We start from the raw sequence: 70,446 nt of genomic DNA, 5'->3' as shown, positions 1-70,446 counted from the left end.
AATGAGGTGAGCCCGGGACCGACTCGGCAAACAGCGCTTGTGGCTAATATGGCTGCTCTGCTCCCGTGCTCCCCACTGCCCAGGAGATGCCGGCCACGCACCCAAGTCTTCCTCTGGGTAGGCCCCAGCCTGGGAAACACAGGATCTTGCCATTCGCCTCAGACTGAGCCTTTCTCCTCAGGTAACAAGGACCGGCCGGCGGACGCATCTCCCGCTTTCCCAACTGACATGTGACAAACACATCAGAGAAGAAAAGAAGGTCACACGGGACAGCCGTAAGAGCTTGGTGGCAACATGGGACAGAGTAGGGGCGAGCGAACCGGTGGCTCCCACAAAGTGGGGCTTGTCTGGGGTCCCAGGGTGTGCATCCTGGAGACCTTCCTACTGCCTCTATTTTGGAGGCTCCAAATGGGTTCGGCCCGGCCTCTGTGCCCAAGTCCCCAGCCTCCCCGCCCACACCTGTACACACAAACCTGCGTGTTGGGGCCCAAGCATCACTCGCTTTCCTGGGAATTCTCACCTACTGAATCATTGGGCCAAACAAAGTCAGGTGGCCTGGGACAAGTGCAAAAAGCCAGACACACTTAGGTTCCAATCCTAGACCTGCCCCAGTCTGTGTGACCTCACCTGCTCTGGGCCTCAGCTAAAAACCCGAAGCCAAATAACCTGAAGATAGTCATGAACACCCCTGGTAAATAATAAATGCAAAATCAATGGCCGCTCTCATCCCCTAGAGCCGTAAGGCACTTTATAGTTTAGAAAGGCCATTAGAGTTTATTCCCCACGTCCCACCTCCATGACCTCATTTCCGTGTTGGGCCAAACCTTCCCCTTCTAGCACCTTGGATGTCCCCCCCCCATCTGACTATGTATACCTCCTCCGTCAAACCAGAGGCTTCTGGAAAGCAGAAACTGAGCCTGATTTCCTTCTGTGGCCCCAGCAACACCCAGCATAAGATGTGGGAGCTCAGAGCATCTTTACTGATGGACTGCATGACTCCTATCAGCTGTGGGTAAATTGCAAACACAGCCCCAAAGTCCTTGCAGCAACTTCCCTCAAGAGCTAGAATTCAGGGGCACCTGGGTGGCTCAGTCGGTTAAGTGTCTGATTCTTGATTTCGGCTCAGGTCACGACCTCACGGTTGTGAATTCAAGCCCTGTGTCGGGCTCTACACTGACAGTATGGAGCCTGCTTGGGATTCTGTCTCCCTCTCTCTCTCTGTCCCTCCCCTGCCTCCTCTCTATCACTCTCAAAAATAAATTAAAAAATAAACTTAAAAAAAAAAGAGAGAGAGATAGGACGCCTGGGTGGCTCAGTCGGTTAAGCGGCCAACTCCGGCTCGGGTCATGATCTCACAGCTCGTGAGTTCGAGCCCCGCGTCGGGCTCTGTGCTGACAGCTTAGAGCCTGGAGCCTGCTTCGGATTCTGTGTCTCTCACTCACTTTACCCCTCCCCTGCTCATGTTCTGTCTCTCTCTGTGTCTCTCAAAACTGAATAAATGTTTAAAAAATTGAAAACAAAAAAAGAGATAGATCCTGTCCCCTTGTATCATGGGATTTGCGGGGCCGGTAAGATGAGAGGCAGGTGTCAGACGAGGCCAGGCCAGGGGTCAGACGAGGTTTCAGGAGGCCTTGCGGCTCCCACTGCTGTACTGGAGACCCTTCTGCCACATGGACTAGCCCTGCTGGCCTGCCGGAGGTGAGAGGCCTCTTGGGGAGGGGGGCCCAGCCGTCCCAACCGAGACTGCACGCGGTGAGCAATCCCGGCGGAGAGCAGCTGAGCCCAACCCAAATCGCCAATCCACAGAACTGTCAGCTAAATGAAATTGTTGTTTTGTACCCTTGCGCTTAGGGGCTGTTCGTTATGGTGCGGTAGCTGTTGACATCCCCCATGTCCCCACTTGAGGAGATCAAGGTTTCCATGGGCCGAAGCTCAAGGCCTCCTCTCCCTCTGACAAGGGACATCCGATCTCCCCTCCCATCCAGAGGAAACCAAGGATGCAGCCCATGAGAAGTGCCCACCAGGGGATGGGTGGCCGTGACAGGTTCTGCCAGCAGCTTCGGTGGCATCATTAAAAGCCTCGTTCATACAGATGTATTGTGGACGATAAAGCTCATGCCTTCTAATTGGTCCTGACATTTCTGCACTGGCTGCTCATTGATTGAGTGGCAGCCGAGCCCCTGCCAGAGAGACTGAAAGAGCCGGCATCAGCCTCCTCCCTCTCAACTTCGGGGCCACGAGGAGGGGGCTCCTTCTCTAGCTGGAAAGTCAGCTGTGCTCTGAATGGTGGCCAAAGAGAGGAGAGGAGAAGGACTCTGGCTGGCTTGGCTTCCGGCCGGCTGGCAATGATCCCCCTCCCGCCTGCTCCACCCCCCTCCCCACCCCGTGCCCGCCGCCCCGGGGCAAGTTCAACATTTTCTGCACGGGCCACACACCTTTGCAACTGCTGTTCCTTCTGCCTGGTGCACCCTTTTCTTCTTCCTTGCCAAACCATGGCCCCACTCGTATGCGATCCTCAAGGCCCAGACCAGCTTCGGTTTTTTGGCCCTGCTTGCTCTCCTCTGATCTCAGGTAGGACTTAACTCTCTGTGACCCCTTGGTCCCCAGCGCTGAGCTAAAACGATCAGTTCAGCACACCACCTCTCCTACTACCATGAGAGTCTTCGGAGGGCAGGAACCATGCAGGGAAACCAAAGCCAGGCACCACCTCTGACTGCACTTCTCCAGGAAAATGCATTTCTGAGGTGCTGCGAGTCAAACCCAGTCGTGGGTCTGAGTCACTGGGTGGGGACTGGGGGATGAGCGTTGTAAAAAATCATGGATCAGGGGGCCCCGCCTCAGACTGCAAATCAAACTCCGCAGGGATAGGGCTCCAGAATTTGTATCTTAACAAGCCTTGCCCTCTCCCCACGCCCATGACTCCCACACGCGGCCGGGGCTGGGATTGGCTGGACTCGAACAAGGGGGGGCCCGCCAGCCTGGACTCCCCAGCAGACTGCTCGCTCAGCCACCCTGGTCTCTCTCCATTCCTCCAGTAGACCTGGCTTGTACCTCACCGCAGGCCCTGTGCGCGTGCCCCTGCCCGGACCACTGTCCCCTAGCTCCCTGCGTGGCCGGTTCCTTCTCATTATTGAAGCTTCGACTCTTTGTCACCTCCTCTGACGGATTCCCGCACAGCTCAGCCAAATGCTGGACAGCCGCCCCTACCCTCTTCCCTCTCCATGAGCACCTCTTGGGCCTGTAATTATGATTATTTATTTCTTTGACGTCTGTTAGCTCCACAGGGGCAGGCTGTGTTCGGTGCTGTGTCCGCAGACTGTCTGCTCACAGCGGGGCCGGAGGAAACGTGTGGAAGGAGTCAGCGAATAAGTAAATGAGTCAATGAATACGTGAATGGATGGCCAAACCAAGAAGCTCCTGAGGTTGCAAGCAGGAATGGAGGTTTCCCAGGAGCAGAGGCAGCGATCAGCAGGATAAGGGAGTGGGGGCCCGAGGCCTTCGCAGGGACTGGGGGTCGTGGATGAGCCGGGATCCGGAGGTGAGGGAAACGAGCGCTGCCAGTAAGCGCTCAACAGCCAGCCTCTCCTGGAGGGTAATGGTTAGGAGCCCGGGCCAGGAAACAAAAGCGCCGGCGTTCCAGCGTGTGTGGCCTCGCGCCCGTGTCTTACCTCCTGAGAGTGGCTGCCCACGCGGTCGCTGTGGACATGCCCTGCGGGCTGGTAGGGAGAGAGCAGAGCCAGCCACACCAACGTAGGAATTGTTTCTGACGGTTTGCCATGGGCGGTGGCAAGGCCCACGCCCACCCCCCCGAGGTAGTGCTCTGTATGATACCATTTGGGGGAGGAGGAAACTGAGCCCAAGGATGTATCACTGATCACAGGTGGAGCTAGGCTTCTAGACAAGTCTTCACTCCAGAGCCCAAGCGCTTCCCCCACCGCGGCAATAGGGCATCGGCGTCTGGTGGTTTTTCAACTCTCAACTCTGCCCCCCCCGCCCCCCGCCAGCACACCCTCCCACACACATACTATGTGACCTTGGCCACGTCAATGCCTTCCGAGCCTCGATTTTCCATCATCAAGTCATGGCTCATTGCCCCGCCCCGACTTCCTGGGAAGGCCTGGTCAGCCAGATGCCTCTGCCCACCACCTCGCCCATTTATCCTCACTGATGGCGCAGAGCAGCGCTGGGCTCTCAGCTCGCAGCCAGCGAGGTTAAAAATACACCCAAACGATGTTTCCATTGACTTCCCCCTGAGTTATGGGCTGAGGCCTGCGGCTGCCTCCAGCTCTGACTCTAGAGGTCTCCTAGGAGACCATACATGCTCTGGGTGAGCCAGACCAGGTGCACATTCCAGCCCGGTGGGACAGCCTCGCCTTTCTCGCCTGTGAAATGGGCTGGCGATGCCCCTCCCCGAGGGCGGCTCACATTCACATTTCTCCAGACGACGCATCTGCGATTGGCTCCTCCCGTCCTCGGTGGTCCAGCAGGCCGGAGCAAGTTAAAGAGTGTGACTCGGGACAACATAAAGGACATTCAGAATTATGCCGCTGTGTCAGTTTCTCTGTATTCTTCAGGCCCTCAGCCCGAGAGACCCGGCGCGGGGCCGGAACGTTTAATAGAGGCAGGAAATCAGAGCTACAGGGGCTTCGGAGATACTGGAGAGGAAATGGGTTTCTATAGCATTCAGGACGGGGCTGGAGGTCTTGGACGTGGTGAGGCCACACCCTCGGTTACTACCCGCTCACCAGCTGCCTCCCTTCTCCCCAGATAAACCTACCCAGACCTTACTTAGCCAAAGGCGAAGTGCCCAGACCCTAGCGCTGTGCTGTCCATTACGGCGGGCTCTAACCACGTGGAGCTATGTACATTCAAATTAATCAAGGAGCGCCTGGGTGGCTCAGCGGGTTAAGCATCCAGCCCTCAATTTCCACTCAGGTCATGATCTCACAGTCGTGACATCGAGCCCCGCATCGGGCTCCATGGTGAGTGTGCAGCCTGCTTGGGATTCTCTCTCTCTCCCTCTCTCTCTGCCCCTCCCCAACTCCCTCCCTCTCTCAAAATAAATTAAAAAACATTTCAGTGATTAATTAATCACAATTCAATTCAATAAAAATTCAATTCCCCAGTCTCCCTAGCTACGTACGGTTCAAGTGTTCAATCACCACTCGCGGCTAGTGGCTACCATATTGGACAGCCCAACTCTAGAGGATGAATCCTGTTGGGTCTAAGCCAGTCACGGATCTCATCCCGCATTGCCAGGGGTTGGTCTGTGGCTGTCGTGGGACTCGTTCCGATCAGTGAGACCGAAGGGAAGGCTGGGAAAGATGGCATTCCTGGAACAAAGAGAGAGATGCCAGAGGAGCGGACTCTACACGTCGGCTACCCCGTTGCCTCCAGCCTCTGGAGGCCGCAGTGAAAGGATGTGATGGATGAATCTGAGGCGCCCATCTTGCAGCTGTAGCACAATAAGCCTGTGATGGAAGGCAACACACTGACGGGGGGCAAAACTGAAGGATGGAAGGAGGTGGGGCTCCATCGAGCTAAGCACCAGCTGCCTCTGAACCTTATATGATCATTCAAGCCACTGTGGCTGGGGACCTCTGTCACCTGCAGCTAAATGCTTTCTAACTGACCAGGCAGGAAATGATAGCTGCGTTAGACTTTCAGGCCTGTGGCTTGGTTGTTCTCTCAATGTCTCTCTTCTTAGCTCTTTACAAGCTCCATTCAGGTGTTAGGGCCCAGATCAGGGCCACCTTCTCTCAGAAGCCTTCTCTCCACATCCCTCACAAGCTGGAAGTGACCACTCTGTCCTCGAATCCCAGACTGGTCCCTGTCTTCCAGCACTTGAAACCAGTCACGGGCAGAGTGAGGGCAGGGTCTACGTCCGTCTTCACGGAGCTGCACCCCCAGGCCCTAAAGAGTTCCTGGCAAGTAGCAGGTACTCGATTAATACTTGACGAATGAAAGATGAAGTGCTTTCTTTCAGCGTCTCTACACGGCGTACGTTTACACTAAAGCTTGTAAAATGAAGGAGTGGATTTCTCACAGTTCTCAGAAGTGGAGAAACTCAGAGTAGGCTGCCCGCCCCTACCTCACACCACACACCCAAATGCATTCCTAGTAAATTATAGAGTCAGATGCAGAAGCAGAGAGTTGACATTTTTATTTATTTATTTTTTAATTCCATGTGGAGTCCATGGACGGATAAACGGACAAATAAAATGTGGTGTATTGATACAATAGAATATTATTTAGCCTTAGAAAGGAAGCAAATTCTGATGCATGCTACGACATGGGTGAACCTTGAGGACATTATACTAAATGAAATAAACCAGTCACAGAATACAAATCTTGTGTGATTCCTCTTATATAAAGCACCTAGGGTAGTCAAACTCAGAGAGACGGAAAGTAGAATGGCCGTTGCCAGGGGCGGGGTGGGGACAGGAGGGAGTGGGGAGTTGTCGTTTAATGGGGGATGGCGTTTTAGTTCTGTAGGACGAAAGAAGTTCTGGAGATTGGTTGCGTAACAATGTGAATATACTTAACGCTAGTGAACTGTATACTTAACTTTTATGGTAAATTTTATGTTCCGTGTATTTCACCACCATTAAAAAAGCGTTTAAATGTTATGTGGAATATACATGCCAAAGGGCATATAAAATGACTGTGTCCACTTTAAACCAGAATGCTAAGATGAACCCCAGTGGGCCCACCCCCCACCTGAAGATGAGAGAGCATCCGTTACCTTTGAAGCTCTGAGGGTCCCTGCCTGGTTCCACCCCACCCTCCCCTGTAGAAGGAACGGCCCCTTAGAATGCCGTTCATTTCCTTGCCTTTCTTAGAGTTTCGCTTAAATAATATATAGTTCAGTTTTGCTCAGTTTTAATCTCTGCAAAAATGAAACGAAGAAAGCAAATGCCGTGTCCTTCCTGTGACTTGTTTTTCTTCTGATTATTTTTGGGGTGTGCACCTTTATTGTTATGATTTGTCACACTTGCATATGTGTTGTGGACTCTTTGGTGTGCCTCATAAATGTCACGGTTACAAAATAAATACACAAAGTGCTAAATGTAAAGATTGAAGTTCTTTAAAACGTAAAGGAATCTAGGTGACTATTTTTATAATCTTCAGATGAGGAAGGCCTCTCCAAGCGTAACACCAAAGACAGCAATCACAAAAGAATCAGTTGACATGGTGGATGACAAAACAGTTTAAAATGTCTGTGGATGAGGGGCGCCTGGGTGGCTCAGTCCGTTGAGTGTCCAACTTCAGCTCATGGTTCATGAGTTCTAGCCCCGCATCAGGCTCGCTGCTGTCAGCATGGAGCCCGCTTTGGATCCTCTGTCTCCCTCTCTCTCTGCCCCTCCCCTGCTCATGCTTATTCTCTCTCTCAAAAATGAATAAACGTTTTAAATAAATAAATAAATAAATAAATAAATATGTCTGTGGATGAAAACACCCGAGCAGAGTTAAAAGGACGAAAAAAAAAAAACCCCACAAAACAAAAACTGGGAAAACTATTAACGATGCATAAGACACAGAAAAGACTGATATCCCCTTTATACGAAGGGGGTCTGTCAAATTACATGAACATGCTACCATACTGTTGGTGCTCTTATGAGTCAGTACAATGGTTTAAGAAGGCAATAGATGTCAATATATCTCCAAAGTCTAAAGCAAAGTCTGTACCCTTTAACCTGGAATAACTTCAGGAACTTCACCTTAGATAATGAGCGGAGACGTGCACTACAATTCACGTACGAGGTGTCCTTCACAATCACACCTACCATCGGGGAGATAGACAAGTGACCTAAATGTTAAACAACGGGATGGTTTGAACTATCAAAACCATTGAAGTCGTGTCTCGGAAAAATGTCTCCCTTCAGCAGGGCAATACTAGTTAAGTTGGAAAGCAGGTTATACTCTGATAGACTGGAATCCAAAACGGTACAGCCACATTGGGAGAGGGTTTCTTCTAAAGTCAAACACACATTGACCATACAACCCAGAGATGATACTCTTAGAAATGGAGCCGAGAGAGATGAAAATGTGACCACAAAAACTTGGGCGCAAATGGTAATAAGTTTTATTTACAGTAGTCAAAAACTGGAAATAACCCAAATGTCCATCGGGTGATGCAGCCATGCTGTGGACTTCTAGTTGACAATAAAGAGGAACAAACTTCTGGATGAATCTCAGAGACGCTGTGTTAAATGAATGAACCTAGACACCAAAGGCTAGTTGCAGTGTGATTCCGTCTATGTAGCAGTCTGGAACAGGCAAAACTACAGTGACAGAAAACGAATCAGTGTGGGTCAGGAGCTGGGGTGAGAACAGAGTTCAAGTGCAAATCAGCAAGAGGGACTTTGGGGGCAGGGGGGTGAAGGAAGTGTTCTCTATCTTGTGGTTACACAGCCGGGTACACTTACTAAAATCATCAAAATGACACTTAACATTGGTGGATTCTATTGTCTGTAAACGATTTGATTTATAGACAAATATTTTAATTTTTTTAATGCCTAGTATTTTTGGGAGAGACAGAGAGAGACATACAGACAGAGCATGAGCAGGGGAGGGGCAGAGACAGAGGGAGACGCAGAATCCGAGGCAGGCTCCAGGCTCTGAGCTGTCAGCACAGAACCTAACATGGGGGCTTGAACCCACGAACCACAAGATCATGACCTGAGCCGAAGTCGGACACTTAACCGACTGAGCCACCCAGGTGCCCCTACAGACAAACATTTTATTATCTGTAAATTGTACCTCAGTGAAGCTGATTTTTTACAGTTTTTTTTTTTTTTTTTGAAAGACAGAGAGCAGGGGAGGGGGACGAGAGAAAGGGAGAGAGAGAATCTTCAGCAGGCTCCACGCTCAGCACGGAGCCCAACGCAGAGCTCAATCCCACAACCCTGGGATTGTGACCTGAGCCAAAATCAAGAGTCACTGACTGAGTCACCCAGGCGCCCCTTAACAGTTTTTTAAAAGCATGTTATAAGTAACATGGCTGGTAGGCTCGATTTTGTGTGAAAAAAGTTTACTACTTATCTCTGTTGGCCAAGAAGACTAAAGTTGTGCTATGGTAACAAACCCCCACAATGTTGGTGGCTTGACCAAAGTAAGGTTTTTGTCTCATCCCCATGTCCCAGTCTCAAACAAGTTGGATGACTGTCCAGGGTAGCTCTCTCCTCCACGTGGTGTCCCAGGTGTCCAGGCAGCCTCCATTTTGTGGCTCTGCCGTCTCCACACGTGACTTCCACAGTTACCACCACCAACGGAAAAACGTTGGAGGAGAGTTCCAGTTCTTATCTGGGTCAACTTGAAATTGACCCAGGTCGGGGTGCCCGGGTGGCTCAGTGGGTTGAGCGTCCAGCTTCAGCTCAGGTCATGATCTCGCGGTTCGTGAGTTCGAGCCCCGCATCGGGCTCTGTGCTGACAGCTCGGAGCCCGGAGCCTGCTTTGGATTCTTTGTCTCCCCCTCTCTCTGCCCCTTCCCTGCTTGAGCTCTGTCTCCCCTCTCTCTCTTGAAGATAAATAAACATTTTTTAAAAAGATCTTTTTTTTAAAATAGAAATTAACCCAGGTCACATCTGGGATTAGTCCGTGGCCAGAATGAGTCACATGACTCCACCCCCATGGCAAGGAAGACTGGAAACATGGATCTTCAGCAGTGCTGGTTGTCTCTGCCATAACACATCAAATACGCTCTGCCCGTCCTTCCTACACAGAGAATACACCCCTCCCTTAAGGGAGAACACCTAGGTCCCACCCAGTCATTGCCTCCCGCTGAGAGTGCAGGGTCCATGGGCAACCTGCAGTGGTTTCTCTGTGGCTCCTCTTTGTCCAGAGCCTTCTGAACTAAAACCACAGGTCACATACCCCTTTCCACACACACCCGATGTATTCCAGTGGAATAGGGATCCGATAACCACAATCTGCATTCCTGTTTGGAATCCATCAAAGCATTTCAAAAATTCATCTATAATTTTAAAAAATTTTTTAGTGTTTATTTTATTTTTGAGAGAAAGAGAGAGACAAAGCATGAGCGGGGGAGGGGCAGAGAGAGAGGGAGACAGAATCTGAAGCAGGCTCCAGGCTCTGAGCTGTCAGCACAAAACCCGATGTGGGGCTTGAACCCACGAACCGTGAGATCATGACCTGAGTCAAAGTCAAATGCTCAACCGACTGAGCCACCCAGGTGCCCTCATCGATAATTTCTAATAAAAAAAAACTTCTAGAATTTGAGAAATCGCGGCAATGTTGAGAATTCACCAGGGATACTTTGTGCAGCCCCCACTTTGAGGGTGAGAAGTTTCCCGACTACAGCCCTGACTCCTCCCTCTGAGAGAATCTCCAAGTCCAATGTCCTCCATGGTGACTTTTGGGACTCTTCTTTTCCCCCCTGGGTTTTATTTGCCTTCTTGACCATTTCTGGAGTGAGTTTTCTCACGTTCCCAGTCTGCTTCCTGTCTCCTAGGAAGGGTGAAGGCTCAAACATCATTTCATTCCATTTGAAGTCTCGAATTATCAAAGGCTTTTGCAGGCCAGGCATGGGATCTCATCGGAATTACAGTCCCTTTAAAAATCTAATAGGCATCTGACTGATTTGACTCAGGTCTGTTCTATGTGCACATTCTCACCTGTGTCTTTGCTTGATCCCCTCTGGGCCCTTTCTCACAATTTAATGGCTGAATCGACCTGAAACGACAGGTGAGAAGGCCACGCCCTACTCTCATATTTACCCTCAATCACCTTGATCAAGTGACAGATGTTGCTGGGTTTTAGGCCCAAAGCATCTCAAATACCACCTCAGACTGTTGGGAATCCAGAAGGCCTGAGTGTGTCCGCCCTACTCGGTCCTGACCTTCTGATTTATCCCAACTCCTTTCCATTCCTTTTGAGCTGATGTCTTCCTCATAATCCTCACCAGATGCAGCCAAGAGCAGTGAAGAAACTTTATGTGCATCTTCTTTTCCAACCTCTTTCTCTAGAACTATAAATCCAGGAGGTACTCGTACTTTCCAAATGGTCGCAGGAGACAGGCTTGTGAGATGTATAACATGGATCTCTGCCTTTCTGGCCTCTGATGCATTTGCTTAGCACCTGCCCCTACGGTGCTAAGCCAATACCACCTATTTCAGAGCTTTGCAATGCCAGCATTTCTCTTACAAATCAATTTCTGTGGGAGTCACAATTGGACAGGCTGTGTGAATAAGCCCCAAAGTTCAATGGCTTACCATTACTCTTTGCTCACGTTCGGTCTGAGCAAACATAGGGACAGATGAGGGATCCAGGACTCAGAGGGGTCCGGGCCCTCCCATCTTAGATGAAGCTCTGTCTTCCAAGACGACCACAGCAGTGAAAGAAAGAGGCAGAGGGGCAGACCCAGTCTTCGCGGCTTCAGCCAGGAATGGATATATGCTTTGTGGAAACTGGGAGGACTGAGCACACAACTCCCAAGTGTGGGTGAGCGCAAGTGGCCCACAGAAAGATCTGAGGAGGCTGCAGCAGAGGGGACCCTGTGAACTCTCGATACTAATGAACTGAAACTCCACTTCAGGGCAGGGCCCCAGACAAGAAGGCACTGCTGAAAGTAGGAGCCAAACTGGACAAAACAGAGACAATAGAAACCCAAAAGTAGACACAAGAGGAAGAGAAAGAAAGAAAGTAAAAAGAAAGAAAGAAAGAAAGAAAGAAAGAAAGAAAGAAAGAAAAGAGGGAAAGAAAGAAAAAAGAAAGAGAAAGAAAAGAAGGAAAGAAGAAAGGAAAGAAAAAAAGAAAGAAAGAAGAAAGAAAGAGAAAGGAAAGAAGGAAAGAAAGAAAAGAAGGAAGGAAGGAAGGAAGGAAGGAAGGAAAAGAAAAGAAAGAAGGAAAGAAAGTAAAGAAGGAAGGAAGGAAGGAAGGAAGGAAAGAAGGGAAAAAGAAAGGTCTACATAGAAAGGAGAAGGGGGATACGAGACTTTTTTTTTTAACATTTCATAGACACAACAGAAGAGGGGACTATGGAGCTACAAAGCTGATTCTGACCCATCCCTCCTCTGGAAAGTTCAGAAAATTCCTTTCACATAAACATGAGCATCAGAAAATGATTGTTGTAAAGTTATCGTAATAAAAATGAGAATAATGGGCAACGTCCCTACAGATAATGAGGGCATCCCAGAAATGTGTGCCCATACAACACATGCCTAAGAACATAAAAAACCATATCCTGGTATTTAAAAATGAGTCAACAGAAATTTTTTAAGTAATAAAAGATACAGAAGAATATTCAAAATGAAAAGACCTCAGAAAAGTTGTGCTAGAAGTGAGATTGAAATTAGAAATAAAAGGAAAACCTCATTAAAGAATAAAGCCTAGGGGTGCCTGGGTAGCTCAGTCAGTTAAGCGTCGTAAGCATTGGACTTCAGCTCAGGTCACGATCTCGAGGTTCGTGGGTTCGAGCCTCGTGTCAGGTTCTGTGCTGAGAGCTCGGAGCCTGGAGCCTGCTTCGGATTCTGTGTCTCCCTCTTTCTCTGCCCCTCCCCCACTCGCATGCTGTCTCTTACTGCACAAAAATAAATAAACATTAGAAAAGAAGAAGAAGAAGAAGAAGAAAGCCAAAACTGAACAGAGCATCAGAGCAAATAAACACAAAAGACATGCCGAAGAAAGTCAGAACATAAGTGGTGGGGCATTAAAAAAAAAAAAAAAAAAAAAATGGAAGGGGCACCTGGGTAGCTCAGTCAGTTAAGTGTTCAGCTTTTGATTTTGGCTCAGGATGATGTCACAGTTTGTGGGATCAAGCCCCGCATCAGGCACTGTGCTGTCAGCACAGATTCTCCCTCTCTCTCTCTCTCTCTCTCTCTCTCTCTCTTTCTTCCCCTCCTCAGCTCTCTCTCTCAAAAGAAAGAAATAACCTTTTTAAAAAAATGGAGGAGAGAAACTGGATTTGAGAAAAAGTGCCTATACAGAGAAGCAGGCAGAAAGACCTAACGCATGTGTAATAGAAGTCACTGAAGAAGGTAATCGAGGCTAAAGAATCAAACAAAGGCCAAACACTATAATTAAAAACCAAACAAACAAAAACACTCTCCTGAAATAACTAACTTGAAACAGCGCCGGGTACCTGGAAAAGCTGAGCCAGAATATCCAACAGAGAGATGTCACAGTCTGCGACGTAGTCTGCAGATGCCTTTGGGAATCCAGGCGAAAAAGACACAGCCACTTCTCAGGAAAATCGGGCCTTTCTCAGACTTACCCACATCGACACTTCTTGTCAGAAGCAACGGAAGGCGTATTTGCAATATTAAGGGAGAACACCAAGAGCCAAGGGTGGCATAAACCGATCTCCGAGCGTAAAGGCTGTGAACAGTTATCAACAATCAAGAACTCCAGGAACACTGTTCCCGTGGGCACCTCCTGAGGACCCTATCGGAAAACCAGTTCAGACAACTAAAATGACCAGAGACACACAAACAAAGGGGCTGATGGTGAGTGGTAGTCGTAGGGGGCACATAGTTACTTTTACGGTTGAGACCAAAGAGCGGCTGTAACAGACACAGGATAGGGCGCTGCGGTACAACCATCAGATGTTGGAGGGAGCGTCAGAGGAGCGTAGAGAACCTGGAAGAAACTTACTGACTGGTCAGTGTCTGGGAGCAAACCGGGGTTAATTCAAATCACAGGCTAAAGAGGATCATGGCAAGTTTCAATATCGCCTGTGGTAGAGAACCAATAGACAAAAAGAGAGGGAACTGAAACTATTTCCTACGGAGATGAGCGTAAAGGGAACAACAGTTAGAGCAGAGGCGCCCGAGTGGCTCAGTCGGTGAAGCGTCCGACTCTCGATTTCGGCTCAGCTCATGGTCTCACGGTCCGTGAGATCGAGCCCTGCGTCGGGCTCCACACTGAGAAGGGAGCCTGCTTGGGATTCTCTTTCTCCCTCTCTCTCTGCCCCTCCCCTGTTCTCTCCCTCTCGCTCAAAATAAATAAATAAATGTTAAAAAAAAAAAAACGTAAAGATTGGAACAAAAATATGAACCTTTCCTAAGTACCAAAGAGAGAAAGTCAAAGAGAGAGAGGAAATAAAAAATATACCGAAAGACAATTTGTTTTAAAAGCTTACATAGGCATAAGTGTAACAGAAAACAATATGACAGAACTGAGGCTAAACATATTGATTCTGTGGTCTTAACTCACCTATTAATAGAAAAACGTTTTTAGGTTGTCTAAGAAAGGAAACTTTCTTTAAATCTCTCTGGAGTGACGGCCAGAACATATACTGTGTGGTGAAAAAAACGTGAGGTGGAGGGAAGTGACTATGGTATATTTTATCTATTAAAGGAGGGGGATGCATGTGGATATGGCCAGCTTATGTTACAAATCCGAAAGGAAGAATGTTCTGATTATCTATTGTACCACGAACTACCCCAACGGTAGGCTTAGACAGTTATCTTGCTATTAAATTGTTTCGTGGGTCAGGAATTCAGGGAGGGCGGGCTGGCTGGCTGGGTTTTGCTTTTCCACGTGGTGTCGGTGTGGGTCACTCACTGGCATCCAGTTGGAGGTGAGCTGGCCTGGAAGGTCCAGGATGGCTTTACTCACATGACTGGCATTTGGTGGGGCCAGCTGGCAAGCTGGGCTTCGAGGGGACTGTGGATCGATGCGTGATACACGTGGCCTCTCCAGCAAAGACCCAGCAAAGGGTCTTGGAGCAGGGAGGGGTCCAAGCATCGGTGTCTTGAGTGAGTCAGGATTAGGTTCTGTGGCCATGTACAACCGAACTCAGAAGGCCCAGAGAATCACTCCTGCCGCACGCTGCTGGCGGCCAAAGTGGTCACAAGTCACCCAGAACCAAGGGGGGGGGGGGGACATAGACCGCATCTCTCAGTGGCATGAATGTCCAAAAATGTGTGGCCCTGTTTTACAAGTGCCACCAAGAATAAACCGTATATTTTTTTAATGTTTATTTATTTATTTTGAGAGAGAGAATGAGCAGGGGAGGGGCAGAGAAAGAGAGAGACAGAGGGAGAGAGAGAGAGAGAGAGAGAGAGAGAGAATCCCAAGCAGGCTCTGCACTCTCAGTGCAGAGCCCAACCCACGGCTCGAACTCACAAACCATGATATCATGACCTGAGCAGAAATCCAGAGTCAGAAGCTCAACCGACTGAGCCACCCAGGTGCCGCTAAACCATATATTTTTTAATGATTACATGCAGGAGAGAAACCCCCAGTAAGGGTGATTCTCACAACCAATTGAAGTATATAAAGTATCTTTCAATCCAGGCGTTCAAAATTATTTCTTTAATCCCTGTTTGGTCACCGTTGGACGACGAATGTAACTTAGAAAACTACAGGGACTCCACAAGCAGGCACTCCACCTTTTCCTTTACAACCTGTATCACCAGGTAGGCAAATAGGAGACGAAGGTGAGTTTCTCTCCACAGAAACATTTCAGCTAATGAGTGAAGAAGTGACAACAGAATTAGGATGTCACCAGCTTGCAACCACTAACAAATGACCATCAGCAGCTGCTCACGCCGCAGAGACAGCGGGACTCCGTGCCTCCCACAGGAGGACCGCAGAGCTCTCTACCAAGCGTTCTTGCCAAAGAAAAATTCCAACCTGAATCTGATCAAGTCTCTAGACCCAGCTCCCGGTTTGCGGGAAGAACGCAAACCACGGGAAACTGTAGGCCTCTCAAGCCCTGTTTCTTCAACAAGTAAATTAAAAGGAGGAAAACACGGCAGGGTAACCTCAAGACGAAAGACACTTGGGAGATACGTCAGCCAGTGTGACGGGGGGACCTCAGATCCTGATTCAAACTGGTTTTTGCTTCTTTTGGACATTTCGGAGACATGCTAAGTCCGAACAGAGACTGGATGTTTGCTGATATTAAGGAATGATTGTTACACCTGAAGCATCCAATAATGATATTGTTACTGTTTTTAAAGGCCTAAACTTTCACAAGCACACTCTGGAATAATATTTGTGGATGTAATCATACGATGTCTGGAATGAATGGGACGTAGGCCCTAAGAATTTGGGAGGTAAAGAAGTAAAGTGAGCAGGGGTAAAGACAAGACTGGCGTGCACTGAGCACTCTGGGTGTTGGGTATGTGGCGGCTCGTTACTTGCTCTCATTGTACACATGTCTGGACTTTTCATACTAAAAGGCTCATGTGTGCAAACGTTTGTACAATAAAAAAAATTTATATAGAAAAAGGCTTGTGGGGCACTTGGGTGGCTCAGTCGATCAAGCGTCCAGCTTCGGCTCAGGTCATGCGCAGTTCATGGGTTCGAGCCCCGCGTCGGGCTCCGTGCTGACAGCTCGGAGCCTGGAGGCTGCTTCGGATTCTGTGTCTCCCTCTCCCTCTGCCCCTCCTCCGCTCACGCTCTGTCTCCCTCTCCCTCTCCCTCTCCCTCTCCCTCTCAAAAATAAATAAGCATTTAAAAGAAAAAAATTTTTTTAAAAAAGGAAAAGGCTGGAAAGATATACATCACTTAAACTTACACAGTGCTCTATGTCAAGTATGTCTCAATAAAAATAAATTCTAAAAAATGCCAAGCATAAGTCGTTTTGGCAGATGGGATGGATCATAGGCGAGCTTTCTTTTTAAATCATTCAATATCTTCTAAAATGGCTACAATGAACACGCAGCATAATCTGGGGGAGAAAAATGAAACCAAGCTAGCACACCCTTCCTAGGGAGGGAAGGTTTCTCTCAGGCTCTGCAGGTGGACGGCTGACCTGGCACAGCCGGGCCAGGAAGCCATGTGGCTGCGCACACTGTGGCCCTTCCAGGCAAATGTGCTTCCCTTGGCCCCACTTCTGGGAATCGTGCCCAGGGAAATCATCTGAACCCTGAAACGCCAACCAAGCTGCCTGCTCAAGGATGTCCATGCTGGGGTAGTTACCAGAGTAGAAACTTGGAGTCAGAGGCCACATCCAACAACAGGGAACTGCCTTGGCGAAGAACGGAACGTGGAATGCTAAGAAGCCATCAAAATGGTGATTGTGGGACAGAGAGCCTCGGACCTAATGCTGCGTGAACCAAGGGTGTGTGTTTGTATGTCTGACACGATTCTAGTTTTGCAAACATATGCGGAAAATGAATAGAACCCAGTTATCAGCCTCACAGAACAGCCCATTAATATCTGCCTCTACCCCTTATAAGACAGATTTGGTTTCCTCAAAGCTCCTCCGGAATCCTCGGGAGGCAGATGGCTCCCTTAAACCCCACCTGTTCCAGTGCCCCATGTCTCTCGCATTCTCAGCTGGGCTTTGTCTTTTGCGACGAATCCCCCCACTGCCTGCCTGGTGAGGCTCCCGAGAGCCCCCGGCTCCTTTCCTCAATCTGCAACTCCCTTCCAGGCTCCTGTGCGTGTCACACTTTACCTGAAAAGTGGAGAAGCTTGGGTTTCACAGTGAAAGTATCCTCACCACAGGCGGCCCCCACCCCGGCCACTTCTTGTCCCTTCCTCCCCCACTCCTGGCCCCAAGGTGCCCGGTGCACCGCACATCTCTAAAAAACTTCACAGCATCCCACGGCTCCCCTGTGCCCTGCTGCCCCCCCTCCCCCGACGGGAGTCCCCTCATCCACAGAATCCTCAGCATATTTTCTTAAAGACCATTCTCAGTGAAAGAAGACTTTTGTTCCAGCTTCAAAGTACCATTTGTGCCCTTATTTGTGGTGGGACTTGTTAGATTTCCCCGTCTCTACTCCGCCTCCTTCTACAGTCATATAGCCCCTGCTGTCTAGGTAGGGCCCTGGCTGCCTACACAAAAACTACATTTCCCAGCCTCCCTTGCAGCTACAGATGAGCATGTGACCGAAGTACGGCCAATGGGATGTGACCCAATGAGGTACTACTTCCAGGTTATGCCCCTGTCCAAAGGATGGGATATGCCCGCCATCCTGCCACTCAGAACATGGGGTTTGGAGCTGAGGAACCATCTGGGTCATAAGGATGAAGGCATCAAACACCCTAGGAACAGCAGAGCAACAGGATGGAAGGAACCTAGGCCCTGACACCATGAAGCGGCCACTGTTGCTGCAGATCACTGTCCCTCAAGCTGTTACGGGAGAGAGAAAAATAACCATCTGTCTGGTTTAAACCACCATCAGTTGGATTTTGCTGTCGGTGTTAATAAGCAGCCAAACCTGGGTCGTAATGATAAACCTGCTCTATTAAAAGGTGCCGTGGCACCCAGCGCCAGCAGGCTCGCTTATGTCAGGAAGAGCCTGGGACCAGGATTCAGGAGCAAGTGCTTCATGAAGGAAGTGCTCCCAGCGGAAACCAGTAAGGGAGTGAGGGAAACAGGAGAAATGGGAGAAGCCAAGCAGCGGTGCGTTTCTGCCCCCTGGCCGGGGCCTGATCCCGGGGAGCTCTGGAGTGTAGGTTATACTCCGGAGTACTATCCGGAGGGGATCCGGTATGAGACCCCCTGATGGGGGTCTGCAGCCTCTGGAGCCTCTGGTCCCCACGCGTGGGGAGCTGAAGCCTTCCAGGCCCTCTGTGATTCCCACCCCATCGACCTCTTTCCCCAGCCTGGGCCTGCCCTCCTCATCCAAACAAGATGAACAAGGACAACCCCAAAGATACCCCCCTGGAACCCTTAGCCAGGAGCGCTGGCAGATGCCATGAGACCCACTATTCGGTTGCCCAGTAAACCACGCCGGCATTTGCCCAGAGAAAGCAACAGGGCCCAGCACACAGAGCTCAGGATGTGGAGAATCAGAGAGGCGCAGCGACTTACCCAAGGCCACCCAGCCGAAGCGGAGGGACTGAGGTGGGTGGGTGAAGGGCGGAGCAGTGTAACAGAAAAGCCTACGGCTGTGAGAATCTGGGGGGAGCTGGGGGGAGCTTCTGGGGGCAGGGTGGCCCCATGGGGGGTAGGGAGAACCCCTGTAAAGACTTCAGGTTGCATTTACTGAGCATTTCAGCGGACTGACAGCCTGGCCTCTGTTAGCATCGGCTTTTCCCGGTAATTCACAGAGGCGCCACCTCCTTCGGAGCGCCCCGCAGCAGACGCTGAGAGAAGGATTCGGGAGCAAGAAAATCCTGGGAAAGACCCACAGGGAAGTGAGAGCCGGGCAGAAAGGAGCTGATTTAAGGTGCGTTCTCAACACAGTCCCCCGGGGCTCCTGGAGCTCTGTCCAGCTGGGGAAGCCTGGGACAGCGATGGCCCGTGTCTTGCTCTCTCCAGCAGCACACTGGCCACAGAAAGCTCCTGGGCAGAGCCCTGGAGCCTGAGGCAGAGGACAGGCACAGGAGCCCCCACGGCGGGTAGGTAATTTCATTCCCCCACATACAGGGGAGGGGCCGCTCCTGGCCACGCGGGCCACACCGTCGGCCCAGGTCCGTTTGACCCAGGGCTCCAGAAGTTACCAGTCTTTCCAGCTCTTCCTCCCTCTTACTCCTGAAAATAGCATTTGCCAATGTTTTGAGACCCGTGTGCTTTCTTCATTTTAACAGCTTCAAGACTTGAATGACTCGGAGCTTTTCATTTACACACTGGCATTATATTTACTCAGCTCCATTAACCCACTCTGGGGCGGGGAGGGAGGTCTTCAAACACCTGAGAGGAAAAGAGCAGCTGAGTGGCCAGACCCCTCCCTGAATGGGGCTGGACTCTCCCTCACTCACCAGCCCTTAGAGCCAGGCCACCTGAGTTTGGATCCCAGGCCCGGCCCTCACCACCTCTGTGACCTTGAACAAATTGCCTCGCATCTCTGTGCCTCGGTTTCATCATCTGTAAAATGGGAAAGGCAACAGAACCCACTTCCTAGGGCTGTTGTGAAAATTCAATGCAATAACCCACGCAAAGTGCAGGGAGAAGTGCCTGGCAGAGGGTAAGTGCTTAATAAATGCCAGATCGACCTGTGTTTCAAAGGAGCAGAGTCGGCTGTAGGAAGGGGACTTGGACATAGACATGGCCACACCCGGCGCGATTGGGGCTGGATAGAGGGAAGCGAGGTGCTGTGGGAACCCTGAGAAAGGAGTGACGAAGACAGGAAAACCGCGCAAAGGCAGAGCTGGAGGAAGTAGGTTTTGGGGGGTGAGTAGGAGTTCACAGGCAGAAAAGGGAAGGTGTAGTGAATGTGTGTGTTGGGGCGGGGTGGCTGTCCCCCATCTAAACCTCTTCTTAATTGAGAGGAGCTCCTGTATAGAGTCCCAGGTAGGCAGTATCCTGTCTCCCCCTGCAGAAGCTGAAACGACCAGACTTTCGTTTGGTGCATAGGCCACTCCTGCCTGGGACTTTGAAGATTAACACTGGGCAAGGGCCATAGTGGAGTCCTGGCCCAGGCTGGCTTGGATGCCCAGGCCCCAGTATCTTCCTCAGTCACTGAAAGTCCTCACATCCACTGGGTAAGCCCTGAGACTGAGCTAAGAAATCCCCCCTTTACCTCGGGTGGACAGTCGCCTTCTGTTGCTTGCAACCAAGAGTTCTGAAGGGAATTCCTGGCAGAAAGACCAGAACGAGACAGAAATGGAAAGGAGGACATCTCCAGTGATCCTGACCCTTGCCCCCACCCAAGGCCCCACCCCAAAGCCTGCCCCCCCCCCAAGCTTTCCTCATCGACATTCACTGACATCATACAAGGAGGCAGGCTGGTGGGCGGACGGACCCCTCCACTCCGTCACACAGGCAACAAAACTGAGCCCTGAGAAGTAATCATTTGCTGAAAGTTGCCCATAGATGGGAAGGCCCAAGTAGGCTCTGATGTAGGATCGGACACCTGGCCAGGCTCTGCACCTGCTGCAGTCAGAGGCGCCGGGACGCTGAATTGGGCACCTGCCATAGAAGCCCTTGGAATCTTACAGTCCCAGGACAGATGCTGAGGCCAAGGTTTAAAAGGCAAGCCTCTCTTGGCCATGGCCACATATCCTGGGGGGACTATGGCGAATGGGGTTTTAGTTTCAAGGCAATTGTGAGACAGAGAATGGATTTGGAGCCTGAGGAACACAGTGCCTGGTGCTCATCATCCACTGAAGTGGCCCGAGAAGGTGCTTAAGAACAGGAACCAGAGGGACAGGTTCATTAACTGAGCACCTACTGTGTGCCAGGCCCATGATGCCCCTCCAGGGTTTCATGGAATCCACCTACAATCCAAGATCAGTGTCAGCACCCCCAATTTGTAGAGAAGGCAACTGAATCTCGGGAGGTACTGTGACATCTTCAAGGTCACACAGCTTCGACAGAGTCAAAGCAGGGCGATCTGACCCAAGAGCTGGGGACGGGGTAGGAGGGGGTAGGTAAACCTTCACGGGGCCATGGAGCAGGGCTTTGATGACAAAAAGGCATTTATGTAGCAGAGACGAGGACATTTCAGAAAAAGTGTTATTGTTCTTAGTGCAAGTCTGACCGTGTCTCTCCTCTGCTTAAAATCTTTCGACAACACCCCTTATGCCCTGAAAATAAAGTCTAGAGTCTTTGCATGGCCTGCAAGACACCATGTGATCTGCTCCCAGCCCTCGATTCTCTTCAGCGGCACCAAGTCCCCTCCCTCCTCAGGACCTTTGCACAGACTGCTCCTGGAATGCTCTCTCCATTCCTCGCCTACTTAATTCCTTCTCCAACTGCTGCCCCCTTACATGGAGTCTTCTGAGGCCGTAGGCTGTCTCCCATGGCCGGTACCCAGTTAGGGTCCCACCCTCACGTCTCCCCTTTTCTTTCACCACGCTGACTGCGTGCATACTCATAGCCATACATCTGGCAAAAGTTGGCTCTTGGGGGAGTGACAAAATGGTTCGGTGGTACAATTATTTGTGGCCCCCACATGGCAAAATCTTTATTCCTTCATACTGTGTCTCTCGTTCAGGAGAAATTACATTTAAATAATTTCCCTAATTAATTGAATTTAATTACTTAATTATAATTAGGTTTAACAAAGGTAAATGATTTAATTAATTAATTAATTTAATTTGATGCTTCTCCTTAGGGAGTGATGATGTAAAAGAAGTAGGAAATGCTTCTTTGAGCATCTGTGAGTTTGCCTTGTGCTGTGTCTGATGCCCTGGCGGAGCTCACTGAGGGCAGGCCCAGGTCGGCCTCAGCCCTGCTGGAGCTCCAGTTCTAGAACACTGCCTGGCACACGGCGGGTGCTCAGACAACACCTTCCACGCGCCGAGCCCTGCAGCGAACAATCCAGACGAGGCTCTGCTGCAGGGAGTCCCCACTGAGTTCCCTTTGCCTGGACCCTCGGGCAATGGGGAGCCGTGGAAGAGAAGAACTCCCTGAACTGGTGCATCCCAACAGAGGTCACAGCTGCTGCCGCCTCCTAAGCCTCCTGCCACCCAAGTCTCTCCGAGAGGCCAGCCCAGGACGAGAATAGAGCAGCCCACGGCTTCAGCAAGGCTGGCGGGGGCGGATGCAGCTAAACCTGGCTTTGGCAGGTGGCTCCCTTGGGTAGGGCCAAGCTTGGGCCGGGGGTGGGGAGTGGGGCAGGACTCCAGGGTTTCTGGGTTCACCCAGCTCTGCCTCACTGTCCGGGGGGCACGGGCAGGACCAGACCCTTGCTGAGCCTTCGTAACCTCCAGGAGAACCCGAGTCCCCTGGGTGTGAGGATACACGGGCTACGATAAACATAGCACAGCTGATGTATATATAGACCCTCCCACCTGGTTTCCAAAAGGATTCGAAACGGCTTTCACAAGAGGCGAAGAAATGAACATTTGCAGCGTGCCAGGGTTTACACATGAGGCGCTCACGTCACAGGCCTCAGGGAGTAGAACCAGGACAAGTAGAATCTCTGATCCCTCCAGGAAGCACGTCTAAAGGGGAATGAGCTCCCCATCGGGGAAGGTGTGCAAGCAGAGGCCACAGACCCCAGGTGGGGGGTTTGGCTGGGGAAGGATCGGTACACGGATGAAGGCTGGGCCAGATGCTAAGTCCCTGCTGGGAGAGGAAATGATACCGGCCCTGCTTGCTCAATCTCCGCCCCTGCCCACGGGCAGCCAGGGATACAGCCCAAGATGAAGCTGGGCGTTGGGAGCCATTTGTTAGCCCCTTCCCCCTTCCCTGGGCCAGCGTTACCCAAACAGGCTTAAAAACTGGAGCAGGGGAGTAAACCTTAATCACGGTTCTTGGGACTGCCCTGCTAAAGTCTGCAGCGTCACTGGGAGTCCTGCCTTCAGACACGGAGCGAGGCAGCTGATGTTTGGGAGACACCAACTGAGCCCTGGGTGCCCAGCTCTCGTTGCTGCTTGCCGTGTGGCCTTGCGCTCTTTGCTTCCCTTCACCGAGGTGCAGGGTCCCCACTCAGTACAACGAGGGGGTTACCTTCCTTGCTCCTAGAGAGCCCTCCCAGGACCGATGCCTCAGAATAAATAGAACTACAGCCCCCACCCTCACCCCCCAAACCTCGGCACAGTTCTGGCAGGGCTGGGCTCCCAGGGCCCCACTGCCTTGGTTCTAGGTTTAGCCTTGAGGCCAGAGGGCACCTTCCCCGCACCTGCCCTTTCCTCTGTCATTGCCAGACCCTCCTGGCCCCATTCCAAGCTCTAAACAAGACAGACCCATCCAGGCCCTAGAAGAGCTCATGGGTCTGGTGGGAGAGGTGGCCAGTGGACAAAAATGTAAATAAATAAACGTGAAGAATATAAGCTAGGGTGAGGGGACAGAGTGATGGGGCAGTCAGGGAGGCTTCTGTCAGGAAGCCACACGTGAACAGAGATATTTGAGCCAGCCAGGAGGACATCTACGGAGAGTGTTCTGGGCAGAGAGAAGAGCTAGTACAAAGGCCCTGAGGTGGGTCCAGGTTTGGTGTGTTTGAGCACCGTGTGGCTGAAGGTCAGAGAATAAGTGGGAGCGTGTTGAGAGGGCAGGCCAGCTGGCATGGGCATTGTGGGCCATCAGGAGGTATGGACTGGGGAGGGGAGGCGGGAGCCACAGCACAGTTCTGAGGAGAGGAGAGACTGGGCTGATATTTAACAAGGGAGGCTGCCTCCCTGGCTTCCAGAAGGGAAGTCACCAAATCTTCCTTCTGGGCCTGCCTTCCCATTCCCAACCAGGCCCAAATGCTGCATTTTAATGCTACCTAATGAGGAGGCTCTCACAACTGTGATTGAAACAGAAAGTCCACGTGCCTCTGCCATCTGTCTATCAGTCCAGAGAGACTCATTGACTCCAGAGATAGGCACCTCTGAGTCCCTGCTGCCTGGAGGGAAATGGAGACATCCAGCCCTAGCAAAAGGGCCTCTGACCTCCACGTCACAGCCTGGGGACAGGGAAGAGGGGGCCCTGCCACTTTCAGTGAAGAGCAGGCAGGAAGCCTTCACTGAGGTCATGGGTTGTATAAACCGTCCAGGGCCTGGGGACTGAGCAGGTCCTTTGTAAATGTCAAAATTATCTGCATACTGGCTTCCCTTGCTCAGATGCCTGAACACTCTGTAAAAGCTGAAGGATCCCATAAACAGTAATGGAACCTGTAAACAACTGGTGTTTGCACTCATATGCAAACTCTAAAGTGCTTTCCAGTGGGGAGAGTGCTTGGTAGACTACCTGGTAAACTACAAAGTGCTTTATAATCCTGTACAGTTTTGCAAATGTAAATTACCCTGTAAACTATTTTGTAAAGAGCCCCAGGTCCGCACAGCGCGAAGTCCTTTGTACACTGTATCACTCTCTGTAAACCGTAGAGCGATTTGCCAGCTATGGAGGGGGGTGCACCCATGAGCTTCTGTAGATGAGTCAGGCCTGTACCCTGTCACTCTGCATCAGCCCCAGACCTCCCAACAGGGCCCATGCACGCAGGGAGAGGGGTGGGTGAGCACAGGCGGGCCAGACAGCTGAAGGTGCAGGGAGGGAGAACTGTGCTGAGAGGGTCGGACGCCGGAGCTGACCCCTGGCCCACCCCGAGACCCCGCCCCGGGGCTCCAGAGCCTTGAGTGCGTGTTGGGGTGTGGGGAGTAGAAGGGGCGGGCCGGGCGCTCCGAGGCCGGGCGGGGCTCAGGGGACACAGGGTCAAAGTCAGGGTTCTGCCGCCTCCTGGCGGCGGCAGGAGGAACTACTGGGGCCGCGCCCCTGGGACTCAGGGTCCGACGGATCCCGTGCGCGCGCACATGTATACATTCGCGCGCGCGCACACACACACGTGCCCGCGGGCCGATCCGCGCACGCGCAGACGTCCACGCGCGCACCTACACACAGAGCCTCAGAATTCATTCACTCCCTCATCCTTTCCTTCGTGTATTCATTCATTCGCCTTTTCATTCAACAAAGGTTGACAGAATGCTTGCTAGATGTCAGCACTGGGGACAGAACAGTGGCAGGTCCAATCTACCCAGATAAAGCTGATAGAGATTAGCTACACTGGCTGGACCAGATGTGGGGAGGCCTCCCTGAGGAAGGGACATGGCCAACCAGGAACGGTGGTGGGGTGCCAGGCAGCCACAGGATGGTGGGGGAAAGGGATTCCGGGCAGAGGGCTCAGTCGGTGCAGAGGCCAGAGCGGGGAGAGGGAGGGAGGGAGGCGCACAAAAGTGCCTTGAAATGATGAAGTGCTGTGCCAGGGAAGGGTTAATAGGCAGAAACCTGTCCCAGACTGGGGACCAACTTGGGGACAAAAACCAGACCTCACTTCCGGCTGAGCCGAAGATGAGAGGCGTGTGCACGAAGGCAGAGCAGAGATGGATCCCAAAGGGATCAGTGTCTCCTTCTGGGAACATGCCCCCATTTCCCATGGAGGACGAGGGAGACCTTGCTCTCAGACCCTGAGATGTGCGAAGGTAGGTGGACTCTCCCGTGTGTTTGTTCCTCCTGGCCCGTGATTGGTTGGAGGATGAGCATGTGACCTCTTCCCAGCTAAAAGATCAGCCCTGAGACGGGGGCTGGAACTTCACTAAGCTGGGGGAGCCACTGGGTCCTGACTTGCCCTCATGAGGGAAGCATGAAGCCCAGACAGAGGAAACAAAGCTAAGCTGGACACAAATTCCTCGGGATATTAACCAGGTTCCTGGATCTAACTGTGCCTGAAGCCAGACACAGTTCTTACACAAGCAAATACATTCCCGTCTGCTAGGGAGGGTGTCAGCCCTAGCCCAGGCCTCAAGGATCACAGGATCACAGAGCCCCACTGGACCCTGGCAAGGAGGCCTTCCTTGAGCTGCCCCCCACTCTCCTCAGAGCCCTCTCCAGGGGGCCTATACCTGTCCCCAAGCCTCAGTTCCTCCATCTCCCAAGGTGTGTGGCTTTGAGCAAGTCACTTCAGCTTTCTGGGCCTGTTTTCTCCTGTGTGAACCGGGGAGAACAATGTTACCTGCGACAGGAACACAACACCCTCGAGGAGGTGAGTGTGCCAAGGCTGATGCAACCTTCAATGGCAGCGGGACAGGCCGTTCCCCCAGTGGATCGGGCCTGTGTCCGCTCTGTCCAGCATCCAGCACAGGGCCTGGAGCCTTGTCTGGGAGCTTCCGTGTCCTCACATGGGGAAGGGCCTGTCAAGTGCAGGGCCCTGGAGAGTTCAGCAGGCACCCCCTCCCCCAATCACACTCCCCTGGCCCTGTCCCAGGAGCAAGAGGTCCTTCCGTGGGCACAGATCTTCACCAAGGAGTGGCGCTCGCCGCTATGACACACAGTCTCACACAACCTGTGTCCCACTTTTTTTTTTTTTTAAATTAAAACAACAATCAGGTAACTGCCCCAACCCATCAGGGAGAAGACCCTGGGCAGTCTTTCTTCAAAAAAATATATTTTTTCTTTTTTTTTTTTTTTTTAAACAACACCAAAAGCAAATCCACAGCCCCTGTTGAGCCGGTCCCCAAGGAGAGTGAGCTAGACAGCTCCCCTAGCACCTCTCTGAGCAGAGACCTTGGGCCCATCCCCCTAGACCCCAGGCTGAGCAGAGGCAGGGGTTCTCCACCTGCTGGTCCCTAGGGGGTGAGAGAAACGTGATCGGCTCCAAACCATGCAAGAGAAACCAGGCAAACCCACAAAGCAAGAGAAAAAAAAAAAAATCAAGAGGATAAATTAAAACAAAAAAGTGAAACAACCCCCCCACTCCCGAGGCAGTGGGCGGGGCTAGGTTGAGCCCGCGTGTCCTTAGAGGCCCTATTTGCCAGTGCTGGGGTGAAGGCTCGAGTGGCTCTGTCCTCGCACTCGTGGGGGCTCTGGCGGATTCACATGGCTCATCCCCCGATCGTGTCCCCCACACTGATGCCAGGACAGAGGTGTGGCCACCCTAGGCCAAAGTGTGCAAAGTCCATTCGGTCAAGACATAAAAAAATATACAACTTGGGTGGCATCCAGGGCTTGGGCCAAGGCAGCTTCCTGAACACAGGCGCTGGCTGCCTTCTCTGCGAGGGGCAGCGGGGTCCGGTGGAGGCCATCCAGGCCCCTCCAAGTCCAGGATCTCGGGGGCTGGAGACTTGGGGTCCTTGGAGCAGCAGGGGCAGAGGCACTGGTGGGGCCCACGCGGGCCTGGCTGGGGGCTCTGGCGGTCTGGTTCTTTGGCACTTGGGACGAATGGCCTGTTGCCAAGCCAGACACGAGCAGCCCCCTTGATTCTTCCCCAAACACCCAAGGCCGGGGTGGCAGTAGCTTATGGGTGTGGGCAAGCACTGCCCTGGCAGGGAGGGCTGTGGGGCGCTGGAGGGCCAGAGCGGAGTCCACGGCCCCACCCCCTACGAGTCCTCCCCCAGGATCTCCTTCACAAAGGCAGCAATGTCCGTCTTCTTGGTTTTGTGCAAGGTGAAGAAAGGGTGCTCCTGGTGGGACAAGAGAGGGCAGTCACCTCGGGTAAGGGTGAGGAGGCGAGGTGGAGACGCCCCTACCTCCCCAAACCGCCCCCAACCCCTGGGTGCTCCTCCTGCCCAGGACACCTCTCTCCTGCCTGGCCAACTCCTACTCGTCCTTCTAGGACCTCCATCTTCAGGGAGCCCTCCTTCTAGAGACACGTTGACGGCTTCCTCCTCGGCCCTCCTGCAGCCATCCCCTGGCCACACCACACTCGCTTTTCCCCACACACGCCAGGCCTCCAGCCAAGTGGAACGCCCTCTCCAGCAGCAAATAAATCCTCATTCACCCTTCCAAACCCAGTTCACATATCACCTCCTCTGTGAAGCCTTCCCGGATGCCTGGGGATAAAATGGCTCGCCTCCCGCCACCGTGCACCACGCCCCGCCCCTCCGCCCTGTGTGTCAGAGCGTGGCCGGCCGTGTGCCCCTCCGCGGGGCCTGGTGTGGAGGCGGGGGAGGGCGCCAGGGTACGCCCGAGCCAACGGCCGCACACCTGAAGGAATCAAGACAGAGGCGGGCCGAAGGCGCTGCCCATCTCTGCGCACAGGGAGGCGGCCCCCTCCCCAGGGCCCCGCCAATCCACTGCCCGTGCCCCGCACTTACCATCAGCTCCAGGTAGCTCATGCGCTCCGCGGGGCTCTTCCTCAGGCTAGGAGAGAACAGGGCAGGCTGAGCCAGGCCGGCATAAAGGAGGTCTCTAGGCCGGCCGAGCCAGGGCGGGCTCACCCCTAACCGGGCACTTAGGACACACGTGCTCCTGGGGCAACGGCAAGGAGGGGGCGGCTATTCGGGGGCGGGGGGGGGGGGGATGGGGGGGGGTCCTGAGGATGGAGTGGGATCCGTGGGTACAAACTACAGAGACTTGGACGAACTTCCCTTGCCTCTTGGGGTATTCATTTTTTTGCCTCTAGAGAGGTCTAGGGAGTTCTCAATGACCCCGATACCAAATGACATTGAGATGCGATAGTTAACAATCGTGTCCTCAGTGTCCTGACTCAGAAGGGAAATTCCTTATCACGGGTCTTGGGAGAGGGGAGGCCTCAGTGTAAGGGATCAAGGTGACCAGGCACTCTGTTTGTGGGGCTCATTTGTTTTTGGTCTTTCTTATTTTCTAATAAAAGAAATAAAGAATACAAATTTTCCTCTGAGTTGCTCTTTGCCCACGACACACGGATACGTTGATATGTTCTTTCACTTCTGAATACTTTGTATTTCTATTTTTCAAACCTCTTTCAAACCCCAAGAGTTGGTCACAAGAATTTACTTTGAATTTCCACGTATCTTTTTCCTCTTCAGTTACGCACTTTTTGTTTGATTTAACTACAGGCAAGGAACATGACCTATATGACTCTGCCTTTTCCCTTCTCCCCATTTCCTTTGTAATCTCTGACACGATATATATTTTTTTACATGAAGCTCACACGGGCATCCTTTAATTTGGTACAAAGTTCTCAACAGCAATAAAAGCAACTCTGTTAACGCTGTTCAAATCCTCCATCTGTTTTTTGTTTGCTTTTTCAGTCTACCTGGTCTGTCCATCTCTAGGACTGTCCCCCTCTAGGACTCTCCACCTCCGGGACTGTCCCCCTCTAGGTCTGTCCACCTCTAGGACCGCAGTTTGCCAGATTTTCCTCGTGTTCTATTTCTGCCTTGCATATTTTGGGGCCATGCTGTTTGGGGGTTTATCTGCTCAAGGAGAAGGGGGCCAGGCGAGGGAAGAGCGGGAATCTGGCCGGGGCAGGGAGGGGTGCTGACCGGGGCTTGGGGAAGCCCCAGAGCCATCGCAGGGCCGCTCACTCACCACTGTGCGGTGAAGTCCACAAACTCGGGAGAGAACGAGTCAGCTGGGAGCTGGGGAGATGGCTCCTCCACAACCTGTTTCAGCTGCTGGAACGGGGTCCCCCAGGATTCATAAGGAAACCGTAGAATGGCCATCTCGATCTGCGGTGGGGACAGCGGCACTGGGTCAGATGCGCCCACACTCTGCACCCGGAGACAGAGCATTTGGGGAAACCTGCCTGTCTTGGCTTGGCGCCCCAAGCCGGGCCACGACGCGGGTTGCGAGAGCCGGGGTGACACCAACAGCCGGTTCCTGTAACCCAGCCGGCAGAGACCATGGCTCACGAAGCAAATCTAGGCCCGGGTTGTAACTGGCTTGAATGTCATTGGGCTCGTAAACAATCTAAATGCAGAAAGTTTGACGTAAAAACCCAACTTCCAGCTAGTCTGGAAGGAGGTTTTACACAAAAACCCAAGTTCCAGCTAGTCTGGAAAAATCAGAGCAGCCGGCGACCCTGGGACACCTGCCACAAGGCAGCCGTCGGCAAAGAACTGCCACTCCTCTCCCTAACGTCTCCACAAGGTCCAAGTATCTGCTGCCACTCATTTGGACAGTTGTGGTTATGACAGAGCAGGCAAATGGGAAATGGAATTATTCTCAGAAGCCGATCTCTCCCCAGAGCTGTAGACGGTGAGGCCGGCGCTCGGTCAGCTGCTTCGTCTCTGCAACAGCCCCTCAGGCCCGTCGAGAACTGAAGTTTGCAGATGCCCCTCCTCCTTCTCCCTCCCCCACCCCCACCCAGCGGCGTCCTGCAGGACCCATCTCCAATGCCTCCTCCTCCAGGAAGACCTCCCAATCCCTGCTGACCCCCTGGACACATGGCCACGGTGGCCTTGTCACTCCTCCTGAACCTGGGCCTGCCTGCAGGTGACATCAAGGCCACCTGGCCTCGGCACCCGTGCCAGGCACCTAGTTGGTGGGAAGTCATTTGTGGAAAAGACCAGCTATCTTACGATAAACTCTGGGTTCCGAGTTTGACTGCCAAGATTAAAAAAAAAAAAAAAAAAAAAAAAAAAAAAAAAAAAAAATCAGGTCAGCCCAGGCCCCCGCCTGGAATAGCACAGAGACTGCTCACTGACAGGCCATAATCACCATAATGAACACAAGAGACCTCGGCTCAAACAAATGCTTCGTGTTGGCAACTGGCGCCTGAACAGATCACTAATTATTGTGCTAAGAAAGGGCCTTCCCATTAGGCTCAAGGCCCCTTTCCAGCCAAGACATAAATAAAAACTCTCAGATGGAGGGTGTGCGCAATCCAGCGGGAATGGTGGCGATCCTGTGTGTATTTTCACGGGACAAATTCAGGGTGCTTTTTCCTAGAATGTGCACCGATTCCAACCAGCAGAAGTGAGGATCCTCTACGGGTTTCCAGGGAAGGACCCGGTGGCCTACTAGAGCTCATAATTAGGAAAACAGAAAACGGTCCAGACTCTTGACCTCGTAATCCTTTTTCCCGGTAATTTTTTCTAAAGAGTGCAAAATATGAAACCCAAAACAAAACAGCCTCTGGGAACAAAAAATGCACGGTGTGGTGTGATCTGTAATAGTGAACATTAAGAAGCAGTCTGAACAGCCAGTGCCGGGGACTGGCCTGCCGCAGGGCGGCTGAGTCTCGGCCGTGCCCGTCATTCAGGTGTTCACATGATCGGCACTTGATCAACACTCGTTATGGCCCAGAGCCTTCCCAATATCATGCCATATCTATATGTTCTGGCTGTGGTCAAGTGCCTGCAGAGGGCCTCTCGGGGTGGGCTCAGAGCACTGGAGAAGACCACCCAGAGTGACAGGCCCGGCGCACAGCGCTTCACCGGTCACTCCCCCAGGTCGGCCGGGGATTTCAAATGGAAAGAAAAAACCAGACACGAGTGAAACGCCTCACATTAGGGACTGAGTAGATGGTGGCAGTTGGCTGTGGAGTCTCTCGAAGGGATGCCTACAGGGATTTGTAACTACCCAGAGGAACACGAGTGATGAGATGCTAAGTGAAAAAAGTGAAATAAAAACCATAGAGGTTTTTCAGAAAAAAGCAAAACATCTAGAAGGAAACGCACGACGTTGGCAGCTGACAGCAGGAAGAAGGGGCTGTGTGTCTTTGAGAACAGTCACACTGATTTTTCTTCCCCCTTTTATGTTTCTTCTGTATTCTTAGATGTTGTTCTACTACTTTTGTAACTTATGGGGGGAGGGGACCTAATCTGTACCAAGGCAGCCAGTTCCCTAAGCTGCTATTACAGCTTCTCCTGTGAGCACCTGCCGGCTCCCCCATCTAGACCTGGAGTTTATTTCTCCTTGAACCTGGGCTGGCCTGTGACACTAGGACCAACATAATGAGGCAGAGGAGACACTATGCCAGTCCTCTGACAAGCACGTAAGAGCTCTCCCCTCGTAGAAGCCACCACAAAAGACTTCAACTACCCTCCCCACCATGTTGTGAGGAACCCGGCGGGCAGTCAGCCAGGAGGAAGCTGCGTGAAGGCCCCACGTTTGCAGAGCCCTCTTGGACCTTCCGGCCCAGCCCTGACCCCAGCCAGAGCCAAGTGTAGTGGAAGAACTGCCTGGCTAACCCAGTCCGGAATACAGAAACAGCAGAAAAAATAAACTATTATTGGTTTATGTCACTAGGTTCAGGTCCACTTTGTTACGCAGCATTTGCTAACTGAAGTACGCACTAAGCACGCACTTGCCCAAGTTCCACCAGAGACACCAGAACGTCACCGGGATGCAGTGGGTCCCCAGTAATGACAGATGGACAGATGGATGGGAGGGAGGGATGGATGGGGGGGAGCAGAGGGGTGTGTGTGTCAAGCGGTCATGAATGGGGTCTCTAACATCCAACCAGTTCTGTGCAGTCTGTACATCCTGCAAGAGTTTGCTCTTATCTTTTTAACTCAGGAGGTGAGAAGCTCTTATCTGCAGGCACAGCGTGCACCTTTAGGCTCTGACTACTCCTCTCTGCTCCGAGAAAAAACACACTTAAGTAAAAAACGATCGTGTTGGCACTATCAAGCAAAACCGAAGGCATCACCCGATTCTGTGTCTCTGACAAATGATTTTGATTTTGGACCTTTCCTGGTTATTGCACACAGACACAGCTTACCAGTCAGCGATGAGGGGGAACAGGATGATAAAACTGCATTATTGGTAAGATCCAAAACATCTACGTTGATCCTGAACTCCCGCCTCGCCCTTTTCTGATCTCCCCTCGATTCTGGCCCCCAGGCAGATACTAGGCACACCCCACCTCAGGGCCTTCACCCAGAAAGCCCTGTGGGTTCCTCCCACACCTCCTCAGAAGATTAATGCTGCTCCACTCCTACCTGAATCTCTCCTCTCCACGCCCCTTCCCATGAGGTATTTTACTGGTTTGATTTTTGATTACCAATTATACCCTGTCCCTAAGAGCTGGCGGCCAAAAGGGCTGGGACAGGGAGGGTGCGGACACCAAGCAAACATCAAGGGCTAATCCACACCCCAGACACAACCCATTAGTCCCAATGGTTGGGATCGGAATAGAGGCTGATGACCCCTCAGCCAACTGAGTCAGTCCCGTGTGCATACTGGGGCCACCATGACAGTAACCTTTTCCCAGGTATTCTTGCGGGGGGCGGGAGGGTTACTCGCATCCTGGTCTTTTTCCTGTCCCTTCAGCCCATTCTCCACATGGGTACCAGAAGGGGCTTTCTGAAGAAATATATAAATAAACCTTGACCTACACCGGAGCCAAGCCCTGACTCAGGCAGGAGCAGGCGTTGGCTGGGCAGTTCTAGAAACAGCAAGCAGCACACGAGCCCCGCCCTCCTCTTGGACCTCATATAGCCACCCCAGCTCGGCCGGGCACCTGCCCCACCCTACTCAAGCCCCCACAGCCCAGGACTGAGAGCCCACTGCCCCATCCTACCACACTCAAGGAAATGCACAAGGACCTCACAAGCAACAAACTTCTTGCTATGAAAAAAATTTTTTTTTAATTTTTGCCATTTTGCTTTTTAAATTATTTGGGTACCAGAAGCCCACTTAATTTGGACTTGCCTGTGATTTCTCAACAAGCACAGTGAGCTCTGGAGAAAGTCTAACGGACAAATTATCACAAGCCATCAAGAACTTTCATGAAGGACACACCTCCCCACTAGGGAAGGACCTAATGCCATCTATAGATATTCTCTTAAATATACCTTAACTTTTGATGGTACATTTTCTTCTCAGATTGTGAAGCCAACACTTTTTTCCAGGCCTAAACTATCTGATGGGCCCTCCAAAAGCTCATGGACTGGGCCCGGCCCCACCCTGGCCCCCACCCGACCAGCAAGGGCTGGACCCAGCTCCGAGCAGTACCATGGTGATGCCGAGGCTCCAGACGTCGGACTTGACGTTGTAGCCCTTCTGGTTCAGCTCCGGGTTGATTCTCTCGGGCTGTAAAGGGGACCAGTGAGACATGAACACACACTCACCCTGGTGAGGGGCCAGAGGAGGGGCCGCCCAAGGTTCCCTCGGCTGGGTCTTGCCTCTCCCACCCCAAACGGAGGGGTCAGTGCTCATCCTATCCCACTCCCCACCCCCCATGGGGCAGGTGAGAAAACTGAGGCCAGCGAGGGCCAGGGTCTTGTGGTGAACGCCCAAACCATGCCTCGCAGCCACCCCCGCCCAGGCCACTGGGACAGACTTGGGATCCACAAAGATACCACAAGCCACCACCATGTGGCTGTGTATGAAACTTATCACCCAAACGGGCACTTTGGAGCACAGCTAATACCCGGGGTAAAGAGGGGCTCTGGCCACCCCAATGGACAGAGGACATGGCCCGACGATGAGCTCCCAGGCACGTCCCTCCTGAACCTCAGCTGTGGTTTGGGACCCGGAGCGGTGTGGGGACCACTCACAGCCATGTAGGGCTTGCAGCCAGCATCCAGCGTCTTGGCCACAGAGTCCACCAAATAGCCGCTAATCCCGAAGTCGCACATCTTCACATGACCCTCCTTGTTGATGAGGACATTGGACGGCTTCACATCTGCCAGGGACAGAACACACCTTTTTCTTCATGTGGGGTTGTGAGTCTCCACTGGAGGCCAGCAGGCTCCTCCTACGCCCCAGTCACCCAAGGGGCACATGATACCAGGGAGTGGATGAGAGATAAGGCTCTGAGAGGCTCCGCTCCAGTCCAAGGTCACAAAGATGGAGGCAGCAAAGCCAGAACGTGCCCTAGTCACCGGCCACGAGTGGGGAAGGAAGTGAGTCTCTACCAGGACCTCGTCTCTGTGTCCACCACCAGCACTTTGGACACAAGGTCCGGGGGCGAATCTCACACCCGCCGGGCAGCCCCACAGCCGGACTCGGCCTATTTCCTGTTATAACCTCTAGCTCTGGGGTCCTCCCGGGCTGGGGATTTGGTGGGGCGGAGCATCACTGACAGAAGCCAGAAATCACCCGAGTGTCTATGCTGAGAGGTAGGGAGGTTCGGCCAGGAAGCACAGGGCAGCAGCAAAAACACAGGAGAGGTGCATGAAAACACAGAGCCCACGCCATGACTCGAGGTCCACACAGAGCATGCTACGGGGCACGCAGCAGGGAATCGTCCAGCAAAAGCACACACAAGACACACGTAAACCGGCATGCTTTCCTGTGTGCGTCAGGATAGAAATGCATAGGAAGAGAACCACAGGTTCCATACTGAACCACCACAGGGGTGACCTGGGGCCGGAGCTGGGATGGCGACTGAGTAGTCAAAGCAGGCCTGGTCTAATTTAACTTTGTAAAAAACAGTACGCCTGGGATAGTGAACTACCCAGAACAAAAAGGAAAGAACTGCGATACACACAGCCCCGGTGAACCTCAGAAACATTAGGCCGAGTGAAAAAGGGCGGAGAGAGGCCATGTGAATCCATTCACATGAAGTTCAAGGACACCTAAAACCAACTTACTGTAGGAAAAATCAGATGAGAGGTGCAGGGGGTATGTAGGGGTGGGGGCTGACCAAGAAAGGCACAGAGAAGTTTCTGGGGGTGCGGCAGAGGGTGGAAACATCCTGCATCCTCACAAGGGCCAGGGTTTCATGTGGATGTAAACTCTGAACAGACTCATTGAATGGTAACTACAGATCTGAGCATTTCACGATATATAAATGATACGTCGAAGCAAATTCAGCAGCATTCCCAGGACGAATGTCCAGTTTTTGCTCTGAGCACCAGCAAACCTAAGGGAAGCATGTGGGGGCGTGGGGCTGGGGGGGGGGGGGGGGAGGGGGCGGAAGCCAAGGAAAATGGTTTGGCGAGGTTGACAGTGGCCTGGACTGGGAAGCAGGCTCAGCTCCTGACCCCAATGGGCACATGACTACCTATCACCTGAGAAGGTGGCTCATCTTGGAAAAGGGGAAGGTCCACCCTCCTTGCAGGACTGGGCGGGACCGTGTATGAGTAGCCTGCAGGCCCCTCCCGGATGGTGAGCGGCAGGCACTGACCTCTGTGGATCACGGACAGCTTGCTGTGCAGATGCTCCAGTGCCCGGACGATCTGGCATCGGCGCAGGAGGAGGAAAGACAGGCTGCGTTACTTCCGGTGGCATCGACAATGACAGACCAGGAAGACCCCTACCCTCGTCCACCTGTCTCCCTCTCCCATACACATGGCCCAGCCCCTCGCTACCCCAGGCTCTTGCTCCCATGCCCCCATTCACCCCGCTGTCATGGCCTTCTTGGTGCAGGCACACCCAGCCTCCTACTTTTCTCCCACCAACCCTAGAGGGCCAAGGTCTCAGGCCCAACCAAGCCTTTACCAGGGAAATGATGTACCCAAGACCCTCAGAGTCCCAGACCTGTGACCCCTCCAAGAGGCTGTCAACACCTCCTACCAGGCTATGGGGTAAAACCTAGCCCTTCTGCAGCATCCCTGGCCCCTCTCCTTCATGAGAACCAGTGGGCTATATGCTTAAGCCATTCCCCTCAGGGAGACATAGGGGAAGCCTGGACAATTACCCCAAAGATTCTGACTCACTACCCTGGCATGGGTATGTTTTAAATGTTCCTGGATGTAGTCAAGATCGAGAAGCACCCTTTTTCCCTCTGGCTGCCAGGATGCTCAAACCCAGGGTTGCTACCCTCCTTTAGAAATGTTCAACCTCAAAAGGTGAACATTATGAATGCTAACCTTCCCCCCAACTTAGCTTGTCCCTCTATGAGCTGTCTCAGGGCATTTTTTGGCATGAGGAAGTTGCAAGTACTAAGTTCTTTCTTTAAAAATGGTCTTGGGGAATCTGGGTGGCTCAGCTGGTTAAGCATCCGACTTCAGTTCAGGTCATGATCTCATGGTTCATGAGTTCAAGCCCTGTGTCAGGCTCTGTGCTGATAGTTCAGAGCCTGGAGCCTGCTTCAGATTCTGTGTCTCCCTTCCTCTCTGCCCCTCTCCTGCTCACACTCTGTCTCTCTCTCTCTCTCTCTCAAAAATAAATAAACGTTAATAATAGTAATAATAATGATAATAAATTGGTCTAGAAAGCTCAGGCCTGTACACAAAGGCCTAGAGGCCTGAGATCTTCCAAATCTGTGTGGCTCTGGGAGCCCCAGCCTCTGGGGTCTCCTCACAAAAAGGCTCTGACCCAGAGCGGGAGAGTCGGGTCCCTGGAGGGCAGTTACCCAGGTTCAGGGCCACACTGGGGACCCACCTATGCCCAAGTTATCACCATTAGGCTGAGCTCTGTGCCTACTGGGGCAGGGCTGGGGCCTCTGGCTATGTAACTGGGACCCCCAGCCCCACCCAAGCCTGAGGCAATTACTTACAGACACAGCAATTTCCCCCAGGATGTCCTCTGGAATGGTCATGTTTTTATCGAGCACTTTCCGGTAGAACTTGTCCAGGGATGTGTCCATGAGCTCCATGCAGATCCACACATCTCCCTGTGGAAGGACACCTGGAGGTCAGCCTGGGTTACCTGAGGCTGTACCTGGGCCTGGACAGCCCGCCCTGGTGCCAGCGTCAGCACACGCCTGCCTCCCCCGTGCCGGTCAGGCCTTCCTACAGACACGTCTGCCTGCCCACCTCAGCCCACAAAGATTTACTGAGCTCCCAGCTCCACCCTTTCTGCCCCCAAAATCTTTCAGCTTCTGCTTCTCCACCTTCCATGCTTGTCCACACTACTAGGTAGGTAGTATACCCACCACCCTTGCCCACCTCTTTTGCCTCTGGTCTCCCCGATCTGATCCCTAATTCCATGGCAGTTTTCTAGAAAGAAGTGACTGAAACACACACCTAATTATGTTCCTCCCAACAAGGGCTCTCAGGATCTGGCTGCAGCTCAGCTCCATGACCCTGCCCTGCAGATCCCTCCTGACCTCAGCCACTGCGGCCCCCAACATGCATAGGTCACCCCAGCTCTGGCCTTGATGGACGGTTCCCTTCTTCTCCTGCAAAGCCCTGCCTCCCCCACACCCTGTTGCCCCACAAACGCCCACCTATCTTTCAGGACAGCCTTCTGGGAAGACTAGGTATGGCATCTCCTTGGGGTACCCACAGGACCCCGTGCCTCCCTGCCAACTCTGACCCTACGTGCAGTGAGGCCCAAGTGTGTGTCCTTCCCCCCAGCAGCAAGGGGATGACCAGCCTGCACCTGGCACTCAGCAGGTGCTGAGCCAATCAGACAGGTGGATAATGAGGGGCTGACTCACAAATGGGTCCACCGCACCCGGGAAAACCGGGAACCCAGTAGATGGTCAGGGAGCATCCCGCGGGAGCCCATCCTTCCGCCATGGCATCACCCTGACCCCTCTCTCATCCCACATGCAGACCTTCCCACAGACTAAGAGTCGGACCCTCGCATACCTCCATGACCGCCCCTACCTGGAGCCCCGCCCTGCCAGCCTGGAGGCCGGTGAAGCACACGGGCAGAGTGAGTGCCAGGCCCTGGGCCACATCACTTCAAACCCATGCAACCTTTCGAGGTGGACACAATTACTGGCCTCATTTCACAGGCAAGGAAACTGAGGCAGGAAGCAGGGGAGCCAGGCAGTTTGGCCTCTGGGCCTGAGCTCTCAAGACCCAGCATGTACCATCTCACTCTTGTGCCTGGCACCTGGCACACAGGGGCGCTCAGCAAGTGTCTGCTGGGGGCCCAGCATGAGCAACAGCGGACCGCAGGCTAGACGGAGTGGGGCAGGTGTGCAGAAGAGAGGTGGGGGTGGGGCAGCGTACCCTGGCACCCACCTCCCACCCTCCCACCAGGGCCGCACCTCTCTGAAGAGGGCCCCATAGAAGGTGACAGTGTAGAAGCAGTCGACCGTGCGCATGTTGATGTCCAAGTCCATGAGCAGACGCTTCTGCTCCTGTGAGTTCACAGTGGCCCGGATCCGCTGCAGGAAGACAGGGTTACGGTTCAGGCGCCACACGTCAGAGGGCGACCACCCCACCAACCCTTCAAGGAGCTTCAAGGGGTGCCCTCAGCCTCCCCTTCAAGGCTCAGCCCCCCATGCCTCCTCCAGGAAGCCTCCCAAGTGTCCCCTCCCTGCCTGGCTGGGGCCCCGCTTACCTTCACGGCCATGATGGTGCCACTCTGGGCATGCCGCACCTTCTCCACCACCCCATAGGCTCCACGGCCCAGCTCTGAGATGGTCACCAGGTCATCGGCCTCCACCTCAAAATTCTTGGGGGACAGAAATGAGAGAAACCACAAGTTAGGAGCCTACCCTCGCACCTTGCCCAGTAGAGAGAGCTGGGGCAGCAGAAATTAAAAACAGCCAGTGAGACCTGGGCTCAAATCCTATACCAACCACCTTCTGCCGTGTGACCTGGGGCAAGTCACTGAACTTCTCAGACTCACGTCACCCTCTACAAAACAGGCATAGCCCCAACGTCCAAAGGCTTCCACAAGGTATAAGTAAGACCACCTATGAAATGCCCCCGGCAGGCACAGCGAGCTCAAGAGATGCCCTTCCCTCTTGTCCCCTAGCCCATTCAGGTGGTAGGACTAAATCTTTCATTCAACCAGTATTTACTGAGCACCTACTATGTGTGAGCTCCTGGAGAGAACAGAACAAGGTCTTGCCCTCACAGTGAGCAGTGTGGCCCTAGGCCCTCTTCTGTAGGGCAGGAAAGAAAGGAATAAACAACTAGATGAGCGGGACAGCACCCAGTGACAAGTGTCAGAGAAGGAAAATTAGCCTGGGAGAGGCTGTCAGCCAAGGGGATGCCTCTACAGTGGGGTCTCTGCCTGGAGACCCTTGGTATCTCCTGTGGGTGAGGCACCGTCCCTGAACCAGGATCTCAACCACTGGTGTCCATGCATCAGGAGGTGCATGTGAAATGCAGGTTCCCAGGTGCTGGTTCTGAGGACAGAGCCAGGAGTCTGCACGTTCCACACACCATTCCCACAGGTGAGGTGGATGCAGGCGGCCCCACGACCCAAACTCTGAGATCAGGAAACTTCACACTGCTCTGGCTCTCCAGGGCTCCACGAGGCAGGCCGACTCTCCCTAGTCCAAATGTGGCGGTCTGAAAGTGGGCAGCCCAGGGCCACACGGCCACCATCTGGAGCGTGAGGCTCCTCTCCCAAGCCCAGCTCCTTCCACCTCCCGGAGCCACCTCCAAGAGGCCCTACAGAGTCAGCGTGGGCTCATCTGTCATGAAGACACTGAGATTCAGAGACATGAAGGCCCCACCCCAAGTAGGAAGCCAGCACCTACCCTGTCTCCGATGGTGATGAAGGTCCGAGAGTCCAGGTTCCGGGGGGGTCTGTGGGGAGGAAGCACACCCCATGAGCCTCAGAGAGAACCACATCCTTCCCCGAGAGAAGGAGCAAACCAGGCTGGCACGGGAGCCAGAGACGCGTCCTGTCCCCGGGAGGCAGCCTGAGGGAGGTGGTGCTCCTCAAGGCACCTAGTCTCAGTCACTGAGCATCTGCCGTACCAGACACAAGGCGTGGCCACACAGACATGGCCGGAGCCTCGCCTTCCCATCTCTGAGATGAGTGAGAAGGGGACACAGAGCGGATGTGCGACGCCTGTGAGCCCTGTGGCCACCCCACCAGGGCCGTCCAGGACACGCTGCCCCCTGCTTGCTCCCCTCCCCTGGGCCCTCTCCAGGCTGAGCCAGGGGAAAAGCTGAGGTGGACTTACGTAGGGTTGGGTACAGGCGGCTTGGACATGCAGGATATCCGCAAATCCTTCTTCCTCTTGGATTTCCCTAAGATGGAGAGAAGGTAAGGCATCTGGTCAGCTCAGTCTATCAACATCCCCTGGGCACTCCCTAGGCCGGACAAACCTGGGGGCATAAACGGCTCAGGCCTTTGGCCCTCAAGGGCTCCCAAGTGCAGACACAGATGCTGAGGGTCAGTGTGGGCAGGGCCCTGATGAGGCCTGGAACCTCTGGGCACCTGCGGGATGTTCCTGGCTCAAGCCCCACTGACCCTCCGGGCAGTGGCCCTCAGGTCCCACTGGGCCCCGGGCAATCACCCCCCCAAACCACCCGAGAAAAGATGGCGCCTCCAGAGTACGCCTCCCGGGAAGGTGGCTCCATTGCAGATCTGTCCCACGGGCCACACATCAGGCTGCCACTGAGCACCCGCCTCAGGGAGCAGGGCCGGGTCTGAGCAGCTGAGGTTTCTGCCGGGGCCCGGTGCTCCCACCCTAGGCAGAAGCCCTGTGTCCTAAAGTTTCTGGTAAGGGTTCAGCTGCGCCCCCTGAAAATTCATGTGTTGAAGTCCTAAGAGTGTCACCCTATTTGGAGATGGGGTCTTTACAGAGACGATTAAGTTAAAACAAGGTCATGAGGGTGGGCTGTAATCCAGTATGACTGGGGTCCTTACGAAAAGGAAATTTGGACCCAGAGACAGGCACGCACAGCTGGAAGGTGAGGAGACACAGGGAGAAGATGGCCACCTGCAAGCCAAGGAGCTCCTAAGGATCCCAGAAGCTAGGAGAGAGGCCCGGAACGGATCCCTCCCTCACAGCCTCAGAAGGAACCAGCCAGCCAACACCTTGATGGGACTTCCGGCCTCCAGAACTGTCAGACAGGAAGTTTCTGTGAAGCCCCCAGCCTGCGGTGCTAAGAAACAGATATAGCCTCCTTCTCCCACTTGTGCTGCTAACCTTGGTGGGGCGGGGGTAGGGGCAGCATCTGAGGCAGAGAGAACTCCTTTCAGATCCCAGCTCTGCTGCCCACCCCTCTTCTGAGCCTCAATTTCCCCATCTGTCACCTTAGAATGCAGACGCCCACCTCAGGGATGGCTGGGAAGCCCGAGCGGACGCAGGCTGGGGAGTTGCAGGCCGAAGCCTGGTGCCTATTTCTGTCCCGCCCCCACGAAGTTCTTGCCTTTGCTGCCCCCTCCAAGAGCACCCCAGGAAGCCCGCTTCCCTCCCGAGGGCTCCGGGCAGGCCTTGAGTCCCGAGGCCGCACCTCCCTCACCCTCACCCTCACCCCTAAGGACGGGAGAGGGGATTCCCTTCTCCAAGGCCCAGTGCCCACGTCTCCTGGGCTAGCTGAGAAAGCGTGGCCGGGTGCCCTAAGGAAGAATCCACATTCTGGAGCGCTGGACGCGGCTGGAGCTGGGCACAGCGGAAGAAGCTTCATTAGGCCACCCTCCCAAAAAGGTACAACGCCACCTCACAGTCAGGAAAGCAAGTTGAGGGACCTCAGGGAGCCCAGCGGTGAGGACCGAGGCAGGCCTGAGTCCCCAGCCCCTGCTCCCAGGCAACCGGGACAAGGAGCTCCATTTTCCAGAGCAGAGAAGTAACTTGTCCAGGCCACCGAGGATGTGGGTGGCAGAGCTGGGACTTGACCGTGACTCCCCGAAACCTCCCAGGGCACTTGCCAGCTCCTGCAGGAGTATCCTTCTCACCTCCCAGGCAATGCCCTGCCGTCGGCTCTGCCCTCCCCGCCAGCCTCACGAGGCCGCCGCAGACATACCACTGGCCACCCAAGGAACTGGGAACTGCCCGAGGCCCTGCACCACCTGCTGTGAGTGTGCACAGAGCACTAGGAGACCTGAGCCCCTGAAGCCACCTCTGAACTGGGTTCAGATCCAGTCTCCACCACACCGTGCTGTGCGGCCTCAGTGCACCATCTGGGAGCCTGGCTTGGGGGCCTGGACCCTGCAGCCGGGCAGAGCCTGACGCCACTGTCGAGTGATGGGATAGGGAAGACGAGGCCCAGCCTCAGCTGTCCTCAGATGAACCACCGAAAAGTAGAACGGCCCCAGCGGGGATGGGGGTCCCAGTGTGTGCACCGGGGTGGGTGGGCAGAGCACTGGGGGTGACGGAGGCAGACACCTGCAGCCTCCCCACAGAAGCCGCCCAAGGCCCTCCAGATGCCTGGCTGCGAGGCAGGTCTGCCTGTGCCCCAGCAGCTGGCGACAGAGCCACAGTCCCAGCCAAAGGCCCTGACCCAGGGGACCCCCATGCCAACTACTAAGTCAGTACCCCAACGGCACAGTCCTCAACCCCAGAGCCGGGAGTGAGCCTGCTCACTCCATTCTGGCCTCAAATTCAAATCCCACCTTTGCCCCTTAGAGGCTGGGTGCCCTTGGGCAAGTCCCCATGCTTCTCTGAGCCTCAGTATCCTCATCCAGACAATGGGGATAAAGAAAGCACCTGCTCAGTAGGCATCACAGAAGGCACTCAGAACAGCACCCTGCTGCCATCAGAGCTACTTGACCCCCCAGCCTGGGCCTGTCCAGGACCAACCCGGAGGCCTCAGGAAACAAGCTTCTACAAATAGTATTCACTGGGAACCACCCTCCGCTCCCTGTCGCTGGGATAAACCAGTCACCTCATCATGAGCCCATGTGGGAGGTGTTTTCATCCCATTTTACATATAAGGCAGTGGGGCCAGTTGTCAGGGGCTGGGTGGGTCTCTCTCTTGTCCAGCGGCAGCAGCAGTCAAGGTCACACGAGTGGCCCTTCCCATCTATTCCAGACGTTCCAACAACCCTAGAGGGAGGAATTCTCAGCCTTGCTTTACTTGAGGAAACCGAGGCTCAGAAGCGAAGATGCTGCACGGGGAGTCAGGGGACCGGCCGGGACTCCCTTCTGGATTGGTCCACTCGGAGACCACAAGGGGCTCGTGGCACCCCGTCCCGCCGGGGAGGAACTGGCAGGCTGCACTCCCCCGCGGGGAGCACTGTGCCATCTTGTGCTGAGCAGAAGTCTAGAGGCTTCCCTGGGTTTCCCTGGGCCCAGCACATTCCACATGGCAGAGGAGAACAGAAAAGCCGAGGCGTGCGGGGCCTTCTGGGTCAGACTTCTGTGCTGGCCCCGGGTCAGGCTACATCACCGCTGACCTCTGGCGTGGGAGCAGGGGCCGCGGGGCCCGAGGCCTGAGGAGGCCACTGGCCAGGCCGGTGCTGCTGACACCGCATTTGGCACGCGACAGCCTCTGCCCGAGTCCAGCTCGGCGCCCCTGCTGAGACTCGGCCCTGGACCCGTCTCCGCCCCTCGAGGCCCGCGTCTCTGAAGCAGGAGCGCCGAGAACACGTGCCCCCTGTAAGGCAGGCTCGTCTGCAAGGTAACTGGCACAGGCTGGGCACTCGGTAGGTGGGCCTATGTGATTGGCCCCTAAACTGTCACTGTAGTTATTATAAGCCTGTCCACGGAGGTAAAAACATCTACCCTACGTAATGAGAATTATGGGTGGCTTTAATTCTTCACTTGAAACTTTTTGTAACCAGAAAGTAAAACATTTTGTGTTAAAAATGAACAACCCACTCGGGGGTCTCCTGGGGCTCATGGCCGCACCCGTGCCCGTACTACCTCGGCTCTTGGCCCTGCTTGCCCCTTGTCTGGCTCTAGCCTATGCACCCATCCCCCACCCCGGGATCTGCGAACGCCGTGAGATGGGCGCCCCCTCGCCAGGCCTCAGTTTCCCTAGCTGTCAAGGGAGCTTCTATGCCTGCGGCCAGGCTGGGTGGGGGAGGAGTAAACAAGAGCTCCCATCTGCCCCTCCTCCCAGGCGGGCCTGAGGGCACAGGCTACTCCAAGCACCTGGGTGGGTGGGTGGGAGGAGTGTGGTCCTGGCCTTCTCACCTACCTGCCCGTCAGGGCCACCTGGCCTGCGTCCGGAGGGACACGCACTCTGTGGGGCAGCTGTGCCAGCTGTCAGAGGGAGTGGGTGAGGCCGCCATGGAGACAGCACAGAAACAGGCCGCGGGCCACCAGCCGCTGCCACCGTCCGTCACACACGTCAGCACTGGGCCCAGATGGCCAGGCAGCCCGGGGCTGCCCAGGTGTGGACTCAATGTGACGACCGTCACCACAACAAACAGAGGTTCACAGGCTGCCACCAGCAAACCACAACAAGCCTGCCAGCCTCAGCTTGCAGGGCCTCTGGCACAGGTGGGCACAATGCCAGGCATCTGTGTGTCCTCGGCCCTCTCCAGTCTCCCAGCGGTACCACGGGCAGAGAGCAAGGAAACCAGCCACTGACCTATGGGACAAGCCAGTGGAGAGAGGCACCCCATGCTCCCACAACTCCTACCCCTGCCTGGCCCTGCTCATCATTCCTTGCATAAGTCACCTTCTTGCCTGTCTCGGTACGTTTGCATGTTCTGTTCTCTCTGTCTAGAACGTTCTTCCCTGCAACTTTGTTCTAGGTGGTATGCGATCTTCACCCCTCGCCTAGTCAGAGAGGCTTTCCTGATCACACCAGCTAAGCCCCCTTGTCCCTGGCTCTCCCTGTGTCCAGCCAGCTTCTCTCCTGTCACGTCTCACAAGTCACAGTTCTACAGCTACTAGCTCAGGAGCAGCTATGGAATTGTTTAGGAGCACCGACTCTAGAGCTAGGCAGCCTGGGTTCAAACTACAACTCTGCCACTGCCTAGCTGTGTGCCCTGAAGCAAGTGTCTTAACCTCTCTGGGCATCATAGACTCCACTGTGCAGCGGGGATAACGGCCCCATAGTTATCCCAGGGCTACCAGGCATGTCCTACCAGGCTATCAGTGCCATGCTGCAGCGGTGGCTGACATGCAAAGATTAGACTGAACCAAACCCACAGGACCCAAAACAACACTAGGCCCTCAGCCCCAGACAGTCACTCTGTTCATACTCTCCGCAGCCCCACAGAATAAAGTGTTTTCCTGTCTGTACCTGTTGTACCGGGGCGGGGGGAGGCGGGGGTCAGAGAGGAGAGGTACCTTGACCAAGGTCACACAGTGGGAGTCTAGCAAGGGGCAGACATAAAGACGGGTCTGCTTAGCTCTAACGAGCAAACATCAACAGAAAGCCTGAGAGAGGGCTCTCCCCACCCCCTGCGTCACCCCTGCCCTGGGACCTTGGGGACATTCCAAATAGACTGGACTGTGCCACTCCCTCTCAGGCTGTGTCCACGGTGGGGGGTGGGGGGCCCTGCCACAGACTCCACTCACAAAGGGAGCCCCCCACCCCTCATCGTGTTCAGTCACGACCCCTCGTTTCCCATGACAAGCGCATTGCTCCCTGCCGCTCCCAAACTGTTACTATTCCTACCCCTACTTTGGGGTACTTCGGGTGCTTCTTGTGGTTTCCGATTCCACCGGAAAAGTCCCAGGCCCTGAGTGTCCGTGCCCGCCATGGAGATGTGGGAGGCCAGATGTCCCAGGGCCACCGATGCCCCCTCCCAGCCTCTGCCCCACTCAGCCTGTCACCTCTGTCCTATGGGAGGGTCCCTCACAGAGAGAGCGCCTCGACCAAACTACTCCCGCGGCGCAGGCAGCTATCGAATAGCTCTTGTCAGCCGGCACGGCACCTGATGCTCAATGCCGCCGACCACTACAGCCATCGCACCGGCCCCACACTTACCGCCCCACGGGCGAGCGCGGCACCCAGTTCACGGACCGGCCCACCGAGGCCCTGCGATGCTCAGCAGGAACGGCAGGGCCGGGCCCGTGCCACCTGTGTCTGAGGCTGCAGTCTCCGCCCCCTGGTACCCTTCCCTCAAAGAGGCCCCTGAGGAGCTGGCAGGGACCACCACCACCAAGTGTCGGCAGGGAGCAAGGACAGAGCCGGCTCTCCCAGGCAGGGGGCCAGTTGGGTCCCCGGCAAGGTGGCGCCCGCTCCCCAAGGTCCTGAAACAGATGAAGGGCTCTCTCATTGACGGGTCCCCTATACACGTGGCACCTGCCAAGGGCACCGTGTACCTCATCTCACAGGCGAACGACGGGCTGCGCCACGGGGGCCGCTCAGCCCATGGCCCTGCCCTGTCTCCTGCTGTGTGCCAGTCACCTGGGCAGGCCCTGGCCTCTGAGGCCCTCGGCATCCCCTTTCCCTTTACCTCTCAGGCCCTTCCTCATCTGCAGAGCACGTTGGGGGGGATTCAGTGCCTGCCTACCTCACAGCATCCGTCCCTCCCTCAATGAGCAGACCGCACCCTGCCCTCCGAGGTCATGCACCAACCGCGGACCTGTGGCGACGTCTGAAGACATTCCGTCAGGGGGTGCTACCGGCATCTAGTGGATAGAAGCCAGAGATGCTGCCCCGCAACCCACGGTGCACACTCAGCACCCACAACTGAGAATGATCCAGCCCAACAGGGCAACCGTGCCAGGGCTACACCTGTGGCCGACAGGAGAGGCAGGACCACAGGCAAACAGCAAACTAGCAAACAACACCAATCTGTATAATGTTTACACAGAATCCCATGCGCGCTAAATGCTCTACAGAATAAAGGGAGCTGGGGACAGGGACCTTTGTGAGGTGGGATTTGAGCTGAGGAGGAGGAAGGAGGAAAGCTCTAGAGCCACGATGGTCCAGGCACAGGAGGCAAGTGCACAGGGACGTGGGCCTAGAAGAGGGAGGGAAGGGGGAAAGGCCGGGACCAGCGGGTGCGGGTGGGAGACCTGGTCTCACCCGGCCTCGCGGGCTGCTCTCGGGGCGCAGGGCACAGAGGGCAACCAGAGTCCGCCCCCTTGCTGCTGGGAGTCGCGTGAGCTCACAGGGCCACCACCTTGAAGGCACCTCGGCACTGTCCAAACGCCCACTGACCCAGAAAAGTGACCTCAAGGAACTCATCCCTAACATACAACTCCCACGAGACAAAAAGAATAAAGAGCCGCCGACACTTGGCGAGCACCTACTGTGTGGCCCGTGCTAAGCATTTAATCACATCTCGCCGGATCCCTTCAGCAACCCCCAGAGGCAGGGATGAACAGGATCTCCATTTTACAGATGAGGACACTGAGGCCCAGCATTTGTAAGGTCAAGAGACTGGCCCAGGGAACTGGCAAGGGTCCAGCAGGCCCCTGGGCAGGATGGGGGGGCGAGTGCTCTCCACGCAGGAGGAGGAATGCAGATTTTGTGAGAGAGAGAAAACGAGGGTCTCTCCACAGAGGATTCCAAGGAGCAGGACACTGCCTTTCTGCACCTTTGAGATGATCCTAACCACGTGTATGAGCTGCTTAAATGCAAGTGAATTTAAATTAAATAATCAGAAAGAAAGAAGCCCTGTGTAAACCTTGTGTCCTGGGCTTCTGTGGGTCTGGGGCTCAGGCTCCTCCTCCCTCCGAAAGGGGTAGCCAGGTTCACCGGTGTCCTTCGTGGGGGCTCTCAGCAGCAGGGCCTGCTGGGAACTGGATGGCGCCTCCGAGGCTGGCCAGCCCGGATCCTGGGGCCAGAGGCCTGGAGGCTTGCACGGGGTCCCATGCCAGGGCAGCAGCAGGACCAGGACTCCGACACTGACCCCAACTTCCTGGACCGGCTCTTCTCCCCGGGGTCACCAGATCCTGGCTTCCCACACCTCAACCGCAGCCACGACAGCACCTCGCAAGCCACTGCGGTGGAGGCCGACAGATAGTGAGTTGAGGAAAGACAGGCTTGGGCACCGGGAGACCTGAGCTGCTGTGTGACCAGGGGCAAGCCACACCCCCTCCCTGAGCCTGTTTCCTCCCTTGATGATCTGGGGAGCGCAAAGACCTTGACCTCCAGGAGAGGACTAGTCAGGGGTTGCTAAGAAAAGGCCGGGGCAGACCTGTGTGACCTTGGGCATTCACTCCCTGCTCTAGGCCGGCGTACTTGTAAAACTCAGGGATGACAACACAACCATGTTGCTGGGTAACCATGACAGCTAAGAAAGATAGTGTACGCCAAATGCCTGGCCCAAAACGGATCGGATCAGCGGCCGCCCCGGCCCAGAGGCCTTCAGTCACCAAGGTGGGCCCCAGACTGCAGAGTGAGGCCCCCAGACCACAGAGCCCACGCCTCGAGGCTAGGGGCAGGGAGGGACGTTCCCTGGTGGCACCTAACCTTCCCAGAGCCCCAGGGAAACGGGCCACTCCTCTTGCTTGGACGCGTGGGCTGAGCTCCTACAGGTCTGCACTTGGGGCCGCTGTGAGATCACCCAGGCCACCCGGAAGCACTGCTGGGCCCCATGCTCCTGCCCCTGCAAAACGGTAGCAGCACCTTCCCTTAGCAAAGACCACGCTTGCTTTTATCATCATTTGTCTCGGAACAAAATCTTACAAAACATGGGGATAACGGAGAGAATGCCTAAATGGGTATTCTTGGTGACAAAAATGCTAATACATAGCTCAAGTTCAATTTCAGCACCGAATGGGCACCTACGGTGTCCCTGAATCTGCCAGGTCTCATCCCTTCTCACCCTCGATAACAGCCTGAGAGGTGGGTGTTTCCATTCCCTTGGTTAATGTGAGAACACTAGAGCCCAGGACATCACAAAGGGAGTCAGGGCAGAGTTGGGCCTCGAACCTGGAAGTCCCCCCAGGCTCACCCAGCAAGGCTCTACCAGCACTACCTTGGGGTCTGCCCCAGGCGGTTGGGGGTGGGGCAAGCTGTGCCTGGAGTAGGGAGGTATGGGGCAACCCAGAAGGCTAAGACACAGACCCGCTGAAGGACAGGGAGGGCAGGACACGCTCCCCAGGCCGCACACCCAGGGCAGTCTCAGGCAGGCCCCCCCGCCCCTGCCTCAGCAGGCGCTGACCACCAACAATGACGACCCACTTAGTGGGAGCCCAGAAATGCTTCTCAGCTCTCTGTTTACTTCCTGATAGAACGCAAACATCTCCACGGACATCCAAGGCCCTTCCCTTGTCGCTTCACACCCGCTGGCTCATGCAACCCTCAGGACACGCCTTGCACAGTGATGCGGATAAGGAAAGTCAGGGCCCGTCAGGGTGTCGCTACACAGGCTGAGCACAGCACAATTTGGGCCCGGGAGTTTAAGATTCGCTTAAAGCAACAGTAACAGCTGCAAACACTCGTCTACACCAACTCCTAGCCAGCCCCCATGCCGAGCACCTGCATAGGCTAATGTAGTGAGTCGTCACAATAGCCCTGCAGTTTCGATTCTAGGAGCATCCCCGTGAGACAGACTGAGGCCACACGGCTCGGCTCGGGAATGGGGGAGAGGGGCGTGAACCCAGCCAGCTGGCTGCAGCCTCTCCCTGCCATTACGTGGCTGTGCAGGCCCCATGGGCCGCAATGGGGGCCAGCCTAGGGATTCTGAAGGACAATGAGCCGAAACATACCCCTCGTACCTTAGCACTAATAAAGAAGCGATTATGACAAAAGTCAGGACGGCTGTAAGGGAGATGCAATACTGGGGGCACTCTGGGGTACAGTAACGTTCAATTTCTTTAGCTGAGTATTGGGTACACAGCACTCATTCACAAAAATACGGCGGTACCTTCTATATACCCTTTTGGTGTCTGCAGTACAGTTACAATTTGAAAGTTTGAAAGGGACGGGCTGCGAGCAGGGCAGCTGGACACCGCCTCCCAGAGAAGCCGGGGCGGCCCCTGGATGCCAGCTCAGCCACAACACCCCAGAAAGGGACAGGGTGACAGGGACCTGCGCCCGAGACTGGGGGTAGGGAGGAGAAAAGCCCCCTCAGGGTGAGCCTGGTGACCCTCTCCCGACTTGGATACAGCCCCCGGGCTTGCCGTCTGTGAGCGGCAGAGGGGCCTTTCGGGTTGCCACTGCCCAGCCCCATCTGTTCTTCATGACCTTTGTGTGAAGCTTTTGGGGGCTTCCGTGGTCAGTGCTGGGGAGGGCATCTACAGACACAGCTGGGCAAGCAAGCCTGACTTGTGTGCGCAATGCCGACAAGGAAGGCCAAGGGGAAGCATGGGTGGTCCCTGGAGGCTGCAACCCCAACGCCGGGAGCTGAGCGGAAGGCAGGCGGGTCTCATCACCCCCATCTGTGCGGGGGAGGGCTCTCTGTGTGGCACCCTCTGTGCTGCCCCCCGGTGTTCCTCCTCTGGGACCCAATCATGACACACGGCACCCAGCCTGAGACCCTGACGACACTCCACATGGCCACCAAGGCCCTGCACCCAGGCAAACCCTGCATCGAACTGCTCCCCCCTTCACCTCGGCCCCCCGTCCACTCATACACTTGGCCTTGGATCTGGACTCTCAGAACCGTGACTCCCAAGGCCTCCTCCTGCACCCCAGGCAGAACTCTGTGAGAGCCAGGGTGCTCCTCGCTCACCCCCTGTATCCCCACAGCCAGCACCATGCCTGGCAGTGATGAAGTTCCACCAGCTAAGGGGCTGGCCTAGAAAGTCCCCATCCTCCTGATTCCCTGCCCCACGCCTCCCTATGCTCAAGGGAGGCGGACCTGAAAAAAGAGGCCAGCACCCAGTCCTCTCTGTTCCCCACAGGCCCTCCCCAGGAAGGCCCAAGAGGCAATGGGAGCCCCAGCTCCAGCTCGGGCACCAGTGGGGAAAGGGCCTGGTACATTCTGCCGACATTACAGGACCCTGCAGCCACAGAGTCCCACGTCACAGGGCTTATGAGTCTGTCACCAGAGGTCAGGGTCCTACTTATTCATCCATCAATGAACACCTTTCATGACCATAACAATAAGAAAATAACAGCAGATGCCATTCGTTAGGCAAACACTATCTCCAATCTTTACCACCACCCTGCAAGGGATGGGTGTTTACTCCCACTTGGCAGAAAAGGAGACTGAGGGTCAGAGAGGGCACATGAGGAAGTCAGGAAGCAGCGAAGTGAGTCAGAATTTGAACTCGGCCTGTCTACCCTCTAAGCCCAGGCTCTGCACCCCCTTCCTATCTCGCCAGGGCTCTTTAGGGACTGAGGACAGTCTTGCTGGCCCATTACCTGACACTTAGCAAGGGTGGAATGAGGCTTTCCACAGCCATCCTTGTGGCTGCTAGCAAGACAGGAGAGGTCCCTATTCCCATTCTGCAGGTGAGGAAACGGAGGCCTCTCATCTGAAAGGTAGGCCATGCCCAGGGGACTGAAATCACTTACAGAGTGCAGTGAATGTAACTTTTCCAACATCACACAGCAAAAGAGACCGAACTGAGATTTGACCACAGGCACCCCCACCCTGTCTTTCGGGACTTCAGGCCAACCCTGCACCCCCTCTCCTCCCCCGCATCCCGGAGCCCCCAGCAGCGCATCTGAGCCTGAGGGTTCCCTGGGCCGAGGGTGGTGAACAGCCGCCGCCACCTGCTTCTGTTCCGTGAACAAGAGGAAGCAGGGCCCTTGCCTAACAGAGGAAGTTCCTGGGCGGGGCGGGAGTGGGTCCAGGAGGGCCTGCCCAAGGGTCCCGGCCCAGTCTGAGGTCCAGGAAGGGGGCCACCTCTGATGCCCATCTCAGGGCTAGACGTTGACCTGAGAGGTCGGGGCTCACAGCCCCCTACCCATCCGCCAGCCAGCAGGCATCGCCCCTTTAAGCAGCAGCCAGTTGGGCTGGCATGCCCGGCGGGTGAGTCAGCACCCAGTGCCCGCTGACTCACCCACCGGAAGCCTCCCGCTGCCCCAGCCCTCTCCCCACACAGGCAACTGAGAACTTTGCTCCTTTCGGGCCCCGAGCCACGGGCTGGCTGATAGAGAGTTTCCTGTGCGTCACGCCAGGGGTGGGGGAAGTCCCCAAGGTGTCACCCTCCAGTCTTTCCGACAGCAGGGATGGGACAGGATGGGGGTTGAGGGGGGACAGTGGCCATGGCAGGCAGGACCGGGACACGGTGCTCCTGAAGCCTCAGTGCCCGCACTGGGCGGCCGGGAGCCATGGGAAGATCAAATATGAAGTGCCCGCACTGGTGGCACTCACAGTGCAGCGGGGACAGTAACAGGGTACATGTGGTACCCCCGAGGACAAGCGTGGCTTGAAGCAGCAGACCCAAACCACGCCAGCTAAACGTGCCCCTGACCACTGGCCCCAGTGCCAGCTGCCCTCAGCCTCTGACCCCAGCCCAAGATGGCATGTGCGAGAGGAAACTGGGGAAGACCAGCAGGGCTGTGGGACCTGGGGTCTCATGGGCTCATGGAAAACTCCCCAGGCCTGTGGCACAGAGGATGGAGCAGGGCCCCAGCTGCAAGGCAGGAAGGTCAAAAGGAAAGCTCCCTTAAGGTCAAGTGCCAACCACGCCCTGTTTTGTTCAAATTCCTCTGAGAAGGTGGAGAAGAGCACAATGCTGGGGGCCCTGTGCCCAGGCCGGGAAGGGCAGCCAGGTGAGAATCCCAGCTCTCTGGACTCAGTCCAGCCGCTCCCCTTGTCTGACCCCAGTTTTGTCATCTGTCAAATGGGACGGACTGCGGTGAATATAAAATGTGCCGACTGTAGAGGGCTGTGTACACGAAAGGCATCACCTCTGGCTCAGTCCTTCCCCTGGGTCAGGCATGGCCTGGGGGAGACGCCTATGAGACAAAGACATCATGGAGAGTGCCACTAGCTGGGACAGTGGGACGGTGGGATGGCGGTTGGCAGGGGGCAGCGGGGCGGGAAGAGGGAGCCACCCAGCAGCTCAGCTCAAGCATCTAGAACAAGAATGGAACACAAAAGAGGACTGGGGAGACCTTTGGAGATAGACAGTCCTAGATAGGACCCTAGCTCCACCTGTCACAGCTGTATGACCCAGGCAAGGCACTGAACACCTCTGAGCCTCAATAAATGGGGCTGTGAGAAAGAAATGAGAGAGTACCTGGAACAGGGAAAAAAGCTTGATAAGTGGTAGCTGTCAGGATTTTTGTGAGGTGGTATCGCGGCTCCCCACCACATCCTTCCGCAGACCCCAAAGAGGTTGACGGGGTCCCTAAGCCTTGCAGAGGCTCCTGACCCTCCATCTAACCCACCCACCATCATCTATTACCCGGACCCACAAAATGGAATTTCATCCCAATTCTCTCTCTGCAGAGAGAGGCTCAGAGAGAGCAACACCAGGACTCCAGTCGCACAGCGTATGGGGACCAAGCAGTGCCTCTCCAAAGTCCCTTTCCCCTTCACACCTGTGACCTCTCTACCTTCACAATTCTACAGCTTTAACTTTTATTTGGACGAGGCATCCCCCCCTGGAAGAGCTGAAAGGGCATTCAGAGACAAACATTGCTTCCGAGCTCTTCCTTCTGCCCATGAAAACACTGTGGCCCAGAGAAGGTGGGGGACCTGCCCTAGGTCCCCCAGCACCGACCAAGCCAGGCACACACCCCAAGCTGGAGAAGTGAAATGTCTAATTTCCTGGGTCTCCAGAACGGAGAAGCTTATGATTTCCCGGTTCCCGAGCTCCACGAGGTCTGTGCAGTCCAAGTCCCTCCCCAGCCACCTCCCCCCTTGAGTGCCTCCTGAGTTACTCACAGCGGTTGGGCAACGGTCAGGGATCCGGCCTCCCACTTACGTAAGACGTAATTACCCTGCCCACCGGGCCAGCAGGGCTCTGGCCCACAGCCACCACAGCCGCTGGCAGCAGGGGCAGAGAAGGACCCGTGCCCTCCCCAGGACCCCACATGCCCTCCGGCTGCCGGGGCCCCTCCAGAGAAAGAGAGGTAGGAACAACCTCTGATCAGAGGCCCATTAAGTGCCATGTGTTACTTTTCTCCACCTCACTCTGCAGCTGCAAACAGAGGCAAGGCCTTGACACTGCAAGACTGAGGCCTTCCCAGCAAGAAAAATGGTAAAACCGGGGGTGCAGCAGCTGTCCCTCCCTAAGCTCCTACTATGTGCCAGGCACCATGCTGAGTTCCTTGTCTCCTCAGCCATGCTTGCTTAAAACTCTTCAGTATTGGCTACCTCGTATCATATCCAGAACGCCACACAAGGTAGGTGTGATTACTCCCATTTTGCAGATAAGGAAACTGAGGCCCACAGACACTCCTGCTGCTGGGGTGAGGCAGCAGCAGGTTTAGAGAGTCAGGAGGCAGCCCATTCATTACAGCTATGTCCGGTTTGGAACTCTTACACAGCCCAGCCTGCTGAGGCTCCCACATGCCAAAAACATCCTTTCCTCTTCCTGCAAAAAAAAAAAAAAAAAAAAAAAAAAAAAAATCCCCCTTTCACCCTCCAAGTTCCCACCCCCACCCCCACCCCCGCATGACAAATCCTGCTGCCGCCCGCAGCCGCCACCTCACAAAAATTTCCAGGAAGGCCAGCTACTTGGAGAAGACAAGAGCAAGCCCACTGCACGGCCAGCACGCCGGCCTAGTAGTAGCTGGCCCGGGACCCAGAGGCAGCAGGGACAAGCCTGGTATCGATCAATCCTGGAGACACAGGGGAGCAAAAAGCAGTGAGGTCCCCAAGTGCAGAGAGAAACTTGCAAGTCAAGACAAGGAGAGCTGATGGAGAGGGCGCTGTGTGTTAGGGCAGGCTGGGAGGACAAGAGAGGTTCCTGGGGGACAAGGCTGCAGGGCTGCAAGCCCACCAGGGACGGGGCAATGTGGGGCCTACAAGGATGGAGAGAGTTAGGGGAGAGGAGAGAGTTCTTAGCTGGAGTGTAGCCAAGGCACTCACATGGTGGGGGCGGGGGGAGGGGGGGGTGAGGGGGGTGAGGGTGGTTACAGTGATTCCCCAGCAGGGCAGCACTGCTGGGGTGTCAGTTAAATCCCAGTCTGGCTACAGCCCTGGGACCAGGGAGTGGACGGAGAAGGAGGGGGGAGGCGGCTGGGTGCAGGATCACAGTGAATCCCCCTGAATCCAGCTGAGGTGCCCACGTTGGGAGAATTCATGTTCTGGGTGCAGTTAAGGCCTAAATGAGGAGGTCAGAGTGAGGTTTCTGACCTGGAGCGGGGTAATCGGAATAATCAGAAGGAGATCCTAGCTTGAGTTCGGGCCCGAATGCAGTCCCAAGGCCTAAACTGTGGGTCCAAGTGAGGTCTAAGCTGAGACCGAGACGCAAATAGGGACGGCTTCTGGGCCGATGTGCTGCGTGGGTCCTGTACGGTATGGAATGGGATCACACAGACGGAGGTCGGGGTTCGCAGCCCGGGCCCGGATTGGGCGCGGGGGCGAAGGGTCAAGTCGCGCTCCCTAGCAGGGGCTCCTACCTTTGGTCGGGGGCATGCTGGAGGGCTGACTGGAGGCGGGCGACTCCATGGTGCAGGCGGGTCCAGGGGCAGCGGAAGGAACTAATCGAGAGGACGGCGGGCTCTACGCGGACGGAGAGTGCTCATGGCTGCGGGCAGGGGGCCCGGGCGCGGTGGCGGAGCAGAGGCGGCGGCGGCGGCGGCGGTGGGGGCGGCGGCGGCGGCGGCAAATACGCGTCCGCGACGGGCGGTGCCGGAGCCAGACTGGGCAGCGCCGCTGGGGCCCCGGCCGGACGGCGCCGACATCGGCCCCGCCCCCGCGCGTCGATTGGCCCGTCAGTCTCCAGGGCCCGTCCCCTGCCTATCCAACGCCGGCGTTGCCCTGCCTGTCACGCACAAGCCTTGCCCCTGCTGGCCCCAAATCGGGCTCCTCCCACTGTCTGTCAAGCCCCGCCCCCCGCCCGGGAAACCCAGGCCCGCTCAGGCTCTGTCCCCTCCTAGGCTGGAGCGGTGTCCCTCCCGCTGCCTGTCAAGACGCAAGCCCCGCCCACTCCCCGGGACTCGCAGAGCGCGCCTGGCGCCTGTCAGGCTCTAGGCCCCGCCCCCGCGCTCTCCCAGGCCAGTCGTGCTCTGCCAGTGAGCTTTGTGGGCCCGTCTGGGGTGCGTAAGCTGGAAAAAAACCCCAGCTATACTGGGGTGGCGGGGCTGGGGCCCCCGGGAGCGGGAAGGCAAAGTGCTGTGCAGGGGTTAAAAGAGCGTCCCCGGGGCGAGACCTGGGTTCAGATGCCTACTTGGCGGTGACCTTGGGCAAGTCAGGTAACCCCTGAGCCTCGGGTTTGGCCTGTGTGAAAAAGCAACCATAACAGCCCTGCCTCCTGGCGCTGGTCAGAAGGAGACCCGGGCTTTAGTGGACTATCATTGGTTGACTGAATGTTGTAAAACGCTGAAAGCACGGTGTCTGGCGTGCGCACATCTATTCCCTGCTTCTGCAAACATCCACCGAGGGCCTGATGTGTTCAGGCACCGGGAAATGGGTGGAGATACAGTGGTGAACTTTGTGGTACCTAGCGAGAGGTCAGTAAATGTAACATTCATGGTCATGTCTTTACTGCCCCTTCTTCTCTACCTGGCAGGGAGTAAGGTGTTTCTCTTCTCTGCTCTTGGGGCCTCAGTCTATATGTACAGACTGTATAATGTATAATGCAGACAGACCAGTCCTCGCTTGTGCTGCCTGCCACATGGAGTCTAGGGGCATTTTAGGAGCCACTGACCAATCTGGCCCTGGGATCAAGTGACTCAGATGGAAAGCCATGGGCTAGTGAGGGCAGGAAGCGCTTGGCAAGGGTCAAGGGGTCAGCCCCTTGCCTCTGGGCAGGCATGAGTGTGTGACCTGCCAGGGACCTCACGTGAGGGAAGCAGATTCCACCACCTGCTAGAAATGCTTGGAGCAGGGAGCTGACCTCTGTCTGCTCATTTGTAGAAAGGGGTGACCCCTGCAGAGCCCCACCCACACAGTGATGGAGAGGGCCCGATGAGATAAAAAAGGGGGGGATATGTTATAATTATCATTATTCTCTTCCTGTGTCTCTCACTCACCCTTTCCAGGAAGTGGACAGAAAGTCATGATCTGTGGACTCAGACAGGTACGGGTTTGAGTGTCAACCCTGCCACTTACTAGAAGTCATGGAACAGCTCCATGCCTCAGTTTACTTACCTGTCCCATGGGGGCAGTGAGGCCTGTCTGAAATTAGTTCACGAGCTGAGGCTTGGAAGTATCCGGCTTAGAGCCTGACACTTCCTAAGTGCCCAGGAAATATACTGTGGGCCACCTCCTCCAGGAAGCCACCTCAGCCTTACCACTCCTGGGTGTCTGGAGCGCTCTGTTCCAAATGGGCCATGTGACCTTGGGCTAGTCATTTCATCTCGGAACCTGCTGCTTATCCATCTGGAAAGTGGGCACCCAGCAGCAGCTACCTCCCTACCAGGACCACAGGCCTGGTCCGGCGGGTTTTCTAGGTTCAGGCCTCTGCCATCCACTTGGACTTCCATGCTTCCCATACTCCCCCTCGTCCTCTCTGTTCCTTGCTAGGTTCAAGGGTCGTAGTGCTGTCCCTCGAACATGCCAGTACCGGTCCTGCCTCGTAGGGCCTTCACCCTCGCTGTTTCCTCTGCCTGAGACACCTTTCCCCGCCCAGATTCTGGGGGTGGCTCCCTTCCAGCCTGCAAGCCTCCGCATAAATGAACTCCTCTAAAAGGCCTTCCTGGTCATGCCCCCAAATCCGCGGTTATTCTCTGCACAGCGCTCGGGCCACCAATGCCTTTCCTATTTGCTCTGTTTTTAAGCCAGCTCTCCCTCTAGACCATCGGCCCTTCCTGGGCAGGAATCTTGCCCACTCATCCCCTGCCACAGTCCTGATGCACAGCCCCGGGCCTGGTGCATAGTAGGTGCCTAATAAGTACCTGAGGAATGAGCAAAGAGGATGAAAAGCACGCCACAGACATCGATGAGGTGACTCCAGTCCCGTGCCAGCCTCCCAGGCACCCATATGACTCAGACAAGGCCCTTCAGTTGGAGGAGTCGACGGTTAGTCAGGGAGCCTGACAGCCCAAGAATCACAAAACTCCGTGTGGGGCGCTATAAATAGATGCCCGAGCAAGAGTCTCAGGAAGGTGCCAGACACCGCCTGGGTGAGGTCAGGGAAGACTCCTCAGAGGAAGTGACTTTGAGACGGACCTTTAAGAATCCATAGGGGGCGCCTGGGTGGCTCAGTCGGTTAAGCGGCCGACTTGGGCTCAGGTCATGATCTCGTGGTCCGTGAGTTCGAGCCCTGCGTTGGACTCTGTGCTGACAGCTCAGAGCCTGGAGCCTGTTTCAGATTCTGTGTCTCCCTCTCTCTGACCCTCCCCTGTTCATACTCTGTCTCTCCGTGTCTCAAAAATAAATAAAACGTTAAAAATTTTTAAAAAAAGAATCCATAGGAGCATGTCGGGCAGAGAAGCAAGGAAGAGTCTCCCTGGGAAAGGGGCTACGTATGAGGGCCAGACTGGGGCGCAGAGCTGCGTCGCTGCCACGGCGGAAACACCACGGGAGGGCTTCTTCTTCTCTTCCCGGCTAGTCACCGCAACATCTGCGGGCCACCCTCCGCCTCTAAGGAGCACAGTGAGGCTGAAGGACTCCACGATGCCCCAGAAACCAGAAGGGGTATTTGATGGGGTCACAACAGGTTGCCTCGTACCCCGACTCCGAGAACAAAAGTCCCAAACACCCCTGTCGGTAGACTCAGGGAAACTGAGACACAGGGAGGAAGAGGGTTAGGAGGTGGGTGTGAGCAGAGGTGGGAGGGACCTGGAATGGCAGAGGACTGGAAAGACACGATGGTCTGAGCCCAGGATTGGGGAAGCTCACTCATTCATTCATTCAACAACAATCTGTTGAGCACTTACTCCGTGCCTAGCACCGAAGGCACGACAATTGAACCAGACAGACACAACACGACTCCCTGCCCTCGGCAAGGTGATGGTCTGGTGGGCAAGCCAGACAAGCAAAATGCCTAAGTCACTTTGCAGTCTGTCAGTGGATAAGAAGTGCTATGGGACAGAGGAGGGAGGGAGACAGGGAGTGAGTCTGGGTGTGGGGGCCGTACTTCTAAAGATGGAGGGCCGGAAAAGCCTCAGCGGAAGGTGCCGTGTAAGCACAGAGCTGAGGTGGTGAGAGGGGAGTCATGAGGATGTCCGAGAGAAAGGCACGCAGGCGGAGGGAACAGCGGGTGCAAAGACTCTGAGGTGGATGGCTTCTAGGGGAATAACAGTGTGGCTGGAGTAGTGGGAGATGGGGGCCCCTGTTCTCACCCATATGGATCTCTTGTACATTCTCACACACTCTTACGCAAAACCCCACAAGCCCCCTTTCACACCTGTATAAGTACGCACACCCCCAAATACCCATGCACACAGGAACACAGCAAGGGGCACAAGTGTGACCATGAGTGTGGAGTGGCCACACAGCTGCAGAAACAGCCCACAGGCACAGCTGTGCCCACACCACCCTGACACCAGCGGAGGCCTCCAAGGTTGCTGACACACAGCGCCCTCTGGTGACCATTTCTGGCATGGTGGCCGGACGCCTGCCGGTCACTTCACGGAGCCCTGGGCAGCATCGGCCACCCTCTCTCCTCTTCCTCCTCCTTGCTTTGCTTCCTGCCCCCAGTTCCTCCACACCACAGCCAGAGAGCGCCTTCCAAAAGACACGGCGACCCATGTCCCAAACCTGCCAGGGCTCCCTAAGTGGGGAACTTCCCCAGTCATCTCCCCCTTCCAGCCACTGCCAGCCCAAGTTTCCTCCTTTCTTTGCAAAAGCTGTTCCCTTGGCCAGGAAGGCCCTGCCCTGCCTTCTCCACCCGATGCATTCCTACCCTCCTTCAAGGCCCAGTTGTGAAATCGAAAGGGGAGGCTTTCCCTGACACACACCCCCTGCACCTCCACCCCAGCCCTCTCATCAAGGACCCTGGCTCTGCCAGTGGCTGCTCCCCCATCTGCCTCTCCACTGAACTTGCGCTCCTCCAAAGCGGGAGCTGGGACTGGGTCCTTCAGGCCCAGCACAGCGCCAGCGGGTGCTTCAAGGCCGTGGGAAGTTCCCCGGGAAGAGTAGGGCAGCAGGTGGGAGCCTGTTACTCAGGATCAGGCTCTGAAGTTACAGTGTACAGAGCAGAATAGTGAGGGGAAGGCAGGGGCTCACCTCCCTTGTTTACATTGTCACCACTCTCAAGTATCAGAAGGTGAGCTCCTACAAGCTCAATGACTCTGCTAGCAAAACAGCAGGTACTATTTTTAGAGCACCTACTGTGTGCTAATCCCTCAAAGCACATCATCTCGTGGACTCACTATGATGCAAGACGCGTGAGGGCAGCGACTTTGCTTTGGCCCCTGCACTGTCCCCAGCCACACAGGCGCTCAGTGAACGACTGTGGAATGGAGAAAGGCTCACAACACGCCAGCAAGATGCATACTAGCATCACCATCTCCATTGAACAGAAAGGAAAACCGAGGCTCAGGGAGATGCCTAAAGCAGCTAGTAATGGCAGACCTATTGTTGAAACGGGCAGATGGAGACAGAGTCTCCCTGCCTTTTCTGCCCAAGCTTCCATTAAATGGGTTGCAACATCCTCCTCCTGAGCAAAACAGTTGTCCTTAAGCTCTCGCTACTGCTTTCTGGAAAAATGCCGAGCTCTTTGCTCCTGACGGAGCACTTGGGTCCGTCCAAGCCAGTATTCTGCAGGGAGGGACGTCCCAGGAACATGTCAAGGTGCTCAGGGGCTCTGGACACCCAGGAGCCTCAGTCCAGAGCCTGTGTGTCCCCAGGTCCTCCAAAGTGGCACTTCCTGCCCAGGAGGCAGGGACAGGTGTTGAGGGACACCTGTCACACTCCAAGGCTGAGATTTAACGTGACCCAGCGAGGTCAGCACGGTTAGACTTCATCTCACAGACAAAGAAACAGAGGCCCAAGGCTTCAAGCAGCTTCCTGATTCTCAGTGCCAGGAAGAATGAAACCAGACGTTTACCCAGATCATCAGGACAGCCTACTGTGTATCAGGCATTTTACTAGAAGGTTCATGCTTGTTATCTAAAATCCAGGACGTCGGAGTTGTCCTTATCACCAGGGTATGGGGGAGGAGTGCAAACATAGAGACAAGCAAGTTGCCCAGCCTGACCAAGGAGGAGAGAGGCAAGCTGCATCCAGATCAGGCCAACTCCATGACCTGGGAACACCCCAATATCCGCCTGCAAAGACTGCTTTTGAATCTAAAGGGCGTCCTAACTCCCCCAGGAAGGAGCTGAGTGACCTTGAGCCAACCACGTGTCTCAGGCCTTGAAGATTAGCGCACCTGTTCTCTTCAATGCTTCTGTGCCCTTTCAGCCATCCCCAAGCCTAGACTTACATCCTTCCTATGACAAGGGTCTCATGCCCTCACTGGAAGTGTCTTCTGTTCCTAGGAACTTCTGACCATTACCATCTTCTTCCTTAAGTCATGCTGAACTTTGCCTCTTGGAGATTCCAAACTTAAATCCATCCATCCATTTGACATATATTTACTGAGCATCTACTTTGGCCTGACCCCATGTTCAGGACTGAGGAGACAGGAAAAAACAAGATATACAAGGTCCCTGCCTTCATGGAGCATAGCTCTGGGAGAGGTTGAGAAGGAAGGCAATACATTAATGAAAGTAAATACATAAAATAATTTCAAATAGTGGGGCTATGAACAAAAAGTAAAGCAGGGTGATGTGGCAGAGAGGCACCATTAGACAGAGTGGTCAAGGAGGCCTTCCTGGAGGAAGTACCTTCTGAGCTCAGACTTGGGGATAAAGAAAAGCCATGTGAAACCGAGGGTAGGAGCTGATTTAAAATGGTCCATGGTACACAGTAGGAGCTCAGAGAAAGGTGAAGGGGACTTCTAGTTAATCATGAACTGAATGGGGATATTTTTCTCTTTTCTCTCCCAAAACCCCTCTAAAAGGACAATAAAATAAAATGAAATAAAATAAATAAATCCTTAAGGCACAAATTCACAAGGATGAAGAGAATAAGAAAGTCAATGACAGGGACAAGAGGAATCCACAACATTTTTGAAGCTAAAAAATGAATAGACAAATAGCAACCAACTTAGAGAGTGGAGGAGAATAAAATCAGGGGTTTCAGAGGAGGGGGCCAATCCGAAACCAGACCACGGACATGACAGACTCTTAGAAACACTCAGCCTGAGAGGCACCAGGTCCTTCTGGAGGTGGAGGGGCAGGTGGGAATGGAAACAAACTAAGTTAAGAGTTCGTGAAAGGAGGGACGCCCGAGCGGCTCAGTTGGTTGAGCGTCCGACTCTTGGTTTCGGCTCAGGCCATGATCTCATGGTTCGTGGGACCAAGCCCCACGTTGGCCTCTATGCTGATGGAGCGGAGCCTGCTTGGGATTCTCTCCCTCTCTCTCTCTCTCTTTCTCTCTCTCCCTCTCCCTCTCTCTGACCCTCCCCCACTCGTCACCCTCCCTCTCTGCCTCTCTCTCAAAATAAACATCAAAAACAAAAAAAAAGTTTGTAAAAGGAGCAGTTGTGCCTCCCAACTTCCCAGAGACAAAGGTCATGAGCCTCCAGCTTGAAAGGACCCCCTGAGCACCCACCTTGACACAAAAAGGAAAAACAGTCAATTGTTAACTCCTGGCAACACAAATAACACAAAATAGAAAATGTAGTCATAATGGGCTACAGCAGCTCAGCTGGAAACAATGTTGACTTAGTCACAACATTGTAAACACCACACACTGTTGTATCCAAAAGTTTTGAGGACGTGAGATTGGGTGCTTGGGGGAGGAGAAGTACACGGATCCATATGTAAAAGAACGAAATCCTTGGAAGCTATCGGATACTGTCTAAAATTGAAGAGAAAAAGAAATAGCAATATAAGCATGTCGTGGAGAGATGAGGAAGAGCTAAAGGGGTTGGAGGCAGTTTCGCCAGAATATCAACTGTGGCCGGAAGGGACTTGGTCTGTTCGGGACGCCGCTGTGTCCTCAGTGCCCAGAGCAGAGCCTGGCACACGGTCCACGCTCACTTCCCCACTTCCCGTTTGTCAGGGGCGGGAGCAGGCAGCTCCTGGGTTTCTGTTGTCCTTCCTACAAGCCTCGTAATGCCGTTTAACTTTTAACCCTAGGCATATGTGTTGCTTTAATAAAAATTAAACGGAAACCTTCAGGAAAAATAAAAAGGCCCGTGGGTCTAGAGGATAGTAGCAGCAGGAGCGGGGTAGAGGACTGGAAGGGCACGAGGTTAGGGGTCAGCAGGCCCAGGCCGTGGAAGGCCAAAATGGAATCATTTTGGAGGATCATCAGTCATTCAGGGACGCTCAGGCCTGCCAGCCACACGCTCCCCGGAAAAGCCACAAGTGCCTCGCCAGAGCCCTGGGGATAAAGACCCCCACACCCTCCTCCGCAGCTGGGCCAGTGCTGCAGCCGCGCCCCCGCTGAAGGGCCAGCTGACCCCCGTTCTGACCGCTGCCTGCTTTCTGCGTGGAGTCGGGGCAGGCCATCCGATGCCCTGTGCCCGGGTACGGGGCCCCTTGGCAGGCTGGGCCACCAGGGTCTGGTGGTCTCCAGCGTCTCCCGTGAAGGCGGCTCTGCCTGGGAGGAGGGGGCCCGGTGGAGACCCCGGGCCAGGGTCTGCTGTGGGCGGGCCAAAAAGGGACATACGTGCCCACCAGAGGGGACCCCGGGCAGGGGAGGCCGCTGTGTGGTGGCTCAGTCTCGGCTGGGGCGCGACCTCAGAGCCCAGGGTTGCTCTGAGGGGCCTGCCGTGGAGATCACTGGGGCGGCACAGCCAGCCAAGCCAAGCCAAGCCCGGGGTCTGTCCCTGACAGCACCCTGCGTGGCGCTGAGCGCTTCCCACCTCCCCACGCTAAGAGGCCTCAGGAGGGATCTCCTCGGGACGGCTGTGCCCTTCCAGGCCTAGAGTCAGGGCGCTGCCTGCAGTCCTGTGCTGGGGAAGCACCCCTGCCTAAAATGCCCTTGGCCGCCACCCCCAGCCTGCCCCCGCTCCGAGTCAAAGTCCCAGCCATCCCATCCTTCCAAATGTTCTGTTTCCGGCAACCGCACATCCTCCCGGTATAAGAGGAGAAAGGGTGTTCAGGTTGTCCATCCCGGGAAAACTGTCCTTTGGAGGGTTGCAGACGTTCTTTGGTGGAAAGAATCTGTCCCGGGGGGAGGCCCCAGTGAAGGACGGAGATTGATTCAGACATCTGGTGGGCAGGCGGCCACCGTGCCCCCGGCGTGCTTAGACAAGTGGCTTCCTCAGCCCTCCTCCTAGGGATGAATTTCCACTGCCCCGGCTTTGGAGGTTAGTGCATGTGCTTGGGGCTGGGAGAACCCAGAAACGGCAGGAAGGATGTTTGGTCTCACACACTCGAGGTGCTCCCCCAGCCACAGCGTTGTTCTGTGAATGGCTCAGATCTGGGTCCACTGCAGGGGTGGCTGCTGTGACCTTGTCCTTAGACACTGTGCAGAGGCAGGGAGTGAGGGCACTGTCGTGGTAGGAACTCTCCCTTCTGCCAGCTGTTTTCTGCCTTGCTCGAGCCATTGGGAAAGTTCGCCAAAAATTGCTGCCTGGTTCACGTTGCTCAGTAGGAATGTAGGAAATACTCCCAGGGCGCCTGGGTGGCACAGTTGGTTAAGCATCTGACTCTTGATCTCGGCTCAGGTCATGATCTCATGGTTTGTGAGTTCGAGCCCTGCATTGGGCTCTGCGCTGACAGTGTGGAGCCTGCTTGGGATTCTCTCCCTCCCTCTCTCTCTGCCCCTCCCCGACTCACTCTCTCTGTCTCTCTCAAAATAAATAAGAAAACTTTAAAAAAAAAATAAAAAAGGAAATATTCCCAACAGCTCGGCCATGGCAACTTGTGGGCAAAGAGGAATGTGTTGCCTTATTTATGCTTTTCTGTCAAACATTTCTGTAGGAACCAGGTGTTATTTTTCACATATATTCAATATGTCACGGTTTAATATGTCCCCAAAGCCAATGTTTATCTGATATTTTAATGTAAACAAACAGAATGTCATCATTGTTTGTAACTCTGCCTGTTCTTTACAGCTCAAATCCCACCTCTTACGAGCAGCCTTCCCGCAATACCCAAACCGAGAGCCTCACAGGACCTGACAGCACCTAGTGTCCCAAAACTCCAGAATCTAGTGGTATCAGAGGCTGTGTGTGTGTAGCAGTGTGTGGGAGGCAAAGGGGGACACAGCAAAAGTTCCTTGGTTCTAAGCCAGCCCCGCTGTTTCACGGAGGAGTGAAAAACAGTGCCTCTAGGGTTTGACCCTGAGCCGAGTTCTAAGCCGGCATGGCCTCCCCAGCCCCCAGCCCCTCCTAAGTCCCAGCAGATATGTGTTGAGAAAGGAATGACGGTCAGAGACAGGGAAAGCCACAAAATCCACCCCGTCTGCCTATTTCCTGCTAAAATCATCCCCCTTAAACTCAGTCCCAATGCCCCCTAAACTCAGTGGTGTCAAATAACTATTTTATCACGCTCAGGGCACAGCAGGGGTGGCCTGTGTGTGACCCACCACATCTGTGGCCTCAGCCGGATTCACCACGAGGCCCCATTCACTTCCGTGTTGGGCACCCGGGCCAGGAGGACTCCAGGGCTGGGCCCGGCTTGGTCTTTGAACAGGAGCACCTACACATAGCCTCTTCCTGTGGCCACGGCTTCCTGCCCGCCTGGCAGATGGAGACCCACGTGGAAGTTGTGTGGCCCTTTCTGATGCAGTGTGAGAAGTCACACAGGGTCACCTTTGCCTTATTCCATTGGTCAAAACAGCCCTACCAGTTTTAAGGACCGGAGACATAGACTCTGGCTCACCATGGGAAGAATGTCAGAGAACTTGCAGCCATTTTTATAAAACCTCCACAGCCCTTCTGCAGTCTACTGTGGACGGTGACCATCTACAGAGCCACCTACTACACTTCCCAGTGTGTCAGCCACTCCTAGGGCAGGGCCCCTGGTGGGGACTTCCTTCTCCAGTGAGGAGCTGAGACAAGTCCAGATAGGACAGGAGTGAGGGACATGGTGGCAGAATCTGAGAAAGATCCAGAGGCCTCAGTGGCTGGCAGGAAGAAGGTGGAGGCCAAGGGAGGAGGCCAGAGTGATGAGGCTTCGGGCCTCCCACAGGTTCAGGGGAAGGGTGCCAATCACAGAGATAACACCGGGCTGGGCAGCAGGTGTGGGAAGAGAAGATAGTGAACTTGGTGGGAAACATGTGGAGTTGAAGGGTTTGACAGCCATCTCGTCCTTCTCGGCTGAGCGCCAGTCCACCTCCCCCAAGCCTTCTCGGCCGCTCCAGGAGGAATTACTGCTCCCTCCTCTGGGTTCCCGAAAACCCTGTGCTTATCTTCATCATGCTGGATTGGAGCCCACAAACCCAGGCCTAATGCATCTTGGGTCCCCAGTCTCATTCAAGGGCAAGAGAAAGGCACCCCCAGGGTGGAAAAACCACGGATGGTCGGTCTCCCTCAAGAGGCTGCCAAGAGTCCCTCCATTCACCAGTGCATGACCCCAGGCGAGTTCTGGGGTTTTGTAACTGTTCAGTGAGCCTCAGTTTCCTCCTCTGTAAAGAGGAGGTTTTACTGGTACTCATTTTAAAGAGTCAGGGAGGACTAGAATGTGTTTAGCACATACTGCTCAATAGAGGCTTGGCTGTAGAATCAGCCCATTCCTGAGGCCCAGGGGCAGGAGGAGACCTCAGAATCTGGGTCAATTCAGTGGCCTCCTAGGGTCTTGAGCTGGACATGTGGGTTCCCCTGAAGGATGTACCTCGGCCAGGACTTCCCTCAGGGGTGTCTGGTCTGACCCAAAGACAGACAGGCGATGAGTGGATGGGAGGCACTTCCCAAGAACTGGTGGGGCAGCCAGATTTAGAAAAGGGGGGAGGCCTATCCTGACCCCTAAGTTACTCAACACACCTCAGTTCGTGGAATGAGAGGTGGCTTCCCAGAGGAGGGGGAAATTTCAGTTCAAAATCCAAAAGGGCAAAGGTGTGAGAGTGAATCGTGTCTCCACCTCTGTCCCCCAGCCACCTGGGCACCCTCCAGGGACTCCGTGTTCCCGCATCCTTGCACGGACAAGGCAATATCTGGGCCTTCCTCAGGATCCTGCACGTCTCTTTGTGACTTAACATCCCCCTTCGGTGCTGCGTGCCCCTTCATCTCAGCACATGGAGAGCATCCTTATCCGTTTTGCAGCTGCAAAGAATCCACCGCATGTCGCCCATAATGCACTTAGCAGGCCCCCTGCTGACTGGCATTTGGGTGCCTTCTAATACTTCCCATTTACAACGAACGTCCTCACGCAAACACCTTTTCCCACCGTGCCAGGATATCTGAGGCTGGTAGTCCCAGAGAGGGGGTGGCCGGGGCAAAGGGCACCTGCGTCTTAACACAGCCAGATCATGCCTGCCACGTGGCCTCCCACCCCCCACCCGGGGGCCCCAGCAGGGTGTCTGAGTCGGCCTGCTCCCGCCAGGAAGATTTTAATGAATAAAGCCATTTTTATAAACTGCTTGGGTGGGGAGGGCAGCCGGAGAAGCATCACGGCATGGAGGAGGGTCTGGAGACGGAGCATATCAGTCAACAAGCTTGACGGGCATGTCAAGGTGAAGTGGGGAGGGCATGAGGGACTGCCCAGCGGTATGCTGGTCAGTGAGGATGCGCACGTACTGTGCCCAGCAGCACAGAACAGCTGGCCACACAGGTTGGGGCGGGCCCCACGGAAGGGACGGAGCTGTGGGCCCGGTGGGGCCCAGCAGTCCAGCACTCAGGCCGAGGTGACAGCGTGCCTGCGTGCAAAGCCTGCTCTGCCACTCCGACGAGTGAGTCACTTGGTCTCTCCAAGCCTCAGTTTCCTCATCTGTAAAATGGGCCAACAGCCACTCCCCCGAGTGAGATAACTCCCTCAGGCCCAGGGCTCGGCACCCGCGAGGTGCTCAGGAAACAGTCACCGTTTGCCTCCAGGTGTTCTCGGCCCAGCCTGGCAGTGTGCACGAGCTGGGTGAACGCTGAACACGAGTGCCCGCACACGCCGATGTCCGTGCGAGAGAGCCCGCGGTGGTGTCTCAGTGCCACCCTTCTTGGGCTGCAGGACTTGGGGCGGCCGCATGGGCTCTCCAAGCCTCAGGGGCCTCCCTTGGCAAATGAAATCAGATACCGGGTGCGGTGGTGAAGCTCCAAGGAGGGAGCATGTCCGAGCGTGCCCGGCACACCAGAGTCTTGGAGGCGGGCGGGAGACGGGGATGGATGTGGCTCTGCGTCATGGGCAGGGCAGGGCGGGCGAGGGTATCTCTGAGGTCTCTTCTGGGCCACCCTCCCCTCCCAGGAGCAGCCCAGCCAAGCAGCCTAGGCCAGCTGGTTGGTTTTGATAAGTGAATTTTATAAGCAACAAACAACACAGAGACGCCTGGGCTCCAGTAGAGGTTATGTCTCCCTCCGGGAGTTGCAGCCCGAGGGGACCTGAGTGTTGGGTTTGGGGGCGCTGGGGAGCTTCCGTTGGCTGGTGCCACTGGGAGTTCCAACCCGAGAGGCATGAGGTTTTGTTCTATCCACAAGGACAAAATAGAGTAATAAAGTAGCATTAGTCATAAGAATAGTAATGATAAAACCCCCACTTACTGAGCATTTACGATGTTATTTAATCCTCAGAACAAGCCCAAAAGAAAATATTTGCAAAACACATTTCTGATAGAGGGCTCATACCCAGAATATACACAGAATTCTTACAATTCAAAAGTAAGAAAACAAACAACCCAATAAAAAATGTGCAAAAGATCCAAACAGACACTTCACCAAAGAAGATATACGAATGGCAAATAAACACGTGGAAAGGTGGTCAGCGTCATTAGTCACTAGGGGAAGGCAAATTAAAACCACAATGACGTTCTACTACACACCCATTCGAATGGCTAAAATTTAAAACACTGACAATTCCAAGTGTTGACCAGGATCCGCAGAAACCTTGCTGGCAGGGATGCACAATGGTATGGCCACCCTAGAAAACAGCTTGTCAGTCTCTTATAAAATTGAATATACACCTATCTACGAGCCATTCCACTCCAAAAGAAAGGAAAACCTTTCTTTACACACACACACACACACACACACACACACACACCTCTTGTATGTAAATATCAATAGCATATTTTTGCATTATAATTAAAACCCAACTGTCCATGAACTTGTGAATGGAAGAACAAATTATGGCATATCCGTCCATGGAATACTAGGCAGCAACTAAAAAGGAATGGGCTACAGATACAGGCAGCAACGTGGCTGAGTCTCAAGTGCATTATGCTGAGTCAAAGAAGCCACACTACAAAAGGTGACATTGGATACAATTCCATTTGTATGCCATCCGGAAAGGTAAAACTACAGTGACGCAAAACAGATCAGTGGTTGCCAGGGACTTGGGGTGGGAGGATTAGCTGCAAAAGGACGTGAGGAAAATTGGGGAGTGAAGACAATATTCTACAGGATGCTCGTGATGGTAGTAACGGAGCTGTGCGCTTTTGTCAAAAATCATCAAAATTACACTTACATGTATTAATTTTATGGGGTGTCAACTACACCTTAAAAGCTTGGGGAGGAGGAGGAAAGGCAGTCCATAAATTAAAAAAAAAAAAAAAAAAAAAAAAAGCTTTGAGCAGCACAGAGCAGGGGGCGGGGGTGGGGAGGTGCGGGGAGACTCAATGCTCAGAAGGGTGACGTCATGGGTCCAAGCCCTGATAGGAGCCAACACACAGAGAGTGAGGATGAGGCTGGGGGGTGGGGAGGAATAGCAGCTGGGTGGGTCTGGAGTTGGGAAAGGGAAGGACTAGAGGAGGCGGCCAATGGCCCTTTGGGGCAGGCTGGGTGGGCGTAACAGCTGGGGATTCTGAGATTTCAAGGACTGCAGGGGAGGGGGACATATGACAGCTCTAACCGTTCACAGGGCAGCAGGCCAGGAGCCTTCTCACCCCAAACTATAGCTCAGAGAAGTTAGGTCAGCCCTCAGGTCACACAGCAAAGCTGGAGGCAGAGCCTGGCCTCTTGACTCGAAAGTGAGTGCTCTTGCTCTAGGGACAGAAGGAATCTGTCTAGGGACAGAAGGAAGACAGGAATCCCTGAGGACCAGCTTCCCCTGCCCAACGTGATGTGCAAC

General features: G+C 54.6%; 1 protein-coding gene across 1 annotated transcript; it reads right to left on the bottom strand.

Annotated features, from left to right (window-relative positions):
* Positions 1 to 26,571: 26,571 nt before the first annotated feature.
* On the bottom strand, positions 26,572 to 55,976 carry MAP2K3 (mitogen-activated protein kinase kinase 3). The gene is made up of 12 exons (XM_042966325.1): positions 55,747 to 55,976; positions 40,653 to 40,719; positions 40,221 to 40,269; positions 39,068 to 39,181; positions 38,772 to 38,891; positions 37,326 to 37,442; positions 36,012 to 36,063; positions 34,438 to 34,565; positions 33,893 to 33,970; positions 29,519 to 29,658; positions 28,321 to 28,366; positions 26,572 to 27,687 (listed from the first exon to the last, which is right to left on the bottom strand). Exons 1-12 carry the CDS (start codon positions 55,793 to 55,795, stop codon positions 27,604 to 27,606), a joined length of 1,044 nt encoding a protein of 347 aa, XP_042822259.1. The 5' UTR covers positions 55,796 to 55,976; the 3' UTR covers positions 26,572 to 27,603.
* Between the last annotated feature and the right edge of the window lie 14,470 nt (positions 55,977 to 70,446).

This window comes from Panthera tigris, chromosome E1 (assembly GCF_018350195.1).
Source record: "Panthera tigris isolate Pti1 chromosome E1, P.tigris_Pti1_mat1.1, whole genome shotgun sequence".
Classification (NCBI taxonomy): Eukaryota; Metazoa; Chordata; class Mammalia; order Carnivora; family Felidae; genus Panthera; species Panthera tigris.
This window is presented reverse-complemented; position numbering and strand designations above follow the sequence as displayed.

Excerpts from the sequence above, each read along its gene's own strand:
- MAP2K3 (XM_042966325.1), bottom strand. The coding sequence starts at position 55,795 with ATGGAGTCGCCCGCCTCCAGTCAGCCCTCCAGCATGCCCCCGACCAAA. Across the intron at positions 40,720-55,746 it reads CAGCATGCCCCCGACCAAAG|GGAAATCCAAGAGGAAGAAG; the intron begins GTAGGAGCCCCT and ends TCTCCATCTTAG. Across the intron at positions 39,182-40,220 it reads TCATCACCATCGGAGACAGG|AATTTTGAGGTGGAGGCCGA; the intron begins GTAGGTGCTGGC and ends CTGTCCCCCAAG.